The sequence below is a fragment of the Anticarsia gemmatalis genome, chromosome 21 (genome assembly GCF_050436995.1).
Source record: "Anticarsia gemmatalis isolate Benzon Research Colony breed Stoneville strain chromosome 21, ilAntGemm2 primary, whole genome shotgun sequence".
Lineage (NCBI taxonomy): Eukaryota > Metazoa > Arthropoda > Insecta > Lepidoptera > Erebidae > Anticarsia > Anticarsia gemmatalis.
In genome coordinates this window covers 9,776,498-9,848,586 of record NC_134765.1, presented here as the reverse complement: position 1 = coordinate 9,848,586, position 72,089 = coordinate 9,776,498, and the positions used below count along the sequence as shown (strand labels likewise).

The window sequence follows — 72,089 nt, the reverse complement described above, 5'->3', positions numbered from 1 at the left end:
GTTTTAAAATAGTGTATTCGATCCATTGTACCATTTTAGCACAAACAGTATTTCGTGAAAATTATTCCCGATTCTCCGATCTCATGTATATTTTCCAAGAACATTCCAGGTTTTACAATGTAAATAGTCACCTTGTGGCGTCCATGACAAATAATATTTATTCACCACTAATCCTTATTTGTATAAACAGCCGGTTCATTTATATTACTACTAGAATCGTTAGTTTTCTAGAATTTTCCTGTTTACCTAAATTTTCCTTGTTTAATTTTGTCTTCAAACAAAGACTACGTAATATTATTCTGTTGTTACTGTTTCCTGATTGTAGTTTTTGCTGCTTAGTAGCTTTGTGTTATAAATTTATAGCTATCATGTCTGAATTGCCGTAATTATTATATTTCATGAAGGCCTGTGTTTGTTTCCCCTGCGATTTCGTGATTTCATTTTGAATCCGTTTATCTTCTGATATAAGTCATAGTTTTACAAACATCCATAATATCTCGCTTTTTTCCCGTAGAGGTAGGAAGAGACCAACGAACACCACTTGGTACGATCCTGACAATCTTCCCTGGTCTCATTAACACCCATACATGTTGTCATACATTTGTTAAACTATGAAACGCCTAGGAAGACTAAAATTGAACGTTCACAATAACTGTCTATATCACGTGACGTAATTTCTCGTCAGATTGTAGTCAACGCCATTATAACGGTGCATTTTACTGGCGGCGCGAGCGCAGACATTAGACTCGCTACTTAACCTTTTTATATAATAACATATAGGTTTTTTATTGTTTTCTTCGTATAGAATTCCCATGCCAACGGTTTATTCTATTATACTTTGAAATTGATACTCGTAGCGATAAATACTTACAAGTGACTGTTTTCTATCACCTACTGAACGGTAAATACAAGCATTCTTATGGTAGTTGATATAACAGTATTTGATGTATGATAACATGGGCAGCGTTGTGGACTAATTCCTTCTGATTTTATTTCCCATATCGTAAATACATATTATTCGGATCTGTAATAATTTATTTTCCCCGAATTTTTGCGTTATTTCGTACCGTACGTGTAAGCAAAATGAAGCTTTGTCTTAATACACGTTACCAAATTCGGGACCCTGTCTAAGAATTAACTAACATAATTAATTAATAAGACAACAAATTCTCATCAAATCCCTGTTTATTAATATTCTACGTTCATTTCCACGAATCTTCGAGGCCGGATAAACCTTTGACGTTACCAACTTTTAATAAGTTTTAATTAAAATCCCGTTGAGGAGTTTCAAAGGTTTTGGCCGCAAAATATTTGTTGTGAAACGTTTTTAACAAGTTTTGCGTAAAAATGCTTTGAGAGAAACTGAGATGGTAGGATGTTCTTCGGACTTTTTTCATTGCCTTGACACGAAAAATGTTTTGAAGTTAGTTAGGGTCTCCTTGTACTAGATTACAAGGAATTCTTGAATAGTATATAACCTAGTTCGTCATTCGACTATTTAACTACGGCGATATGATCTCGGTAATATTTCTATTACATCGCAATGATACGATCTGCTATGGAACCTTAATTGTGATCGATGCCACGTAAATTATTCTGTTCTTCCATTTATCTGTTGGCGTCATCTCACCACTTATGTCTGTTTCCTGTTTTATAATCTTTTATACAAGCTATGTTACGCTTAATACTGACCTGTCCATATAATCATAATATTTAGTAAATCTTGTTTATGCTTCCACGTAATCTCAAGTTCTAGTTCATGGTCAAAACATTGTGTTATTGAAGTGTTACGAAATAATAGTAGGCTGGAGTTTGGAAGTGTGCCCGGTGGCAATAAGCTCGCTCCATATTACATAGGACCTTACATAACTGGTTGTGTAACAAGACTGCCTAATCCTTGAATAGTTGTGACCTATATTTATTTGAGGATACGGTGACGTAAGCATTGCGAGATGCTTGAACATACGGAAGAAAATGTCTTTCGTATATTGCATACTGATATATGGAGACAGTGTCGTCATCAATCCTTTTTTCATTTCCCAGCCATGTCTGCTCTCAATTCGATTTTTATTCAGGTCTAGTATGACTGAAATCCAATACTATCATAGACAGGAATTCTCATAATATATTAAGTATGTTATTAACACCATTAACTATTTGCTTACTAGTTGACTTTATTATCTTTGCCGTTAAAACAAGTTATTGTATAACGCTATTTCTTGACATTTATTAGTCTGTCTAAAAATTTGCACGTCCTACTAGGATGTCTGTTGTGTTAGGTCATAGCATAGTCAAAGACTAAACGTACAACTAACATTTTACAAACATATTAAAACAAATTCATGCACGGAGACCAGACCATGTACCTACTTAATAGAAATACACCTCGTCTTGTACGAGTCTTTTGATATTTTTCTACATAAAGACGTATGTCGGTCTTGTTTATTACTTTTTAACGCCATAAATAATATCTTTCTTCCGTTTCTGGTACAAGTCGTAGTGAACCTTTGGCGTAAATAACGAGTGTTCTATTATTAACATGAGTGATAGGAATCTAAAGTAATGTCGCTATTTATAACGTAAGCTTCACATGCGATAACCATCCGCGTCACTCACTCCAATTGTATTAGTGAAACGTACGGTTTTACTCTGAAACGACAAATGCAGGTTATATGGCCATTTGTAGTTGAGAAATGGAGATAAAACTGTAGATCTTTTGTGATGTCAATGCGAAAGTAATTCTGTCAGCCTTTTAGTTTTAATGCTGAATCGACGAACCGATTTTGATAAAGTATTATCCGGTTGATAGTTATAATTGACTAGTTTCTAGTCCCCTCGCCCAAAAACCTTTGGAGGGTAGATCGAAAAGTAAGAAACTTAAAAATTAAATGGGTCAGTGTTACTTTAATCTGATTTATAGATAGGAAATAACAAATATTTTGTTTTCAAGATATAGTATGTTACCTATCTCACGTAACGTAGATATATCTACGTATTTATCAGCACTTATCAACAAATCAGGAAGTAACCAACTAAATCCAATGTCATTGATGTTTTAACCATGTTTTTCATATACTTTATTCAGTTGTTTGTTCTATATTTGGAACTTGTGAATTTCAAATCAATTAGAATAGAGAACAATCGATTGAATGTGTAAATTGAAAGACGATATTTAAGTCTATTTGACTCATAATGATGTCACCGTGCTGTTTAAGAATATTAAGATAGGGGTAGCCTGCATAAATAATGTTGGCCACAAATCTTTATTTATAAAAAGACCACAATAACAAACATCCAATTAGGTAATTTGTTAGAACTAAAATAAAACTTCGAATTAGTTTCCTTAACCTACACCTACCGTTGTAAAGCCGCAACTGTAACGTTACAGTTATCACGGCTTACGGTAAACAAACTATAGAATATATTATATTGGACTATTTGCCGCTAATATAAACAAATGGCATACCGCTAAATAACTGCGTCTCGTGCTTCCTAACGGATTGATTGAAGTGTCATGTGACTGTGTCACGTCGTTTTAAGTGTTTTTAAATTGATTGTTATCATAAAAAACTGCCGGCAACATGATTTACAGACAAATAGTGGACTTATGACTTATTTCTGAGTACATTTAGCGGTAGTTTATCTATTAAATAGCGTTTTTTATAAGAGTTTGAACTATTGAATAGGTAAACTATATTGCATTTATAATCGTCTTCGCATTACTATCAAACACAGATTTGATTAAATATAAGCCGAAATTTCTACTTTAAAGCCAGGCAAATAAAGTGATCTGCCTATAAAGTCTCTTTGTAAGCCGTGTGTAGCTATAATCACCATATGTTTTATATTCCAACACATGGCGATCGCTGAACGCATGGCAACTACACGACCTTCAAAATATACATTAATCTTGTCCTAACCTTGACTAGGTTTCAAGTTTTTTGTTTAAAGTTAATACTGTCTTTTGTCAATCATGGCTTGGGATTTTTTTGTTCTACAGTATTCCCAGTTTGTGCTTATGCAAAAATTGGCAATAAGCGAAGTGGGATCAATGCAAACGATGAATTTTGTAGTCAGTATTTTGTATAAGTCTTTTACGGCTTTTTCTGCCTCTAAAATTATGGTATGCTAGATTTCGCCGTTTTGTCACTCGTAAGTTCGCAAGTTTTTTACCAAAAGCCGTGAATTTATTGCTTAAATTCAGTGAATTTCCGCTAAATATCATCAGCAAAGGGTAATTTCTGCATCTTTTATAAAGATGTTATTTTGCTTAGCAGCTACATTACAAACATTACGATTATTGACAAATAACCTAAAAAAATAACAGTCGTAAAACACAAATGTTGCCAACTTGCTACTGTAAGTCGTTATATTTAGAACTAGCAATCCATGGAGATTATCGTTTTATCGTTTTTGACACATGTCAGTTTGAATATGGCAACATTCGATTTTAGTATGTGGTGGGCATACCACACGTGGCTCAGAGGTTATATTGAATATATTTCGTTAGAAGCTAACTCTGCAGTATTAAGGTAAGAAATAAAAGTTTTATCTTGTTAACTCGGTTTTATTGATCATTCTGTCTGATTCTATGTAATAAGTAGGCAGTAATTTAAACCTGATTAGTTATTATAAAATACTGATAGTTGAGGTTATCATTAATTATCTTTATAAATTAAATCACGTCCTCAACAGTGAAACAAACTAAAGAAATAACGTGATCACAGTCACTAAATATTTCATTAAAATTTCTTAACCACGGAATCAAATTCAAGACCACGAGGTCACAAAAGACCACCAAATAAACCATCGGACACATGTGACCACTATTCTATCAATTCAAACATGGTTCCGCTTATAAATTTATCTATAACCATCAATGTTGTCTCACGATACCATAAACCTGTAAAAAATATATTAATAAGTCAGTGTGTGAGCGTGAGGTCTGATCTTTGATACGGACGGCCTCTGACCCGTGATAGCGTTGCAGGGCTAAAGTTAGAAAGTATCGCCCACGCACAATACAACTGCCGATAACGGGAAGCACACTTGCTGCAATATCATATTTTTAGACACGTTTGAACTTTGTATGGTTAAAAATAACTTGTAAATGCAATTCCCGCTTCGCATGGGTTTAAGAATGATTCTAGGGATAAAATTTATTAACTTTGAGTAGCCAAATAAGACTAAAAATAAGTTTCTAGGTTGTTTTAGCTGTTGAGTGTAAATACATGTCTTTGAGTAATGAAAATGTTAGAAATTTGCGCTATTGAAATATTTGTATGGATTTCCCCCGTCACACAAATATTTGTCATTCATAATATAGATGGTTATCTGGGCTTTATCTCAAACACGTGTTGATAATTAGTATTATTGTAAGAAACTTGAAATCACTCAATATGTTCTTCCAAGACTCAAATATTATGTTCTACCCGAAGAACATCTTCCTGAGCACTCCCAAATGTATAAATAGTTAAGTACTCGCAAGTTTTTCTCTCTTTTCTTCCAAAATCAATAACTTTCGTGACTAAAGAACTAAGACGAAATTCGTCCAGTCAAGATAAGCTCCTAGTAATTTCTAGTTTGTAAAGTAGAAACTGGGTCGCCGAGATAACTTGCAATCCAACTAGAGCGAGCAAATACAAACGGCGGTATCGGCACGTAATGCCAACGTAAACCTTAGGCTTAGTCCCTTTGATTGTTTAGACGAGTTTATAACCCTCTACAAATGTATGACACTCACTGATTCATTGTGCAAACTGGGAAAATGCGAGAAAATCTGATACAAAGACATGATGTTTACTGTTCTTTAGTTAGTCATTTTATGATCTAAGATGTATTTGCGAAAGCTAATTGACGCAACTTTGACAGCATAAACCTTTTTGTGAAGAAAACCAAAGAATTAATAGAGTGTTACTTTGTTAACAATTTGTATTTTCTAAATAACTTTGTGCCAATTTATTTACTGTTGAATCATTATATCCTAGGTTCAACTCCCAGGTTGAGTTAGGAGCAACTAATTGGGACCTTACTGAAGTATTCTTCTAGAAAAGACTTTGTATCCAGCAAGTAATGTTTTAAATGATGAAAAAAGCGGCTAGAGTCCTGAAACTTTAGTGTTGAGAAACCCTTTCTCGTTCATTTACTTCTGACAACACATTCATACAGCATACACTCCTATAAAGTAATAACGTTATTTAATCAAGCTGTTATCTTTTATTTCCAGATGAGAAAGAGAAGTACGATCCGAACGGTTTCCGCGACGCGCTCGTGCAGGGGCTGGAGCGCGCCGGCGGCGACCTGGACGCGGCCTACAAGTTCTTAGACGCGGCCGGCTCGAAACTCGACTACCGGCGGTATGGCGAGGTCATATTCGACGTACTCATCGCCGGGGGGCTTTTGCGTAAGTACATTTCACCACTTAATTGCCAATAGAGTAGGGTACCCTATGTCTTAAAGGCAGAAGAAAGAGTCTAAAAATCAAGTTTAACTGACGTTCTAATATTGTTACAATAGATGTAGAGTGAGGAAAACAGCATGAAACTTTGAAATTGAATTGTATAGTATGATGTAGCTGTCTAAGCTACTAGAACCGCATAAAATAATAAATGATATAAAACTCATCAAGATCTTACTGACTCTGTTAACTGTAGTTAAGCTCTAGTTTGAGCCCAGCCCATCAGTATGAAGTTTAGGTTATCACAAAGTAAGAATGGCTGAATCTTTTAAATGATGAAATAACTGGCTAGAGTCCTGACAATTGATGACAAACTCTGTTCGTTCATTTTACCTGATCATTTCCTTACACATTATCTTCTAATCACATTAAACTGCGAGTATTAACTAAATCATTTGTTTGTGGTACAGTCCCCGGTGGCGGGGTGTCGATGGACGGCGATACCCCGAAGACTAACACCTGCATCTTTGCCGCTAACGAGGATATGGAAACCATGCGGAACTTTGAACAGGTACCATTACATTACACGCACATATTTTATTAGTATCTTAAAAATTTATTGAACAAATGTTTGGACAAATTTAAACAGAGTCAGATAATTTGTGAATCTGAATGTTCACATACATTGTGCGTGAATCACATATTGTTAAAAATATTATTTGTTTCTTTCATAAAGTTAACTGAACATGATCTGTCTACCTAACAAGAAAAATCATGAACATTTTAGGCATAATTCGACAAGTTATTAAAGGAGACAATGAAAGTGTGTTTATTAGATATTGAAGAAATACCTGCAAAAACAAGTTTGAATAATGTACTAATACACTTAAGAATTGAAATAGCCAGTAATAATTTAATAGATAATGTTTCAAATGATGAAAAAAACGGCTAGAGTCCTGAACAATTATGTTGAGAAACCCTTTCTCGTTCATTATCCTCTGACAACACATCGACACATTGTTATTGCGTGTCATTATCACACGGGCGCTAATTAGTTGATTGTTCACAGGTATTTGTGAAGTTGATGCGACGTTACAAATATCTCGAAAAGATGTTTGAGGAAGAGATGAAGAAGGTAAGATTTTTTTTTCGTATTTATAGAATAGGTACATGTTGAAATGGGTTCGATTCCCATTCGTGTCAAAAAATGTCTCGTAATTCCAAGTTTCTACTACTTTTTACCTATGGAGTGTCGTAGGTAAGATTTCCAAACATATTTTAAAAACAGGTACTGTTGTTTCAGCCTACAATTTGCCACTGATTTCGAATAACAGCAAGTTAAGTTTCAGAAAAGACCAATGCTTTCCTCAAAATAAAACCATTGGAAGATGACATGAATACGAAAATTTCCATGCCATCTGCTTTGCTCCTTTCATAAAACTACATATTATTATTCAATCTGCCCTTTAAAAATTCAAAATGCGTAAAATTGTAAAGTAAGTAATATCTCTATTATATAACAGAGTACAATAACATTACATTGTGTTTGCAGGTGCTTGTCTACCTGAAGGGTTTCGAGCCTCTGCAGCGCATCAAGCTTGCACGCATGACTGCACTGTGGATCGGTATGTATCTATTGTATTTATTTACCTTAAATGCAGGTAATATACTCGTAGGTAGGGGTTTGGACTGTGAAGTCGGCGTTTAGATGAAAAAAAAAATACTATTATGATTTAAAAATGCAAAAGTCTACAGATGTTTGTTACGCCAAAACGTCTAAATCGATTTGGATAGAATTTTGGTAAGGTAATATAAGATATTAGATTATTATATTAATGAAACAATACTGTTGTAGCGAGTTAAAAAAAAAGTCCAACATAAGCTTGCTTAATAAATATAGTAAGATATAGAATGGGAAAAAAACATGTTTCAGAATATTGTCATAATATGACCATGTTATTTGACCATCTGTTAACTCGCTCTCATAGCTAGTTGGCAGACCCACGTGTTCACGTGGTCGCAGGTTCGAATCCCGGATGTATCAGTTGTAACTTTTCTTAGATGTGCACACGATTAGAGCCATGTAGCGTGTATTTGCGCTGCGCGGTGTCGAAGTAGTGCTATATTGACGTGACGGATCATCCTCGGACACCATTCATTGTGGTGTCTGATCACACTGGCCGTTCGACATTTTTTTAATTTAGTTTTTCTGGTTAATTGCTTGAAAACATTTGTATTAACTGAAATAGAAGTCATAGTTAATTACTATCACAATATCCAAGATAAGTAAGTAATGTTACTCAGTAAATAACATTTTGTTTAAAATATAATCTTTATTTTTTGACAAAACATTATTTTTTTCCCCTCATTACTTTTATACATAAAGAAACTGATTACTTAAGTTATTAATTGTTTTGTACAGGCAACGGTTGCGTGCCACCATCAGTGCTGCTGGTGCTGGTGAACGAGCACCTGCTGAAAGACAACCTGGCGCTGGAGTTCGTGCTGGAGGTGTTCGCCACCGTGAAGCAGGAGCGCGGCGTCACGTCGCTCGTCACCGCGCTCAAGAAGGGACAGCTTGAGGGCAGGTACGGAACAAAACATATTAATAATAAAATTATTGTAGAAATAGTGTTGATTAAAGTATTGTAGGGCTGGAATAGATAACTAAAGACGTTCTTAAACTACGAATTTAGTTTTTGACAACAGTTTGATGGAATACATTCGTGCAGCTAGCAAAGTTAATGTCGATATATAGACACAAACGAAAATACAATGATTCTCGCACATATTAGTACTGCATTCCATGTGAAAAGACAAGTTACTGAAATCTTATTTGTTAATTTCCATTTAGGATCGTGACTGATATTTACTAATTAATTAATGTGTATTTAGAGTTTATTTTGATAGTCGAAAATATAATGTGCCCTGACTGAATGCAAAAGTAACAGATTTATAAATGAGTTTGGTTACACGATGTTAGGGCAGAACAATCGCGTCATTGTACTGGCTCGTCGTATTATTGCGATGTAGTCATTAATGCCGCTACAATCTACATGCGAGTAAAACAATGTGCTGTTAATCAAAATTACTTACCAGTTGTTTCAGTATAAACCATTGTCCATTTATTTACCTTGAAGCCAATTTCTTCATTGCTATTTACTACTTTAAACTCGAATTATATATCCCAGTTATACTTTGAACAACGTATTTGAATCATGAAAATATTGGCTTTTTCGATATTAAGCTTTCAATTGCAATGATACAGCATTAAAATTCTATTCTTTGCTGCTATGTAAGTCTGCCACAGTTATACTACTATTTGACCATAGTACAAAGACCATAATTAACTGATGGTTGTGTGTATCTGTGCAGACTGCTGGAGTTCCTGCCGCTGAACCGGCGCAGCGAGGACGTGCTGGCGTCGTCGTTCGCCGGGCGGGGCCTGGGCGAGCTGCTGCGCCTGCACCGCGCGCAGGCCTCGCAGGAGGCGCGGCGCGAGCTCACGCAGGCGCTGCTGGACGAGCTGGCCGAGGACAAGCCCGTGCGCGACCTCATCCAGGAGCTGCGCGACATGGCGCTCAAGCACTCCATCCCCGAGCACGAGGTCGTCGCCATTGTGAGTACACACGCATACTTACCTTACCTCATCACACATCTGGAAATGTGTTGTCGACGCGGGAAAACGGTGTCTTCACGCTTAATTGAGCCTTGTCTAGATGTTTGTTGGAGTGAAACGCATTAATATCGATGATTTCTACTAGACTTGATCAATAGATTGTGTGTAACAGTCATAAGCAAAAAAGTACTCTAATTATATTGCAGTACATAAAAATAACATTCCGGTTTTCAAATGATGATACTCGATGACGAGTCGGAGTATAACGGGCACACGTCTTGAGCTTGGCTGGACTGAGTTATTCGGGACTGCCTATGTGCTTGTTCACGTTGGAACTCGCGGGCGCGGTGGCGGGCGCGGTCGCGGGGACGTGGCGATTTGTGTTCACGTTGGCCGCCAGGCGGGCGTTTGGCTCAAACTGGCTCAAACTGGTTGATCTTACTTGACATCGCGCCCGCCACCGCTAGTTCGACGTGAACACACACGAACATCTTCACTTGTTTGATATTGGCGCGAGCGCGCCACGCGGGCCGCGCGCGACGCCGCTAGCTCGCCCGCGACTTAGACCGCGCGAACGGTTTGTACGTGAACACTTCGGTACATCGCCATATGTTTGATATTTCGCGACCGCGCCCGCCACCGCGCCCGCGAGTCAACGTGAATGAGCACTATGATCTTTACGTAATCTCGCTATACACTGTCGATATGGCACTCTGATCTATTACAAAAAAATCTCCAATATTTATACCTTCAGTTGAATGGTCTCTAATGATTGTTGTGTATTGTTCGTTAGATCTGGCAATGTGTGATGTCCCGTGGCGAGTGGAACAAGAAGGAGGAACTGTTGGCGGAGCAAGCGGCCAAACATCTGCGTCACTACACGCCGCTGTTGGCTGCCTTCGCACAGTCCGCCAAGGCTGAGATCGCGTTACTCACTAAGGTATGTTGTTGATGTCCTGTTCAAGTTGCTACTTAATTCTACAACTCCCTGGAATCTTTAAAAGTAGTTATGTGAAATTGTTTATGCAAAATAATTTTAGTTTAATAGTAGATGTAAATCATACCAATGATCGATGACGGTAGATGGCATCACACGGTGGTTGATCGATTTTATGATCGTACGTTTGTGTGTAATAAAAACCCGATCTTCGATGCCGTAGATGTTATTTGCCGAAGAACAAAAGATCTTATTTTCATTGCAGTATTTTTTTTATATTGTTTATCTCCCCTCAAATGATGATACTCGATGACGAGTCGGAGTACAGCAGGCACGCGCTCTGAGCTTGGCTGGACCGAGTTATTCGGGACTTCCTATGTTCGTTGCGTTATCTTGTTGTACGCTGTCGATGTGGCACTCTGATATATAATGAGCTTCTTATAGACTTACAAGTGTGTGATAGTGTTAAGTTAATATATTTTAGTTTGGGTTGATATTGATTTATTTTCAAACAACTATTTCATATTAGTTCCTTGCAACCAGACACACTCGTGGGTCTATAGAAGGTCTAACGCTTCTAATCTTTATTCATGAATCAGCCATTTTGTTTATAAATGAATGTAATACGACTATTTATCTGTTACCAGGTGCAAGAGTACTGCTACGAGAACATGAACTTCATGCGCGCGTTCAGCAAGCTGGTAGTGATGCTGTACAAGACCAACGTGCTCTCGGAGGAGGTGATCCTCAAGTGGTACCGCGAGCCCAACTCCTCCAAGGGCAAGATGATGTTCCTCGATCAAATGAAGAAGTTTGTCGAGTGGCTACAGAGCGCCGAAGAAGGTATAATTACATTTACCTGTTACTTAGTAGTCACTTTACTTGCATTTCTGTGCTTACCACCACCACTTACCTAAACTAAAAACAGAATAATGTTACAGCTTTACCTTCTCACTAGTATTATTATTTACCTTATTATTTGTTTTTCAAATATGAAGGTTTTGACTGCCCTTGTTTTCTTACAAATTATTAATTAATAACTTATGTATTTTGCAGAGTCCGAGAGCGGCGAAGACGAAGATTAGATTAAGAGCAGCGAGTGAGACTGACAACAACAGCGCCGTCCCACACTGAAGCATCCGCACAGCTCCGCAGACAGCTCCGCCGTAGCTCCCACCGAGCTCCCCAGGGCTCCCACAGAGCTCCCACAGCTCCGACCAGTAGCTCCGACCGACAGCACGGGGCGGCGCCACACACCACACCCGCCATGTCGCACCTACACCAATAATAATGTACCATAATATTAAATAATGTTAACACGTAAACTAGGGCGACGCAGTACGGGACAATGTTTTCTACAAACTGTATATTATTCATTTCTAAATAACATGTTGATGAAATACCATATTTTTTATTCAATTTTTTTAGTAAAATTCAAATAAATGGTGGAAACCACTTGTTGTTTTATTGTGGAGAGTAACTTTTGTGATTTCATTCGTTCCAACTGAATATTACTACTACTTTTGAGTTTCTGCGCAGTTATAGCTGGAAAATGATTAAATTACGCCAAGCACATGGAATCTTAGATTAGTGCTTTAGTTCAATATAAATAGTTAAAAATAGGCACGTGTGGAGAAAGGTCATAATGGGTTATTAAAATATTTCTAGGGTTTGTAGTTAATTTAGAGCATAAAATACTGCCAACTGACAATAAGTGGGTCAGAATGGATTGTTTCGTTTGCTAATAAGCAAGAGTAAAATAACCAACTTTCTAACTGATACACCCTTACTGACTGCAACCACATGAGAGATACCTAGTGTAATAGCTAGCTGAGAGGTCGACCCACAGAGCACCTCAAAACTTGAAAGGATATCAAGTCGCCGTTAGTCAGCCAAAAGCCGGTATTTACTGATATTCTTCACTATGATGGAAACTAAATAGTAGTATAATTACAGCAGAGCGTTACCTAGACGTAGTCGAGCCAACGTACTGGAATTAATGATGCGTTTACGTAGGGTTAGAGTTCTAGTTAGACAACGCGAATGAGCGATACAGTAACAACCTCTTTTGAATACAGGGTGAATAGTATTGCGAGGAAGTGTAACCTGCAAATCCGGGGGATTTTCCACCCATCATAGTTACACCAACGATTAGGAACGAGAGACTAACCGCACTTTTGTTTGGGAGGGAAATCACAATGAAATGTTCTAGGTAAGCCAAACATCAAAACTTTATATTTGGCATATCTTTCGATAATTTTGCCGATATAAGTATATACAGCAAATCCGTGGCTTGATGAAGGGCTCCTAGTGTGGCTAATGTGGCTAATTATGTGGGGCTTCTCAAAATTAAAGAAAAAAGCAAGTAATTGTTAATCCGTTTATGCAGTTTTGTAGGAGTTCAGTACCACTAACAAAAAAGTATGTTATGTATCAATGAAAATAATGTAATATTAGACATGGACTATGCGCGTACAGTCATACAACTATCTTCTATGTATATATTGTTCCTGCACTATCTATTCTAAAATTAATTAAACATAATCTTATTCACACTACACCCTATGCTTTTATTTTAATCATTTGACAACACTCTTTCATCCCGTAGATAATACCACTTACAGCTGTTTCTATAAAAGTGGTGAGATTTTTGTTCTGTCGCTTTCAATCAGGCTTGAATCTACCTGTGCTATCTTTCTGCGAAAAAAACACGTTTATTAAACTGGCAGTTAAATATGATTTAATATTTTTGGTTTTATTAGACTACGCAATCGTTTTATGTAAAATGTATTGTTTATAAAACTTTTATCGTTATACTAATGTTCAATACTTTCACGAGATGGCGCTGTTTGTTACAAAATGAACCAAGTAGTCTGGTAAAGTCGTTACAAGATGCAGAATATAATAGCGCCATTCAATTTAGAACAGAAACGACCAGATCTTTTGGGAATATAGCACGTGTTCCCACCGAGCACAGCTGAGCACAATTGGGGACAATTCTATAGCGGTATGTAATATATAATAACGTAACGGTCAACAGTTATTTCAATAAATCCTTTCAAAACTTGACCTCGGAAACATAATAATATACATTTCAAAGCTTCTGGCATCCTGGATCAACAAGTATAGTAGGTTCGCGAATGATTCCCATCTCGAGGGGAGTTCAAGGTTTCCGAACGATTTTTTGAAAAGGCGTCGAATAAAAGGCCCTCACATTATGTTGTAGGCAACAAATAAATCTGAATCGTTGCTAATTTGCCTCTAAATAATGCAACATCCCCTCACAAAACTGTTTTTGAAAGGAAACCTGAATGTATTCATGGTAGCCAGTAAAACTGAAACTTATTCAATAACCGCTTTTCGGTGTTCTCACAAAAGATCGCGAATTGTAAAGTTAAATAGTAGGATCATTTTTCTCTCATGAAACGTTACTATAGGTAAAGTACATCATTAAATATTCGTACTCCTTTTTACGTCTTATTCTGTTGCTACTCGCTAAGCTTTAATTCGGTAAGTACATTTGCTGCTACTTTATCTACAAACGAATATGTAATACAAAACTTATCATTAAGATGCGAAACTAGCCCGAAAATTTTGATTAAAGAGAGAGAAGTCTACTTCTCAATTAATTCTTTAAACTATATTTACATTATAGCAGACACCAAAATTCCCTTTTCAGTAAAATAACACAACGCATCATCATTTTACGTTTTGTCCTACAAAAATACACAGTAATCGAACCTATCCTACTGACCGTTGTTAAAAGTTGCATGCCAACATTGAACAATTGAGACTACGATAGCAGGAAGAAATAATGATTTTAATTTTACACGCACTGAGAGGAACAACATTCATGAAAAAAAAAAAGCAATAGTAATAGAAAGTAAAAGATAGCAATTTAACTCGAAATTGCTTTGGTACCAAGCCCTATACTAATTTATATTATCACGAAGGCTGAGGACCCAGATTCGATTCTGGGCCTAAGTGATGCCATTGGACTTCTACGTGACAAAGTGGTTTCTAATACGTCCCTGAAGGAAAATAGGCGCGAGTTTATAAAATAATGCGTTTAAATTCTGTAGGTAATTCTCAACAACTAACGATTTCGGAAAGATTCGCTGAGATAATAATGAGTAGTGCAGCTTTCTCTCGCATGTAAAGGGGGCTGGTTTTGCAAACTTTCCCGAATGCGCTCGAAAGCTATTGTTTGTTTACAAATTTACATCCCTGCATCCAACACCCCCCAATACTTAAAACTTGTTACTACGTGTGTTACTATGCGTAATACAGCATGATCGACACTATAGCAAACTGACGCAGTACCTAGGTTCTATTCAAAATTCAAAGGGGTACAGAAATCTTTTATAAAACGTATTCATTTCACATAACATGTTCACAAAATTACATGCCAAATTATTTGATTATTTCTCGTTATATCACACTAGTCGTTTTTTGAATGTCGAATAAAGCAAGGGGAGCCAACCTTCCGGAGTATTCATGGACTTGTTTAACGGCCACAACATTGTCCTGGCGTTCGTTTTGTTTAGCCCCTCTCGCGTCCAAGGACAGCGCGGCCCGCCAATTCAAGGTCACGTCAGGTGATGTTAAAAGCTAGGACACGTGTGGTAACGGTTTCAAATATTATTACTTTATATTTTAAGGCCTTTTGTGTTTAAATAGAGCGGAATAAGATCGCCCTTTGACCCTTTGTCTGGGAACGAATTTGTACGCATTTAAATTATGCGCTTGGGAGATTTACAAGAGACGGAGAGTATTCAACAGCCGTTTCCCTTTAAATTTGAATGGTCAAGTTTAACAAAACATCTAAATAATATACTTTTTACATTAGGTAATTCGAACCTTGTGTTTGAGATGTGGAAAGAGCCCATACATCCGTTTATGTGAAGCTGAGGGAGCTTGCAGCGCGCACTAGCGATGAGGTCGGACATGCAAACATCAAACCGTCGACGTCTAATAAGTTTGAAGTTTATCTGCTCCCTGATGCAGATGCAGTAAAGTTTAAAAGGTTACGAAAATAAACATTAACATCTACTCAATCTCGTTAGGTGCGAAAAGCACTGTTAGGTGCAAGAAACAAAGATTTTTTTCTATTGTGTCTAAGTGTTTTTGCGGTTTCGATTCAAGTACTGAAAAAGCTCATTGCAACATGAAGATGCAAAGTTAAACTAATTGTAAAACAATTTATACCTATGCGTAATAAATGGTAACATACATAAACTTAGTCATAACATAGTAACAGTATCTTTTGCCTGTTAAAAAAATATTTATTTAAGTTTTCTATAAACATTGCAGTATAAGCGGGCCTAGCATTGAGCTTGAAGCTTGTATTGCTTTAAGAACTTTAAGCAATTTATTGAGTTTTAGATAACGAACATAAGTAATCATATAAAATACTAGCTGACCCGCGCAACTTAGCTTGCGTCACATAAGAGAGAATGTGTCAGAATTTTCCACGTTTTTGTAACACTTTTTACTGTTACTCTGCTCCTATTGGTCGTAGCGTGATGCTTTTTTTTCACGAAAAATATTCTCAAAATTATTTATAGCTCATAATATAACGAAGTCGCGCTAAGGCATATCGGCCATTAAAACAGTTGCCATGACAACGGAATTTTGTTAATTCAATGTCATTATAATTTTGATTATTCGTGACTTCGTACGCCACCTGAATTTTCCCGGGAAATGCGTCATTTTCCCGGGGTAAAAAGTAGCCTATGCCCTTTCTCGGGTATCAAAATATCTCCATACCAAATTTCATGCAAATTGGTTCAGTAGTTTAGGCGTGATTGCGAGTAGCAGACAGACAGACAGACAGAGTTACTTTCGCATTTATAATATTAGTATGGATAGGTTAGCTATGTACCTCTTCGGAACATACCTACTACGCACTTTACTTGTAAATAAAACATTTTAAAACATAAAAGATCTTTTCAGAACACACGTGAATCTTTTCACAATTTCAAAGAGATACAATATTGTTCTCAAATAACAGTGTCATTTTCTAAGAGATGAATTACCCGCGATTTAAATATTGAGTAATCCTCTATAAGGTGGGGTATATCTTGGCAGCTGTGTCGTTGCAGGGCTGATGTAGGAAACCGTATAGAAAAGAGATCTCGTCAATGGCCGCACACCTGCGTTGTTTCACTGCTCGAGCCCATGGCCACTGAGGGCTGCCAAAATGTGATGTATTGCGAAATTATTGGGTGTTTAATGTAATATTGAATGTTGGATAGGAAGTTGTTGAGTAATTAGCTGTTTAAAGTAAATAAACAAAGCAATGGAGTGACATTTATGTATTTCTTCAAAATGTTATAATATATTACATGAAGGAAATTAAGAAGTTTTGATCTTAATTAGGTATTTTAATTTTTGAGGTTGTGACTCTATCCGCGATAAATTAATAATTAGTTTATCCTATTTTCAGACGGATTGCACTAATAGGACGAGTGTTTCAAGAAGAATTTTTTGTGTAGGTATATGTCAGATTACTTCATGAAAGACTTGAATCATCTGAAACTGGTTGGTAATGACAGTTAAATATCTCAGACTTCTTATTTAGTATAACGGTAATTAATAAGTTTTAGTGTACTTGCGTATGTTAAAGATAACTAAAATTGCAACTGCATTAATTATGTTATAATTAGTTAAGAATTAACGTAAGTAAAGTTTAATGTTCGGCGACAAACAAAATAAGACAGCGAGTTAATCAATTCGGTGCAGACAGGTGATAAAATATTGGTACATTTCTATTGAAATAGACTAAAGTAAAATTAAGAATATCCTTTACTTACACCGATAGACAGTTGGTGCTGCAGTTTCTTAAGTATGTATGTAACTGTAAATAATTTCTGGTAAGTCATGTTTGCTCTTTATATGAGTAGATTTGAGTATTTAATTATAATCTTTATTATATCGATGACAATTTATAACTTAACAAATCAATCAAATAAGTATATATTACTTTAACTATACCTAATTTCTACCTCTCATACCTATCTTCATGATTGGTAAAATATTTTATAGGTACCTTCAGCCGGTTTTTCAATTTGTTTTTTTTAATACACTTACGTTTACGCGCCAAAAACTCAAGTCGATCGATTTGAAGGATACTTATTCGTTCGGAAATAAATTGTACGCGTCGGTAACCCTTGTGAGGTACACAAAAGTTCACTTATCCCGGTATGAATACGACAATCAGCGATATAGAATAAAGAGTCCTGCGATACCCTTGTAAGCAAAAAATGCTAACCAGATTCCGTGCCTTTGTGATTCAACTAGGCTTATTCGTACTGCAGATGTCTTATTATTTTCTTTTTTATGTTGGTACGTTACCTTGTAAAAACGGATAGCGATGCCCTCGGGATGTTTCCTGTATGATTTAATACAGGAATGAATATTTAAGCAGGCTTCAACCATCCTATTGATATTATAAATGCTTAAGTTCATGATGATAGAAGGATGTCTGTTTGTATGTTTGTTACTCTTTTACTAAAAAAATACTGGACGGATTTGGAAGAAACATACTACAGTTTATAACCTGGATTAGCAATTAGCACATAGAATACTTTTTACCCCAGAAAATCTTTTCACGCGGACGAAATTGCGCGTGAAAAGCTAGTCGTAAATATTATTTAAGACTTTTTCAAAAAGGATATGGTTAGTCACATAAGTACATAATGTAGTTCACAGAAATAAATACTTTATATGCTAATATTACAATTGGTATTCCGAACTTTAAATAAGTAATTCTAGTAATTTATTGTTAGTAGACGGTGTAATAATCCAAGCAAAAGATGAACTAGCCAATTTAACAAGTAGACGTAATCCTCAAATCAATTATAACCATAAATTGCAAGATCATACTGCCAAGCATAATTCAGACTTTTTACAAATTAGAATAATATCCGAAAGCATAGACAAACTAATCGTCTTTCACTAACAAAATGATGAACATTATTATTTTTTTAACACATTGACATATTTAAAAAAAGTAACATCGCTCGATTGGTTGCGGAACGTGTTTCGCGGTTCCGTGACGTCAGAATGCGCCCACGCATTTACAATAACTGATCAATAGGGTAGTTGACCTGACAGAATCAGTTTTTTATCAAAAAATATATTATATTGTCGTTTTTATTGATGGCAAAAACAAGCAGTCGTGATGTATTTGACTGATTTATTTTATTTTATTTCTATCTGTAGTTTGATAGTTAACTGAACGATTTTTGCTGAAGATGAAATAACGACTATAGAGTTATAGTCTACGGCTAATATGATAGTTTTGGTTTAATGTCTGCACATAATTAATTTTGACACTCGCTCTAACGGTATGTTACTGATAATGAAAACCTGTATTGGTCAAAACTCAGACTGTAAGCTAAGATGTTAGTTAAGTTAAATGTAGACTGACTTAAAATTCCTAATTGAACTAAATGCTAAAAAAAAATGAACCCGTTAATGCCACACAACTGGGCAAGGGTCTCCTCCCGTAATAGGGAAGGGGTTAGGCCTTGACTGCCTTGAGTCCACCACGCTGGCCAATTGCGGGTTTGGGACTTTGCAAACCTGCATGAACTGTTCACGATGTTTTCCTTCACCATCGTTGGAACAAGCGATAATTATTTCTAACAAACACAATATAACTTCGAAAAGTTATTGGTGTGCTGCCTCAGGTTCGAATCTGAGACCACTTGCGTGGGAGGTATCAACTTATACCACTCGGCTATCACTGCTCTATGAGCTAAATAGTAGTGATATTTTATTATTCGATAAAATTTAATGATTGAAAGGAGCGAGGAAGGCAGAGGACCTAGCAACGTGGCTCACTAGGGGAGGCCTCTGATCAGCAATACACAGTTATAGCTGATGATGATGATAAATAAATGAAAAGGTACCTACAATTTAGCACCATTTTATATAAATACGCTTATGCTTACATCGCTAGTCTAACAGGTGACATTTAATATCTTTAATAAATAATGCCTACTTAATCGCATGCAATGTGCACTATTGATGCAGATAAAAGTCTTTGTTATAAAAGCAAAGGGGTAGTAACTTCTCGAATCGGAAATCGAACCCCGATTTGGCATGTACAGGTGTTGTAATACAATAGTTTGCAATTAGAGACCACACTTAAAGTATTGTTCACTACATAATAGTGAATTTGGCTAATCTTTTAGAAACCATCAGATGTTTTGTAGGAAATGTATAAGACATTATTATAAGGTGTGGTGTCAAAATTATTATTTTAATTGGCAAGTTAAGTTAAGTTGGCCGCCAAGTTAAGTTAAAGTTGGACGGATAAAAAATATCCTTTGCATGAATCCAAGTACAAACTGTCCGCGTACTTTTTGTGTGAAAGACTAACCAATATACATACATCCCCAAAAAAATAGCGTTTATAATGTTAGTAATAGTTAGTATATCAGTAAACTTACTTTAAAATATAAAGTTAGTTATTTATATCGTAAGGTATTGAAACTAAAAGCTCATATCGTTAAAACTGTATACGTCATCGTTTCTCAACCTTTTATGGTTTTAAGGTTCAAATAAAATTATTAAGAAAAGCTTTACATAATTAATGCTTTATATGCTTTCCAGTCACATATACACCTACTGGCAATCAAACTAATGTAGTGTATGAAACAAGAAATATTTAGTAAGATACCTATTGACTGCTCTAAAGCAAAATTTAACTTGCGTTTTGATCACAATCTTAGCGGTCTCAAGGCATACAGTCATCAATATTATATTATGTTATGATAATCCTACTCTTATGAAAATTAACTAGTTTTTATCTGGAATAGGGAAAATATAAAGATGCAGAAATATTTCTGTTTGTAATCGCTATTTTGAGAACCTCTGGTCCAATATATCTCCCCGCACTTTCTCCTTCTTTGTCAGACAAACATCTATACAATTTTAAATTGACGTAAATCATAAAATTCCATAGAAATAGGACGTTACGAACCCGAGACGGATTGTTCATAATTTTTACCTACAAATACAATGAACAAGTACCTGGCCTTTCTAAGAAAAAAAAAACTCCTTTGTGTCATTTCCGGGGAGTAAGGAGGTGCAATTCGACAATAACTGTTTGGAGATAAAAATTGTAATTCTAGTTTTGAATGTTGTCTATTCTTTTACGCTTCCTTTGGTGGAAGTTTGAATGCTGTGGCTTTTTATCACGTGATGAAGACATGATTGTGTGTGATGGGTTTGGGAGGATGCATCATTGAGTTAGTTTGTAAAGCATCAGCTGCTTTTTATTTGGGAATAAGACTGTGAGAAAGATCCTGGTCATATTATTTTCATATCATACGGGATGAAATATGAATTTCTTCCTCGATTGCTTGACGTCTCGATGTAGGTCATACTGATCGAGGTCGTAAACTAATCTCGAAATCATTCAAATAAATATTAGATAGTAAAAATGCAATGCGAAATAAACTCCCATATTTGTAGTTAGGTACTTGCTTAAAAAACTCTTCTCACAATTTATTTACCGTCTCATAAGTGGTTTCAAATTACAGAGAAAATAGATATGCATTCAATTACTTATTTAAAAGTTAACTGGCTTCAACCAAAAATAAAACAGCCATGTAAGATAACACCAATGTAAATAAACATATTCTATTTTAAGAAACAAACTAATCAGAATGGGTGAAAGATTATAAAATCACATCAATTCAATGGCGTACAATAATATTATTGATTTACCGTTGTTAGTACCTACTAAGTGGGAAGAATGCGACACTTTCTTTCGTCAACGTTTAAGATGAACATGCAAAGGGCGGTTGAAACGCAGCAAAGCCTTAGGTGCTGGTTAAATTATAATAATATACTAAAGTCCGAAAAATAAGTAGAGAGTTTTATCGTGCACGATTTATCTTGATTATAATTGATAGTTCTGTGTATTTCTAAAGTAAAATTGCTGTATAAAACAAGCTACCATCAGCTGCATAAATGCAAAATTGCTAAATTTCTGCAAAATTTTGTATTTTATGTACCTCTGCCAACCTTGCATACATTATGGCTCTCTAATAAGTTGTTGGACCATACACTACACGTACATTCTTGAATTAGATTGTAATATTGCTCAGAATTAGGGTTGAGAATGTTTAAGTTAAAACACCGCCATTACGGAAAAGCTTAACCTCAAAACCAAAACCTACCAACAATTTATTATCGCCAAAAATTAAAAATAATAATAATTTAGATTTCTAATTGATTCATTAGCGACAACTTGATTGATTGACATCAATAAAAGTAACTGATCATAATTAAATACATACCTGTATTTTTACAACTCGATCAAAGTCCACGTCTCAACCGCAAAGTGCACACGATGCCTAAAACGAAAGCATTTTCACATTTAACAATGATTTAAGATAAACAAGAAATCGGAATGTCGAGAATTATGCAAAATTATTCCACTATACACGTGTTTCCAAACGGCCATTAATCCATTCATTCGATTAATTCCAACGGAATCTTCTCATTCACTGTTCTAAAAAAGCAACTTTTATCTATTGTTTTTACGATTGATATAAACTACCTCCCGCGGTGTTACTCGTATTTCACTTTTCTTCAGGGTTTTCCGCATCAGGGGCACATCAGCACATGCTTACCTAGTTCTTAAGTTTACGGGAGTCTTTTAATTCTACTCGATAATAAGGAACTTTTTAAGTTTACTTACCTACCGTTCCCTAGTATTCTGTTCTTATGCAGGCTAGGACCAACACCCTCGGAAAAGCTTCACTTACGTTTAATTTTAAGGTTTTGTCATGAAAATCTTGTTATTTTAGTAATCCAGTTAAAAAAAATTAAAATAACCAAACAAGTTACGACCACTTAACTAACTGGAAATTTTGTGACGAAAGTCATCTTTTCTCGTTTTTTTTTTCTCAGAACAAAACTTGAAATTCGAAGAGACTTTGATCCGATTTCTAGTCCAAGAAAGTATTTTATAAAAAAACAATGATATTTAAAATGCTAATTTTTATTTTGATTACGATAATAAATTAAGTTGAATAGGCACTAAAGTATTAATAAAGCCTATCTGGCTAGTTGTGAATATATAAATATTTTAATGTAGGCTGTATGTTTGATTGATCATTATGTTTTGTTCTGTCAATGACCACCTAGGACTTATGGCTCCTTTGGCCTCAAGCTACAGATAATTTAGAAAGTATAATATTTTTGGCAAGGATTATTAAGTTGAAAGCTTTAAAGCCTACTTTTTAAAATTTTCTATTTGGTTACTATCTTGCAGTTTACTAGCTCAAAATTTTACCCACTTTTATTATTTAAGCTTTTGAGTAGATGCAATATGAGGCGAGTTTATGAATTTTATAGGATAAGTAATACTTATACTACAACGAGTCGTAATATTTCTTGAATAGGATTTCAGGACATTAATATCAGATAATAATCAAAGTATGGCAACATTTCTAGGCATAAACTTTTTATTCTAAAAATGCCAGTCAAAGTGGTAGGTAATTAATAACCGATCAAAACTGTTATAACTCATAACATGGCAGCATTAATATCGGAAATATGCAAAATATTTGATACAAAAAAGTTTTATATTCTAATCCAACTGGTTTTTTGTATTGAAAAACTATAAAGTCAGTGACCATTGAGTGCATTTAAATTAATATTTTAGCGGTAGTAAAACACTTTAAAAATTATGAAAATGTGCGAATCATTTTCGCGCGCGAAAGGTTCCGCGCATAGACAACACATTTTGACAGATATTTTTTTTTTAAAAGTAATTTTAGATTTTTTTTACAGCCAATTTGTTTAGTGTGAACTGTTAGTTTTAGTCACATAAACATAAATAATCAGATAATAATACAAACGCTAAACTACCTAAGTAGCAATTTAATAAACGTGTCAAACAGTTATAGGCGTCATAATCGTTAATTCTCACAAAATGTGGATTTTGTAAATGTACAGCATTTATTAGTAATTTAGCGAGGAAAGATGATACAAATTGATTACTTATTTCTACCTGTTTTAGATTACTGGTTTAATTCTAAAGTTTATTTTTAGTTTAACATTATTAAAGAAGGTAATTATTTTTAATGGGATAGTTCCTTGAAATGAGCGGTAAAATAAGATGTAATACTATGTCCCCAAAATAGTATAAACTTATAGTTTAAAAGTTACTATCGCAAAAACTAAATAGTTTTCACAAGATCTCGGGTTTGATTCCCGGATCGTGTAAAGTGGTATTAGTCTTTAATAATTTATATTAATTAAAGTATTTACAAATCTGATATTCAGTATCGTGCTCAGATGGCTAGAGCTTCGCCCCCCAATTACAACACACTAACTCTGTACAATAGTGATCGTGAGTGTAGTTCTTATGCTTCTGCCTACACCGTCGGGTACAGGCGTAATGTAAAATTATGTTCTTAAATTGTAGATTTCTTTATCTTTTCGCTTTAACTCTAAAAACCAAGCTACAAATCTAAATATTAACATAAAATATAATATTTAATAGAAAAGTAATAAATTTTGGACATTTTAATAGACAATCAATGTTATATTTTTATTTCGTGTTGATAATGTCCTGCGGTTTTATACTTTTTCTACAATAGACAAGTTTTATTACTCGAGTCAACACTAGTGAATGAACGATTGAATTGATTTACTACTTGAATTGTTTCTGAAAAAATGAATAAAACTTTAAAAAAAAGATTAGATTTATTATTTTTCAATCATTTATGTTTCCAGTTTATTGCGATGTGATTAACTAATAATATTGTAAATTAAACAACCAACCATACACAAATGACTCTTAACTCGAATTAAATAACATTGACTCCACGTAAATAGAATTCTTAAACTGGTTATTAAATAGTCGTAACTAGACTAACTTACATAACTAGATTAAAATGAGATTTTTTTGTTTTTCGAAAGTACAGAATCTGTATCAAACAGGCCACCTACATAAGTCTTAGTCTGCAGGTCACTGATGTTCTAAATTCTGAGTTATCTTCGTCAGCTGCGAACATGCATACAAGGCTCTGTACTAAGTTGTCGGACTATAATACTCTATTACATATACTAGGCCTATCAAAGAAGTGCCCTCAACAGGGTCATAATGACGCCTTTCCAATTTTGTTTACATATTCCGGAAATCGGAATTTACGATCACCAAACTTTATGTGCTCTGGATTAACAACATAATTAATATTAGCAATAATTTTATTCTAATTTATTGTTTTAATAAAACCTCAAAACGTTTCCCACGAGATTATTAATTAAACTTTTATAAGAACACAGTTTAAGTGGGCATAATTAATATGACACTTCGGATTTGGTTATAGATTTGGATATTTTTGCAACATTATATCGGATACAGATACAGTTTTGAATACGACGGTTTTGCGAATTATCCGTTTATTTCGAATAGGTTCAGCCACAGGAAGGAGTTTTCCAAAAAAAAAATAAAAAGCTGACCCTATCAGGAAATATCCAAACCTTTTACATCACGTACTAATAGACCTTTATTTCAAATATCCGAAGGTTTTCGATACAGTCGCTTTCATCCACAGTTTATACACATTGAAGCGGTTTGACTGCCCGCTAGTGTTGACACTCGGCGTTGTCCGTTTACAGTTACGTTAGAATAACGTTTTAATTGGAGTGCTTCGTGCGATGTGCAGTAGGTCAAGTGGGTGAAACAGGTATGTTATGAACGGGTGAAAGATGTCTGTCCGTTTGTTTGTTCATTGTTTGTTGTTGCCTGAGGGCTTGGCTTGACAGTTGAGTTAGTGGTGTATTAGAAAAGGTGGTAATGTAAGCTATGTAAGGATCTTAGAAAGGCCTTACGTTTGCGATTGCTGAAGCTGAAAATTATTGAAAGCCTTGCATTCTTTTTCTTAGGACTGATTGTTTGAATGACTGACTGAAAATCCATTTTAACACAATAGGGTGACAACAAAAAAGGTTTGTGATAATTGATACTGAAATAAAATAGAATTATCCTTGACCAACACACTTATAATATAATATTTCTTGTAATATAACGATGTAATAAAATCTCGTGAGGAAAGCATCTTTCGGGATTTCGATTAAAGGTTTAAGTTTTACATATGACTCTCATACTAAAATAATATCTTTACCAAAGTTCCTTATCAGTTAAATTTACTTTTAATGAGTAACTTGAGTAGTATTTGGTACTAAAATCTTAACAGTAATACCTATTTTCAAAAGACGGTCTGTACTTAACCTACTGCATCAAACCTGTCGTATATAAAAGTCGGTCTGTCATCGAGTCTGTGATATCGGAGCTGGCAGGCAGTTACCGGGTACCACACTAGTATATAACACTATACAGAACTAAAACAACGACCTTCTTTGTCATAAATATTGGTCTCAAATCATAAATAAGAGTTCTATTACAATAGGATTTTAAATAAATAATATCGAGATCAGAAATGCCGATAATTTGGTGACGTGATCTGCTAATAATATTTTTATTTATTGACTGAAAAGTTAAGCATCCTGTTAAGAGGTAGAGCCTAGAGATGGGAGGTCACTTCTTTGTGCCAACTGATTGGAAGAACATGTCTTAACTGCGATCAAGGGGCAATCAACATTCTATGTTGATTACGGTTATGGTTTTATAATCACCATGAAGCTTTTGAAAATATTGTCAAAAAAGATTGTTAATATTAAAAGAAGATCAAACATTGTAAAGTTAGTTTATTGGTTATCTTAGTACAAGCTCTGCCTAGTTTAAAATGGGATGTGTGCGAGCTGTTCAAAGATATTTAAGTATGTATTAAACCCAAGCTCTAATAAACTTCAATCGATGATATTGAAGTCTATTACTATAAGGTATGTTACTTAATCGTATACGTTTCCAAAAAATACATTCCTTCAAGTACTAGAACAACGAGGGCTTTCTTCGACAATGTTTAAAATAAACAAACAAACAATTACTAAACAATAGCTTTTTTCTAACCTTGAAAGCGAGTACATTTCAAACACAACCTTAAAACTATCGTATAAAGGTTTAAAATCCAACGGATTGTAACGGCTGTCTGTTTCTACCTACCCCCATAAAGTTAATTAGGGAAGGACAATAATTAAGTTATTAGTGCCTTATCTTCACGCCATTTAACTTTAACGGGGTGGACAGTTACATTCCCAAACAGTTTCCCAGGGAAACAATGTGGAATAAAGGTGATAAAACGTAAAGGAATTTTGAAGATGCCATTTTGATGTATTTAATGATAAATTCGTATAGCAAACGCGATTGTTGATACTTATATGGTCAGCTACATATTTCGCTCAACTTTTGGACTTATAGATGCATATTACACTTGCAGGAAGACAATAAAGATTTAGATACTTAAGACACTTAAGTTCATGTTAACTTGTTCTACTTTTGTAGTACACTGTACCTAAATGGCGTAATTATACCAGAACTGATACCTATAAAAAGTGCCATGATTCTATTCTTTTTCAGCAGATTATGCTAAAATAGTGAGTCAGGCAAGTGACCATTGATGCGGCTGATTCTTGGATGGATGTCCGCTTTGTTGTACGTGTACGGATATGAGCTAAGCATCTATGACTTCGAAATACATCATAGACCCTACTTAGTCTAAGATTTTTTTAAGATCATCGACATCTATTATATTATTAACAAGACTAACTAAATTTTATTTTTCAACAGCAAATCTTTAAAAACCTTTGCTTATATCCTTAAGTAGCGGACATTCTGAAGGTCAAAAAAATTAAATTAAATCAGTCCTGAGTCTTCCCATGAATCAAAATATTGTCGAATTCCCCGAACAACTATAATTACCCTGGTCGCGGCATTTCATAGCCTCATAGGCGAAATGGGGATTTATGCTTAAGAATGAACGCAGGTAGAGAACAAAAGTATTTTGGGTAAAATATAAAAATGGTGAATCTTGTAATCTTCTTGATGCTTGGTGCATAAGTAAGTGTATCAGTGAAATCTTTATATTTTAGTACCTAATGTCCTCCTGGCGTATGAAACCAGCCAACAATGCAGGACTTTGTTAATAATTTCCAGGTATTTGCAAAAAAAAATAGTAGAGATGTGCGAACTATTTATTATCTTGGTCGACTAGTAGACTAGCTGATCAATTGGTTGCAAAAAGTTCGACTATTACCTTTAGCCGAATATTTCCGGATACGAAAATGGCCGGACAGTCAACTTTATCAATTTTAAACTAACGCCGTCTAGCCGTATTGAGATCGAATCCTAGTGACAATATTTTGTAAAATACACAAAATCATTGCCTATTTCCGCCATAACTAAGTGTGCAATACCGTGTTACTTAAACATCCGTTCTCAAAATCGATATCTTAATATTCTGTTTTTTACTCTCACCACACTATCTTAAAGTGTCAAACTATATAAATAAAAAGCCTACTTTAGCCAGTCATAAGATTAACCGCCTCATCGAACGGTATACATCAAAATTAATTAACCATAGAACTTCTTTATCTCATATTAGGCCTCTATGCACCACGATATCCGTTTTACCTTTCCGGCTTTCATTTTGAGAATTATTTCGATAAATAAGTACCATAAATAACTGTTAAGCTTCATTGCTATCGTAAATCATAGACAAAAACTGGTACTAGACTAGATTTTGCCCGCGGTTTTTGTGTGAGTCAACACAAATTTTGCTGACTAATTTTTAATGTGAATTAACTAAGTTTGATATCTTTTTCTTAGTACACTGTTGAAGTTTATATATCTGTTATGTGTTATGGCGTTTGTACGTAATGCTAAATATTACTAAATTTTGCTGTGTTTTTTTACAGGATTTATTACGATTATAAATGGCAAATTCAATCATTTGCCACTGCCTTTGACTATTGTTGATACATAAATGAAGTAGCAGGCCTGAAACGGAACTGAATTATCAGTAATATCAAAATATCATATTCAAAATAAAGATGAAAGAACCATGAAACTAATCTTACTTTATTTTAATTTGCAGGCAAAGTTGTCAACAGCCTAATTTAAACTCAATTGAGATAGTTATAAAAACAGTTCTAAATATTTACATACGATTTTTTTACATTAAAAATACTATACTTCTACTCTTTGGACTATGGACTTAGAAACTCCGTTACAATATTATCAATTATCACTCCGTATATAAATATATACCCGCTATTTATTACATAGATCGAGATTAAGCAAGTCGTACCGGTAAATGATTGTATGCCACCGGATAGACTTGTTGAAAGCACCTTTTAGTTTACTATTAAGTTTTATTGTTAGTTATTATCAGTTAGTACCTAAAGGTATTTCAGGATAATTAGGGCCTTTTAAGAGGGGATGCCGAATGCCGAAATTCGAAAAGGTATACTTTTATAATACTAATGCATACACTTCCATTATGAAAAAGCTTAATATTAAAAATAATATTAGGCTTAAAGCTTACAAATCCATTTTTTTACATTTTGTTATTGATTTTACCATACATACATATAGACAGGTCTATCAAGTGTTTCAGATAGTTAGGACCAGGTAGGTAGGTAGTCAACCGGTAGATAACTGTTAAAAAAATCCATGTATTAGGTAAATAAAGTATGTTAAATATCGTCTCGGCAACTAAATCAATTCATAATATCTAGAATACTGTAGGTATTGGAACAAGCTGTAATGCATAACGAGCTTAGAGTATGTAGCGTGAAAATCAGTATCAATTTGCAATCCATTACTCAGGAATCTCTCACGCATGTAGGCATCGTGGAATTTTTGTGCCGCGCGGGGATTGAACCCCGGTCACCTGCACCAAGATAACGAGACCACTTTCGCAGCATACCATTGGAAAACTCATAAACTTTAAAACAGCGGATATCAGTAATGACTTTCAATTCTATCTATCTATCGTATGGTTAGTGGTTAACCTAGTGTCAAAGTTGTTCAAGCCGCCCGAACGGCCTTTGACATGGCTTAACGACTGTTATCTCAATTAAACAGAAACCGGGACCAACTATTTGCGTGCCCTCGGAAGCACGAAGACGCTCAGTTCAAATACCACTAAGCGGTTACCCATCTATAGAATGACCGACAACGGTTGCTTGGTTGACAAAACTGGCCATGAGGGCCTCAATTAAAAATGAACCATTTCCGTTTTTCTTTTATTTTTATTATTTTGCATTGGAATTTTACCTCATTTCCCATCGGCTTGTATAAGGCTTAGCAGTGAAGCCGGCACGTGGGTGCGCGGGCGCATGTAACGGTCGCCCCGAATGAGACCGGTTACATCCGAGGCGAGCCGAGCGCAGCCGAGCGGCCGCCTCGTGCGATCCGTAACACCGAGCGATGCCCAACACGACCGATGACTGCCGACATACGATTATTTGAGGAATTTCACCCAACAACTGTAAAGTTTACTGGTATTATATCAACCCATTACTGTCCTATTAGCAATCTTCGAGCGGGATGAGAAATATTCAGGGTATCTACTAACGCAACTTTTATTGTCTACTCACGGTTGTATAATAAGATATGAACATATTAATCTTAAATATATGTATATATATATTAGGTCGGAGAAAAAGTATTTTCTCTACACAAAAAAGTTCGATATTTGGGTACCTCACGAGCTCACTGAAAGAAACCTTATGAACCGTGTACTCATTTGTGATTCTTGATGCCAAAGAGATTTTATTACAAGTTCATACATACTATAATGCGAAAAGACTATTTCCCCGACCTAATAATTATTTACCTATATGTACTATACCATTGTCCCACGCTAGGTGGGGTCGGCACAACATGATTTCCTCTTCCACTCATCCCTTTCAGCCGTCAACTCTGTTCTCTTATCCATATATATTAAACTAAAATACATTAATATTAACAAATTAGTAATACAAACATTAATGTATCATTTAAATTTAATCGACCGGAATCAAACCCGTTACTCGAAGTGCATTGGTATACGGTGTGAACGTCGTACGTTCAATATTGAATTCCAAATGGTAAATCTTCATTCTATTTCACACACTAAGGTACAACTAGTTATATTAAAATATGAACTTTCCGAAGCTTGGATAGGCGTTCATTGAATCCCACCAAGTGACCACCCGTCCCATGATTGTTAGCAGCAAACGTTGCTTAACTTAACTTTTTCCTATCATAGAAAGTACGTATTAGCAGTTCCAGAAAGGAGCGAAAGGGTTGCATCGCCCCAAAAAAGGCATATTAGTAAGTTAATTTCTTCCTGGATGGTCATATAATTTTAATACGTAATTCATCTATTAATATGTATGAATAATGGATGTCTTGCAAATAGACAAGTATTTAAATACTGCTACTCGAAACCAGCGGTCCTGTATGACAAGATGTAAGGATGTGAACGAAGCAAGGGAAGTTTGTAAGAACCGTGGCGTTCTTTGGTCTCTGCCTACTTCTATGGCAAAAAGACGTGATTTTATGTATTTACGTATGTGAATTCTATATATTATATATATCAGCCTTTTTTCCAAGCTATGTTGGAGTCGGCTTCCAGTCTCACCGGATGCAGCTGAAAATACCAGTGTTTTACATGGAGCGATTGCCTATCTGACCTCCACAACCCAGTTACCTGGGATAACACGGTACCCTTCGGTAAGACTGGTTGTCAGACTTTCAAGCTTCTGACTACTGTTAACGACTGTCAAAGATCTTCGAAAATGACAGCCGGGACCCACAATTTAACGTGCCTTCCGAAACACGGAGGAACTCGATATGTATAAGATGGTCACCCATCCACAAATCAACCTCGGCAAGCGATGCTTAACCTCAGAGATCGATCCGCGCGGCTGTTGTTAACTAAGCCACGAGCTCCTCCAAAAATGCAAAATGTGAATTCTATATGCAACACTTTTATTTCTAACAGTTGCAGTCTTGTACTAGGATCCAATAAACTTGTATTTAAGGACAATTTATGAAGGAACACAATATTTAGTTGAAGTGGTCCGCTTGCCAGACGGTGTGGCGATTATAAGTGTTATAACGTGAACAGGTGCACTACACATGCTTATAACAACTGACCATGTTTGTACATTATTTTAAAGACTATTTACCCGATTCCACGTAAAGGAGGGTTTTGTGTTTATTAGAGTAGGATTTATAATGTTAACTTTTAAGTTTATATCGGCAAAGAGAAGTTCAATGTACCTACTTATAAAATGTAATGATACATACATAATCACGCTTTTTTTTTAATAATTTAGATATTTATTGAGCATGTAGCCAGTTTATTTATGAGTTTATAAGAAGCACACGAAAATCAACTAACGAAACTTGGAATCACTGCCTCAGTGGTCACGGTTGGCTTGATTCCCTTATCAAGTAAAGAGCTATTGATCTTTTCTAAATTCATTAAGTAATTCTCAACAATATCCCGAAAGTAGAGTTCAGTTCCTAGAAAATTTATATTTAGCGACTATACTTAACGAAAAGGCATACTTTTAGTATTTTTTTTCTTACTAAAAGTATACATTTTCGGTGAACTTAAGACTTTCAGCATCCACATGTACCAGTTAAATAAATACCGTCATTTATATACATAATGTCACATGACACATCTATACTAATATTATAAAGCTGAAAAGTTTTTTTGTTTGAACGCGCTAATCTCAGGAACTACCAGTCCTATTTGAAAAATTCTTACAGTGTTAGATAGCCCATTTATCGAGGAAGGCTATAGGCTATATATCATCACGCTACGACCAATAGAAGCAGAGTAATAGTAAAAAATGTTACAAAAACGGGGAAAACTATAACCCATTCTCTCTTATATGACGCAAGCAAAGTTGCGCGGGTCAGATAGTCCTTAAAACGTCTAGCTGTTGACCAACTGCTCCAATTTGAATCACAGAAACACCAGTTCACCTTGATACCCTCTCCCTTTCTCATCACCTCGCAGGGTGCAAGGGTGCTTGTAGAATCCAAGGTCATCCGGACAAGGGTGAGGTTTTATGCAAATGTATAATTTCACATCAAATGACCAGTTGCTATTGAAAATTTGTATAAGATTTATATGGTTTGTATGTAAGCTGTTTCTGAAGTAATAACGGTGTTACCTTTATAATGAAAACAGTTTATAATACACATGATTGGGAAGCTGGATTAGTTTTTTATCTATACTAATATTATAAAGTTGAAGAGTTTGTTTGTTGGTTTGAACGCGCTAATCTCAGGAACTACTTGAAAAATTCTTTCAGTGTTAGATAGCCCATTTATCCAGGAAGGCTATAGGCTATATATCATCACGCTACGACCAAAAGGCGCAGAGTACCAGTAAAAAATGTATAGATGTAAAAGTTGTCCAACCAAATGATGTCACGATTGTTTATTGAAAAGCCGGCAAAGTTCAGTTGAAGATAGAAATTATTTAATTAGTAATTACCTAACAGTAATTAAAAGTTTACGATAAGCAATTATGATTTTAATTGAATTGGTTGTACGTAAGTAAGTAGTAAATACGTTGGTAAAATAACCAATTAATTAAACAAATAGACAAAAGACAATTTCTTCAGGTGAATGTAGAAACTGCGGCTGCCTGTTTGACCATTGATAGTTAGAAAAATACGGGAATTAACTTTGACCGTGGTCGCAGACTGAATGAAATTTCAGTAAATTTTAGGGATGACCAGAAACCTAAAATGCGTGGTCGCGTTAATTCTCGCATTCTAACATATTCTACGAAAGCGCGAAACTATAAAAGTTAGTACTTTTTATGTTCAATTAAAGATTGATTGCGAAAATAATCCATTAAAATAACATCCCCTATTTGAAAACATGCTTTAACAAATGAGTGTTTAACAAGCGATCTATCACAGCATCACATGGGTTTGTGTGTGTGTACATGTGTGTGCGTGTGTATGTGTGGAGGTACGCGCATGCGCAGTGCGCACCGCGCAGCTGTCGCCGCAGCTGCGCCAGCGCGGTGCAGATTGCAGACCTGTCGTCGAACATACGATGATTTCAGACTGATTTTTATTTAATATTTACTGTCAGGTAAACGTACTTATTATAGGTAATAATTGTAACCTTTATTGTGCTTTTTGTGAATTGATATGACGTGCAGTCATAACGCCCACCCTTCATAAGGCGGGAGCACGGGATTTTACATTTGAATATTAAAATTAACTTTTTTAATTTGATGGAAGTGACAACTACTGTCAGAAGATAAAAACGCCTCCCTCAAAATAAAAAGTAATAAAAACAACTTTCGTGTGGGTACCGAGATTTGGAAAAGATGAAATAATTAGTAAAATATCTTTTTCATGAAATTAGGATTACAAGTTGTCACAAGTACCTACCTATATGATAATTTTTATAAAGAATCGAAAAATAATTTTGATAAATAAAAAAAATATTTTGATTTTCCCGCCAAAACTTTTTCTTCTAATAGCCAATGATTAATATGGATAATTAAGTTAACTTTAGTTGTCATTTTCCAAGGTAAATATGCATTAAGTAGGTAATCAAGCTATTAAATAATAGATTTCACAGATTGGTCCGCAAGAAACTCGTCTTCCCTAAACCTTCGGGGATGGCGTTGGTCATCCAGCTGCTTCTTAAAGTCCTATTAAACATACTCATTAATGGTATTCCTCTACATGCACTTTACAATATGGGCGTAAAACTGGACACCTGGCTAATTATACTCATATTAGTTGAGAAGCCCCACTTACCTACTTCATTTAACTAGACTTTATGTTTTAACAGGTGATATGAATGATTAAAAAACATCTTATTTACAACTGGGTAGACTGTTTCTGTGGCGCGGTCATAGAGTATCCGACTACCGATCTAGTCTCGGGTTCTATTCCCAAGTAAAGTAAATATAAGTATTTTCAAATTTTGTTTAGAATATTTGTCAAAAGTAGCCCAGAGTTTTGAAACGAGCCCAATATAATGGCAATACGCTTGCCACCTATTGCTACTGGTAGTATATTTTCATACATTTTTAGACTACAAAGTTTGTTAAAAAATATCTAATTGACTGGTTAAAAAGACCTACTATTACTTTGGAAATTAAATAAAAATCCGGCCACCAGCCTTTTAATTAAGGTATGGCCTTAATGCAAAGGCCCATGGCAAGCCAGCAAATAAAAAACCTGAAATATGCCCAGCAAATAAAAAGTTCTATAAAAAACCTGAAATGACGATCAATTTGTAGGCACAACCGGTCAGAATGGGAATCAAATCCAACATCTGGTATAACAGTTGCCGCTACTGTACGACTGCGCAATCGGGTGCTCATCATCAAAAATAATAAAATAATAAGAAAGTTTAACTTTCTTAACAGCTACTTTTAACGACAACAAAAATGTAATGTTGTTTTAAACAGGTTATTTTACAACCATCACTAAATAAAACTAATTACAATCATAAATAAATTACTGTATTTAATTTTTAGAAGTACGAAAGTTCTAAACATATTTTCTTAAAAGGTAAGTGAATGTCACCGAAACACAGTTGGCCGGTGTTTTATCGTTTATGGTCTAACTGTCCACAGATAAGATAATGTCACAAGCTTTTTATATGTGGTAGCTCAGCTGAGCGTCTTCGAGCAGCAGACACGTCAAAAATCTGTCTCCATTTTGTTGATACAGCAGACGTTTGTAAAACGATATAATAATTCTATTTTTAGATGGATTTTTTAATCTAATATCAGACTCTTGTTATAAGCGGTACTGTAGCATTTGGAAATTTGGTAATTTTCGTCATTTCCATTTTGAGTTGTATGCAAATTCTCTTACTTTCTGCCATCAACATTTCTTTTCAAACCGAATCTGTCCCACTCCTTGTCAAGGGTCTCCTCCCGAACGAGACAGGGGTTACGCTTTGAGTCCACCATGTTGGCCAAGTACGGGTTCAGAACTTATAAATTAGTCTCCTGGACATTTTATTGGCTGCATTACCAAACTCTACGCTGCTATGAAAACAAAATCCAATTGCACTATTAGCCGGAAATCGAACCAGTGAATTATGATTTAGTCTGTCATTATGTGAGACCCAGTTTACACTTTTTATCTACATGTTAACAGATGGTGTTGATATTAAATCTCCAGATAGGGCCTGTTAGGATAGAAATTAGAAACAACTTTGAAACAACAGATGTCGCTGCACAAATAAAACAATTCAATAGAAAGGTATAATTTAATTCAAGCCAGTAAATTCTCACTTTTTTATTATTATATCCCAATACTGGCCAACTGCTTGGAAAGGGTCTCTTCCCGAACGGGAAAGAGGTTAGGTATTGAGTTTTGGAGAGAAATTCTCAAAATAAAAAAAAAAACAATCTCAAGCCTGGTATTCTCAAAAAAAAAAAAAACAATCTCAAGCCTGGTTTTAGGTATTGAGTTTTGGAGAGAAATTCTCACAATAAAATTAAAAAACAATCTCAAGAGCCTAGTTCCAAATACAGCCACCTGTCAACAAACTGTCACGTTAATTTGAAAAAAAAAAGTTTTCCTAATCGTTTACTTCAAGGAGGTACCTACTTGATACTTAGGTCCATAAATTATAGTTTATTAACTGAAGAAAGTTATTTGAACGAATGCATGAGCATAGATGATAAATCAAACTTAAATGTTTATATTTTTGTGACTCCGATAACGAATACTGTTAGCCCCACTTAGTTTTAACAGTAACTTTTGATAGCATAGCATTTAATGAGCAAGCAGTGTGAACATTAGTTTATTTTACTACTTTTTAATCAGTTTGTCTAAAAAAGAAAACAAGTTACATATAAAAAAACATAGATTTTTCATATATTTTGTTAGAGAAAGCTCTGTTTCAGTAATTAAAAAAAAACAACTGTCATTAAAGTTTTCCCGCCGAAAGGTCTCATTCTTATTGTCTCTGGTTAAGATGTAAGTTTCTATTTTCTGAAATACAGAGTCTAAATTATAGATCAATGCCATAAGTTCTCATTTTCGGACTTAATAAGGCACTTTAAATTATTTTATTTTATAGGTTTGCCCTTAAGTGTTCTTGTATATGTTACATAAGTACCCTTTAAGAGAGCTTTAACCTGGGTGGCCATATTCTATGCTTTATTTCTACATCGAACAAGAACGATTTTAATTTAGTTAAAAAGACAGGTGACAGTTAATTTACTTGGGAGAATGTAATAAAGAATCTGATTGATTAAATAATACGGTAGAAAGCTTTAACTTTATTAAAGCATTGCTGGGATTATAATCATTTGACTTGTTTAAAAAGTTAGTAAGATTTAAAATATGTGTTTCAAAGACATATTAACTTTTCGATGATCATTAGATAGGTGCTGTTTAAAATGATTAAGCTTTAAAAAACAAGAAATTATTTATGAAAAAGAGTATTTGGGCTCACAAAGAAGATCGTCTCTGTCTCCCGCCAAAAACTTCATCACACTGATAAAAAAAAGTGTTTACAGTTGTGTCAAATCATGCCTTACTTTTTTATACAGTACAAAACTCTTGAAGGTAACGACAATCTCCCTCCAAAAGTGACATTCTTCAACAATCAAAATTACAGTTAGATTATTTCTCAAAGGGTTGCGGCATGTGACAAACTGACCTAAAAAAGGGGCTAAGAGATGCGCCAGGATGTCCATCGCGCCCCCTCCCCGCGTGCGGGGGTGCGGGGGCGCTCGGCAGATGTTAGGGCAGCTGTTGCGCACGCGCACCTTTACGCACCTTTTGTATGATGCCTTTTTGTTTATGCCTCTATAGTAATGTGTTTGATTGATCAGTTGTTTAGTAAGGAGCAGACATTTGAGCTCTGATCTTTGCAACAGATTGGCGATTGTCGCTGAATGTCGGGTATGGATGCGCGGAACGAATTTTGATCTAAAGATGTGTTCATATTTTTGTGGGAGAATTTCTTAATTTAAGCATTTTTAAGTGCTTTATAGTAGAAGTAATGGTCAGAGATGAAACAGTATGCGCTTCATACCTTTTTAATTTGCTTTGTAGTCCTGGGTAGATTTGCAAGAATTACAGCTGATCCTGTAGTTCATAATGCCTCTGATTTGATATGTGGGTCTTGGATGTCATATGGCTATTATGGTTTCTCTTTCGAAAAATGTGTCAAAGCTGTGATTTTCAATGCGGGTGAATTGCACTGCACATGTGGCTGATGGAAAAAGGAATTATCAAACCGAACCACATGCCAATGCACAGTGTGCATGGCATGTGGGTTCGAATCCCGATCGAGACGGCATTTGTTGCTGTTTCGAATTCGAATGCATTCTGTCTCTAACTATGTATGTTGCTAGGGAAATGGCGAAAATAATTAGATAACTTGTTTCTGACAAAATAACACGCTAAATTTTATTGACTCGTCTATTGTCAGTTTTAATCGCAGTTTTACAAAACTGTTCCGGATTATTATAATTTTGCACATTATGATTTTTTCCAAAAGTTTTTGTCAAATAATCGAAAATCCTTATTTGGTTGCTGTAATACCTAAGTGTAATACTTCTTATAAAAGTATGTAAGTCACAGTGCGTAGGTTAAGTGTTATTAGCTCGGGTGGTCACCTCGTCACCTCTCAGTCTAAACATCCTGTCGCTCTCACCGCGCTGATAGCGGCCTGCGTGTCAGCGAATTGCGATCTACAGCCTCTCAGTATGTCTGTCTGACCTTGGACCAGCTAAACGACAACTTAATTAATTAATACATACATACAGTTACTTCTTTTTACCGTAGAGGTAGGTAGAGAAGAGATCTATAAGCCACTTGGTACATCTTCATCTTTATAAACTTCCCTCAATAATTTAATACATTATTACTTAATTGTATCTATCGGCTATATTACACCGAGTTAACCTTTTCAAGCTTTTGAACCTACTGAAAAACCTTATCTAGGAATTGCTACATGCATAATATCACGCATGTTATATGTATATAAGGCGTGACCAGAGTTGTACGAAATGCAACCACGTTTCGCCATTAACTACTTTTGAGATGTATTCTATCATAAATGACACGAGCATCGAACCCGAGACCCCATGATCAACATTCGAATACTACTAAAGTTTTAGCAGAATTTTATCGGGAATCGAACCAGTGGGATAGCGATCAGCAAGCGTTGGGACAATCTGCCGATTTCAATTGTACGATCGGTGAAGGGGCTGTAAGCGGGTGTGCTTGTGCTTAAATCACTCAAAAAAAATATATACATACTCATTTAATTATTTAATTACTTATTAATATTAATTAGGTAGATGAAGTACTAGAGAGAAGAAAAGACTTTTTAAAACTATGACTGTCACTTTTGGGAAAGGGTCTCCCAAAAGTGACAGTCATAGTTTTAAAAAGTTTATATTAGAAAAAAACTGGAGTTAACATTCTAGAAACATAAAATAACTTCGCTAAATCCGTGCATTGTAAAAAGATAATCTTAAGTTGAGCTTGCTTACTTCCAGATCATTAAGGCAGAAACGTCTCGAAATTAACCGAAGCTTAAGACCTTGGCGCTTTTGTCTATTATACTTTGTATTAGGAGATTACTCGAAGGACAAGCATCAAACAATAACTCACCTGAAACCGATCTAGTTGTCTCAAACATTTGTTTGTATAAACTTTGCAACAATACTTTATTATCCCACCTTTTCTATTCAACAAACATGAAAGAAACGAAATTTTTTGCCAATACACGAATCCCGATGCGAATTTCGTTCATTTTAGAACAAAAGGAAGCAGCTTATTCGCAACAAACGAACAAACACAACCCTCAAAACGAAATTAAACCTTATTTTCGTATCTATAGTGTTCATTATTCATTTTACAGTTTGATATATGTCTTTGTCAAGGAGCCGGCCTCGGCCGAAAAGTGTTTCTGAGAAAACATAAAAATGAACGTTTTAGCTGATCGAAAAATTTTTGTGTACAACCTTAGAAGGCTATTGTTGTATGCCTCAATGGAGTTGCCAACTTTAATAGACCAAAGACTACGTCTATAAACTATTTATTGCGTTTAAAAGTTCCGTTGTGGAATTGTTTCGATATTTGAAACTATTTAACGTTAAATATCTGCCTACCCTCATGGGAAAAAGGCGAGATTTTATGTATGTTTGTAAAAAAGGTTATTTAAAAAGGACATTAAAATAAATACAAATATACTTATGAGCCGCAGTTAATCCCAAATATTCAAAATACATTAGTTCAATTCCAAGAAGCAGGCAAGAAATCGACATTATTAGATTTTGTTGAATGTAACTAACGACTAAGCTAAAAATTATAAAAGCTCGTGTAAAGGTATAGGATTAGTTACAAAGGTGTGAGTAGACTAACATTATGCATTAACTTAGTGGATAGATATCAAAAACTTTTCTTGTATCAACATATCTATCGTTTTCTAATACAAAACTGATTTCAAGGGTTAAGGGTTAATCTCGCGTGCCCCAACCGTATACTTTTCTATAGTATGATTTATTATAGTTGTACTCACCTAATGTAATTTTAAAACATAATGGGGAAAGTAAGTAAGAAATATGCTTTAAAAATCCCGTGGTTGAAATTACATTAATGATTATAATATGTAAGTTTATTAATTATAATGTAAATTAAAAGCTTATGTAGTTATCGAAATTGTAAAATTATGGTATTTTATAATCTGTTGTGGGTACTTTTTGTTTTAAAAAGTGTTGCAATCGTTACCTTAGATTTCCCCTAAAAGTGATTTATTATAGTTTAAAATAATCAGACGCATAGATAAACTAATGCAGTTTTATACACCTTTTTAAAAATCCATTAAGATTTTATAATTTGGTTTTATCAAAACCTTTTCTCGCCGTCTCTATGTCTAATACGAAAGCCGAGAAAACAAAAGCGTCTGACCAATTTTTTAAAACAGAGAAAGTACACAAATAACTGGTTTTTAATAAACATTTTTTTACTTATAGTGAGATATTCACAATTAATAATATTGTCATAGTGTATGCATTATAAATACTTATTTGTTATTCATTTCGTATTTGAAAAAAATCGTGTCGCATTTCTCAGAAAAAAAATGTTGTAAGCAATAAGTAGGTAAACAAGTTTTTGACTTAACATATTATAATATTTTTTGTAACACTTTATGAATTTTAATATAGAAAATAGAAAGAATTTACGACTTAAGTATATATTTTATGTAACCTGAATTTTGAATTGCTTGTTATTTATTGCTTTTTAAAATAATGTGGTATTTCGAAAAGGCATTCATCATTTCATTTTTTATTTTTGGAAAGAGGACACCGTTTTTTTAATAGACACTTGCGATTTTTTTTTCGCAAAACTGCGGATTATACCAGAGTGTAAAAAAGTTGCGCTTACCTTTTAAAAAGGTTGCTATTGTTGTCTATTTGCTTTGTATCCTCGCATTATCCATGGGTATCTATCAAGTTCTCAATTTGAGATGCGTTTTTTGGAATTTTCGTCGTTTTTGCTTTTTGCAAGTATCGACTACAGTAATATTCTAACAGCTATTGTTATTAGATCTGTATTTTGCCAGTTTTGAAACATTATTTTCGTAAAAAGAAACACTACTTATTTATAGTGTTCAAATTATAAATAAGAAATAAATCTAAATGTGAATGTAAATTCAAAATTATTTGAATAATTGATGTGGGTTTTCTGCTTTTTAATTTAATAAAGATATAAATTTTCAAGTCATTAAGGAAATGTACTATTTAGGAAATATTTTTTTTCAAATTATCATCTTAGTAGCTAGTTTACTGTTAGAAATATTTGGAGATTTTAAGTAAATCACATTCGTTATTTTTAAATATTAATTCAGTGGTTATCCACTAGTGGTTATACACACACAATATTAATTAGGTCGAAGTGTTAACTAACAAGTAGTTAACACTTCGACCTAAGTTAGTGTCGGAAAAGTTTCAGGTTCGATTCCCACCCACGCTACTTCTTAGAGATCACCACTTCACCACGATGAATTACTTCTATGAGTTGGTATGTGAAGTGAATATTTGATAAGTTACAATAAATAGTTCTCAAAGGCCATATTTAAATGTTCAAAATTTAACTGAGTGTTGTTTATGTCATAAGCAATTATAGAGGTGCTTACAAATCTCTACAGTATCGGTATTCCGAAATAAAAAAACTTGCCTATATTTCTGATAATTAATATCATTGATTTAAACTGTCTTATGTATCGGCCTGACGTATCAAATAGTTTTAAATAAGCGTTACCGATGATTTGATTCAATTTAATTCATAACCATTAAGTGTCGGCAATTTAATAAAAAAATCCAGTTCGATGTAACTTATATCATAATGGATGCCAGGTAATATTTTCACATGGTCATTCACAAAAAAATATAGATTAGTAAAGCGTATCATCGTGACACTGAGAGGTGATCAATGACCGAACGGTGACGTCATCATGTCACACACAATATTTTTATCAAACACCACGTGGCTCCTGCGTGCTTGTTAACTTGTGGCCATTTTTATGTGTTCCTCTGTTTTTGTACGTAATCTATGGCAATTGCGGCGCAGGCGCAGGTAGCGCGGGATGGACGGTTTGAATGTCGAATATCAGGGTGGCGAGACTCGAAAATTCACACAGTCCCACAAAAACGGGAGACTGATCTGACATAGATGTTAAATAAAAATTGCCACTTAATATTTGGATGTGTTATGTAATTTATGCTAATGTTGCATAATTTGTAAGCGAACAAGGCAGTTATTATTTATTTTTGCTGATCTTTATACTTAAAATACAAGATCTTGAGATTATAACCAGTAAATCATTAATAGCTATTTCGTTGTGCCGGAAGTTTACCGCAAGGGTCACAAAATACCAGTTTATATTTAGAATAAAAGTATTGTAATTGAACAAAAATGTACATATCTAATTTGTTCTCGCATATATCACGTAATAGGTACCATAAACAGACAGTAAGTCGTCGATTTGACCACATGAACTTTGAATCGAACCACGCGAAAAGCTTGGTTATGCGTCATTGCGGCCGCCGACACGTTGCAAGCGCAGAACGTGTCAAGGATCACAACTTTCAAAACGTTACGAATTAGCAGACTCATTTTCCTCGTATACTGTGAGAAATTTTCACGCTGACAACACAGTCGGGAAGTTCAGGAACCACTTCCCAGAACGATAAAGGGCCGGCGGGGTGGGGCGCGCGCGGGGGGGAAGACGGCGCGACAGCTGCGCGCGCGTCGCTCGCCCCGCTCCTCGCGTCATTCCGTCGCCGACCGTCGCGAGGCGCACACGTTCGCAACAGTTGTCTCGTGAAATACGCGCGTAACATTCCGTTGGACTCGAGTGCGTGACATCAAACTTTCAAGTTATAAATGATGAAGTATTCATTCACGTATTTGGAGGAGCGCGGCCGCACGGAGGCGTCGAACCGTCGAAGGACGCGAGTCGGGCGCGGCGCAGGAGCGGCCGTCGGCATCCTTTGTCCGGGAGGCCCGTGTGGCTGGGCGGTGACTGGCGCTATATTCGGTTTGAGTGCGATATTGCACCAGTCCCGGCCTATCCAAGCGGGCCCGTCCGTCGAAGACCGCTATTCAGGCACTCAGCATCCGCGGCGCGCGGTCCCGTTAACCGGCCGGTCGGTCGTTCACTGCGGTGGCCACGCTTAGGACGCGATTCGGTGTAAACGTTGTGTTATGTATCAAATTGCACCAATCCCGGCCTGCCTGTGGTCACCGCTCTCGTGGACGATGCTGGACCTCGGACGTTCTCTCGACACGTGGTGGATATCCAACAGGTATTGAACCCACTACCGGAGTACCCGCACTTGGAAATATGCACCTCTATTGTACCATTATGTGTAATAACTTTGTCGACACTAGGTCAGCTCTAAGGTCGATGTATGTTCGCCTCGATCGCCTCGATGTTTTATAACAATGTACCTATGTGCGCTTTTTTATTAGAAATTGAACACAATGTGATACTTCCGTGTACTACAACTACAACATACATGATGTACCTACATATTTTCGATTATAGAAAGTTTTCGAGTTTGTTGTAAGTGATTCATATTGTAAGAAAGTTATTCGTTTCGAGGTGACTGAATTGATATAGTAGACACCGGTCGATGCAGGCAGACCGGTTTCCTCGTAAATCGTAATGTGCTATGTTAAGTATGCTTGTGTATTAAGCAGACCGCCAAAATGAAGGACATTTTACAGAGATTGTTTGTAACTAGGCTACGTCAATCATTTTAGGAACAGCTGATTTCTTCATTCATGTTTTATTCATGTTATTTGCATAGTCATTCGTCTTTCTTGATGATTAGCTGCCTCGGGTATTTTAATTGACAGCTTTGTAATTGGCCAATCATTTTAACATTTAGATAGGTACCTAATATTTATATAAAACATTGTATAATACATAATAGAAACGTAATATTGTAATGAGTAAGCATTCTACTTCACCTTGTAAGTTTTCCTGTTTCGCTAAAAATAAGAATCGCGGAGGTAAAATCAGTTTTCCTCACCTGATTGAGCAACTTTTATTGTAGTAAAAGACCAAAACCTCGAATGTAAAGTCGGCCATGGGTCAAATCAACGCAAGTTATATGGTTATTTGTCAAAATCGTGTAAAACCTACGGTAAATTATAGCCTTCTCGTAGACAGTTATCTTTAATGACGGTAGGTGACTACACGATTTCGGTACAAGTTAACAAAAGTAGGTTCGAATAAGTGGTACACTAGTAACACTGAGGCCATTTTATTTATTAAAAAGTTAAGATGATTTCGAAATCAATTATTTTGGGGAATGTTAACTTTTTTAATAATATTAAAACTTTTGGCGGCAATTTCCGGTTAAAAAAAATATCTTATCTATGGCAGTGCATCTGTCCGGTAACCGGCAACCTACTATAACTTTAATGAGCATGTTCGAACGTGTTAATAAGGCAACAGATGTAACATTAGGCGACATTTTTATGCTAACGAAGCAACTTATCAGTTAAATATTCTTAGTTTATATATTATCGTATGAAGTCGACGTGAATCAAGCGGAAAGATGATTCACTAAGCAAGTTGAGAAGTCGTGCAACCGTTATGATTTAAATTGCACCAGCTGTCATGAGGCATTCACGAATTGCGGTACCCACATACCACGGTCGTATTAACGAAAACTTTATCACATAAACGAGTTTACTTAGCCTGGAGGGGAAACGCGTTTTTTGTCAATAATTACTGACACTGCAGTGCGACTAAAGAAAGTTATATTTTTCAAAAAGTGATTATTAAAAAGTTATACAGTTTTCGATCGGTTTACTTGTAGGATAATTTTTTTTGCAACTACCGACTATTTATTTAATTTTCAAGCTTCAAGCTATCAAGCTATCCGAACTTATAGATTTAGTCAGGTTTTCTTTTTACAAAATATCGTTATCTTGCAGTCTCAATCGAAATCGAATTATTTGTTAAGTCTCCTCTTAACTCGTAAAGCTCAAATAGTTTTCAAACAGCGCAATGAGCAAAGCTTAAATTGAAAAAGAATCTCTGTACCCCTTGTCACCTTTCCGTTAAGTACCAATGCAATTTACTAGTCAGTCAATTGTTAAGATTTCCGGTTGTCAATTCAAAGCCCTTCTGCAAGTTTCAACTGAATCCTTAAACCGGAAGTAGCAGATCATAGACAGAACTTTCTTAGTTACAATAAAAATAACATTCAGCTGTTCTCTATTTGCTGTTGCTATTAACTCTGGTGAGACTGCGCGAAACTACAAAATTTTTCAAAAGCTTTACTCTATTAAACGAAAATTATGATTCATAAAGGTAGCATTCAGTTATGTAATTTTAGTTAACTGAAAATAACAAAAAGTTAAGTTTTGCTTGTTATTGTTCAATACCTTTTTCTCTCGTTCATTATGCACACAAGCTAAGCTACCTACGCTACTTGTCTATGACCTTAGGTCATTGACATCCTTTCTAATTAGGTTACGAAGGTTACTAGTAGTGTAATACACTTCTATGAATCCGTTAGATAAACGCTAATAGCTCAATTGTTTAGATGCTAGAATGCTAAGTCTGAGGTCGGGAGTTTGACGATATCAATTCAGTCATTTCTTTTCTTTGTGTTAATTATATTTGCAATTTACGTTATGTAAATATATTACTTTTGTATTAATTGTATTTGTATTGTTTATAATTGTATAACTATTTGCTTTCATTTAAATAATTGTAATGAATAATGTTTATTATTCAATTGAAGTTATTACCTACTTACTTAACTTCAATAATTTATGAAAAGTAGGTAGGTAATAAGTTATAAATTCCCTTGTAAATTATATTATTAATTAATGATTTTTTTTATTTTCTATTAGTAATTTATTCTGTATTTGTGGATGATTTGTTTATTTTTGTTAATTTTTTGTATTTGTGTATTTTGATTTGGCGTTGCAAGGTTTTTATTTTAAACTATCGTCACTTGCAATCCTTTATTGCATTTTTCTGGTTTTAAACACTATACTTTACGCTAGCGTAATATTACCAAACGATTTAGAGTTTAAGCACTTAATTATATTATTATATTATTATGACGCTGAAAGCTACATAATTCTTAATGGATTTTTTTTATGTAATATCGTATCGTTATTATGCCAAACGTTGGACTTGACATGAAACCGATACGATCGTTTTAGTTTTCACTCAAAAATCCATAGTTTGATCATTGGCTTAAAGGCTCTTTCAGAAGAAAAACAATGATTACAGAATAAACTATGCTTAGATAATAATAAAATGTATGTTGTAATTTGCATTCGATTGTAATTTGTAATTATATTTATCACGGTTTAAAATCAAAATTTACGCTTGGCTATTAAGCTGTTTTTTCTAGCATCAGACATAAATTAATTCGAAAAATTAGTTGTCAATTTAAACATTGTTTTGCTTATTTATAAATATCTGATTGTTTTCTTAGAAATGCTAATACGTAATGTTTACATAGGTATTAGGTATATTTAAAAGACCTCGCTTTTTACGTCAAACGGACTTTGTCTACGTCACTTTATTGTTATTTAGTATATTATATTATTTAAATTATCCTGTATGTTTGTCCTGTTTTATGTTTAAGGAGCTGTCTCCAATTGGTGAAAAAGGATATTTAAACATTTCTGATTAATTTCATCAAAACTAAATCGTGCTGATTTTATAATATTATATCATTAATTAGAAAAATAATAAGTCAAAATTAAAATGCAATTTAAATATTTTGAAAATTTAATGAAATAACGGCTGTATATAACTATGAATATACGTACCTTATAAGGTGGAAAAACATTTGCAAATACTATAACGCAAATAAATAAACAGCATCTATCATCAATCTAAAAATAATTCTATGATAATCAGACCGCAACCGGAAGGAGTTAATCATAGACAATTCTCACGTTACGCGGGAAAAGTTAACAAAAAAAAAAAAAACAATTATACGTAACCCATTAAAAATCGACTAAGTGATAATACATGTACTTAACTATTACAAAACAAAACAGTAGTTATGTTTTATTAGGCGTATAATTCGTAACAAGATTATCCGCTAAGATGTTTCGTTTATGATAATTTAGTTTGTTATTATATTATTTAAAGTAGCACAACGGTCTGTTGGTTTCGTGTCAAGGCCTCGCTCCCCTACCCTAATGTAATAGTGATGTACCTACATGTGTTAATAACCACGTGTTTTAGTAATAATAGTTAAATTCGGTTAACTTTTGGTTGCGAGTTTAGTTAAAGCAAGAGTTTGAGACAACCAGTCAACCACAACTTAATTATTCTACACTTATTTGAGTTTAATAATAACTTTTCCTACAACTTCATCCGCGTATTAATATTTCACGGCTTAGACTTAACTATACCCCTTCCATGGTGATACGAAATATTGGAAGTTATTTGAAAATAATATTTTTTTTAACCCATCATTGTCCCACTGCAGGGCGTCTCCTTCCAAACGGGGTAGGGGTTAGGCCTTGAGTCCATCACGCTGGCCAAGTGCTGGTTCGGACTTTGCATGCCCTCAATAAATGTATTAAACTATTTAAATAAAATCTTAAATATCACAATTTCTACATATCCAAAAACAAAGAAAGGTATCAATATTTTCACTACCTAAGAGAAAGACCGATTCTCATCATTTTAAAAGGCTTTTTGCTCACACTCTTCCTTCTCCCACACCCTTAGCGATTGCGTATGCGCCTCATTTATGTCACGTTAAACGCTGAAAAACTCAATCCATCAATCCATTCATATCTTCTGTTATAAATTCTACAGAATAGCATAATTCTACCAGAATAAAAGGAAAATCCGCGAAGTGAGTACATAATATTAGTGCGTAAGAGTTGAACGAACCAGATTACGATCGAGCACTTAACGCAATGCCCTCAGATCTGCGATACTACAACAACACGTACTAATAACGGATATAAATACATATTTACTTAGTATTTGTAAAGGGTTACTACTGAGGGTTGAGTAATTAATTTACTAACTTCGGTTTGCGACTTCGTCCGCGTGGGTTTATTTCCCGGTACCGGTAAAAAGTATCCTATGTGTTTGTGCTTCTTCAATAGACAACCTGAGTGCCAAATTTCATTAAAATCCGTTCAGAAGTTTTTGCATGAAAATGCTATAAACGTCTATCTTCAAAAACTTCAGCATTAATAATATTAGCAGGATTTGTAGGCCCCGTTTACATACTGATTTGACTAAATAAAAAACGAGCTGACCTGCGCGATTTTAAGTTACGTCCCTAAAATGTTTAAAAATGTTTATCGCTGGATATTAGTGATATTACTTAATTACTTAATTATTTCCATGTACAAAATCGGTTTAACCGTGTAAGCGTTACAAACACAGACTCGTCTATTACGCAATTAAGAATATTCGGTGCTTCATCCAAATTTTGTACTCTAAAACGTACAAACTCCTATACATCGTGTAATAAATCTATACTGATATTATAAAGCTGAAGAGTTTGTTTGTTTGATTGTTTGTTTGTTTGTTTGTTTGTTTGAACGCGCTAATCTCGGGAACTACGGGTCCGATTTGAAAAATTCTTTCAGTGTTAGATAGACCATTTATCGAGGAAGGCTATAGGCTATATATCATCACGCTACGACCAATAGGAGCAGAGTACCAGTGAAAAATGTTACAAAAACGGGGAAAATTATGATTCTCTGATGTGACGCAAGCGAAGTTGCGCGGGTCAGCTAGTAATATTATAAAGCTGAAGAGTTTGTTTGTTTGAATGCGCTAATCTCAGGAGCTACTGGTCCGATTTGAAAAATTCTTTCAGTGTTAGTTAGTCCATTTATCGAGGAAGGCTATAGGCTATATAACATCACGCTACGGTCATTAGGAGCGGAGTAGCAACGAAAAATGTTACAAAAACGGGGAAAATTTTGACCCATTCTCTTAGATGACGCAAGCGAAGTTGCGCGGGTCAGCTAGTCGTGTAATAAATTTAATAGAAAGTTATTTCATCACGGTTAGAAAAATCGAGATAAAGCCATGACACTTGACATTTGGTATATTTTTCAGAAATTACAGATAACATTCTGACAATCGACGGAAGCAGCTGCGAGCATTACGTGCCCGATCCGTGGGACTTTTGACATCCTGGCCTTAATGCCGGCTCAAAAGCCTTATAGCCAACTTCACATAGCTTTTATTGCAATTTTAAATGTAAAAGCCTTGATTTACGAACTGTGTACATAGCAAAATATATTGTTTTTATAAAAATAAATAAAATGATACTAAAACGTAGAGTTCAACAGCCAATGTAAAGAATTTATACGCAAGAGGATAAAAATCAAACAAAAAATAATAATAATGTCTTTCACAATCAAAATTGTGGTGAAAATTAACATAAAGACTTTACTGTAGGTAAATTAATAAACTTTTTAATCATAGTGCCAAATTACTTCTGCTAGACAATTCCAAAATGGAGTCTAAAATTCCCGCCATCACCGCCGTATCCTTCACTATCATAAGCTAATATAAAATTCATTGGAACTGAACAGACTGAATACCCCATTGTTCTATATATAGTCAACAACAATGTTTATGATAATATTATTATGTAATTGTAATGGCGCGTAGGTATTTATTAAATATGCTTGTGTTACAACTACTTTCGTTTTTCTTTTGTTTTTGCTCTGAGGTTTATTTTAACAATGGGTGGAATACGATGTGAGAAAATGGTTTACAGAGCTTTGTTCTATATACTTTATACTTTAGCCAATTAGTACATACATATATGTATATAATATCGTAGGTTAACCCCCGGTTTCTGAGGTACATTTAGCGGTAGTTTATATTATATTCAATAGCGTTAAAACTCATAAAAAAAACGCTATGGATAAACTACCGTTAAACGTAGGTACTCAGATACCGGGGGTTAATGGAACAACTAAATAACACAGTATTTGAAGAAAATCAGAAGTTGCAATTTATCATTTATTTCGGGAGTGAGTCTTTTTCTTCAAACATTATCGGTAGTCATTTCAAGATTATGCATTTCCAAAATGGATATATTTTTGGATTGGATTAAGATATAGGAATGTTTGTTAGACCAAAAGATATTTTGGGGATCACGAAAATGATAAAAAGTCAATTTGGCCAAAAAGGGAGTTATTTAGTTCTCCCATTATACTGAGGGTATCACGTCTTTTTTTCATAGATGTAGGCAGAGACCAAAGAACGCCACATGGTACGATCCTTACAAACTTCCCTTGTCTCATTCACATCCATACATCTTGTCATACAGGACCACCGGTTACGAGTACTACGCACCTGAACTTTTATCCAGTTTTCTTTAAAACTAAGAAACTAACTTTTATTTAATGAACTATCAATATTTTCTGTCATACGAACAGAAGGGTTTAGTGTAGTGTCGAACAAAACTTTCGCTCATAAAGACTAGTAAACTCATGAAAGTTTCTAAATTACACTAGCCTTTGTATCTTTTATTCGTTTGTTAATTGAAAGACTACATAATTTACAACATTTGAACTATAATAAAATCCGATTTCTTTGCCTCGAGGATGAAGAGAATAGTAAGTTCAGAACAATATAGGTATAATTGTAAGAACCTTTGAAAAAAGTCCACCTAGTGCCATCTATCGAGCGTAATGTCAAACTCACGGCATAAAACATAATATTTACACATTAGAAATGCCTTCATTATCTCTTATAGTTATTACAGCTGCAAAGATTAGCTTTTACTTGTTAGAAGCACACAATATAGTAAAGTATTGTGCCGTACTTGTAATGTTAAAGAATACAATAGGTAGGTATAGTATAGTCCGTACATACACGTAGTAGTTAGGACTTAAACCACCAGGTCTTAAATTATTTGACTGAATACAAAACATGCGAAAGCCTGTAGTGCAACGGTTTGTGTGGTTACCCTAACGCAAAGGGATGTAGGTTCGATCCCTACGGTGGTAATTAAAAACGGCCGCTCTAGTAACATCTTTAAGCGTTTTATATTTCAAGATTCTTCCTTAACTGATTTCCTAAATCCAGATCCGATAATCTGACCTAGGAAGTACTAGGAACCTCAATGAAACAACACACTCTATTCATTTGATATATTGAAACACATAGGAAAGCGACACATGTGTAGTTTTGATGTCCTTATAGATAAAAATGTTATTCTCAAGAAAAGATTTGCGCATTTAACGTCAACAGAAAATATATTCAGTAAGTAGCTACATACAATACATTGGCTTCCGTTTATTGTAGTCAACAAGTATTTTACATCTTGCGATACCGTCTGCAGAATAGGGTTGCCAGATGACCGGGATTGTCCCGGAATTTTGTATGTTATCCCGTGTCCCGATTTCCGTAATTTTACTTTGCTGTCCCGGAATGAAACAAATACTAGTTTTTACAAAGCTACGATACTACGACGTTTTTTCATTCCTACTTAGTGTAGTCTTGGACCGGAGACCAAAACTCTGATTCTGTTCGTGGCCTCACAAATGTCCAGGAAATTATCAGCCTGGTCTGAGATAGTGCATCTAGAGCACTTGTTTGTACAACACCTAGCCTAGTCCTCGAAAAGGACCTGTCAAAATATAGGTGAGTAAGGCTAAGTGCTGTTCGAACGGGTGCTCTAGACCAGGGGTACTCAACCCTTTCTTAGTCCGGGACCACTTTTATATTATTCTTGTTAGCAGGGACCACTATGTAAGTATATTAAAAATAAAGTGTAGTAATCATCCTGATAATTTAAAATTTTAAAATCATTCGCGGACCATATTATGACTCTCGCGGACCACTGCTCTAGATGGACTACCTCCTGGATCTGTCAACCCTACTGTAGCCTGTACTGAGTGAACAAGTGACGTGGCGACTAGTGGCCAGTGACGCACGCTACTGCAACTATTTGTTAGTTTGTGCACATTTCTGATCAATGACGATGTTTCTTTGTATGCGTCCACGCATACATGAAACATCATTCTTTTCCTCCAGGAAAAGTATACAAGTGTATCTACTCCCAGAGAAACTAGGCGTAATCTATACTAATATCATAAAGCTAAAGAGTTTGTTTGTTTGTTTGTCTGAACGCGCTAATCTCAGGTGCGATTTCAGGTGCAGGTCACTACTGGTGGGTCTGGTGGGAATTGAAAAAAAATTTTACTGTTGAATAGCCGTAGTAGTTGTTTATTGAGGAAGGCTCTAGGCTATATAACATTACAGTACAAACATTAGGAGCGGTGTAGAAGCGAAAAATGTTACAAAGACGGGGAAAATTATGACCCACTTTCGCTTATGTAACGCAAGCGAAGTTGCGCTGGCCAGCTAGTATTTCATAGAGTTCCCGTAATTTAAAATGTTTATCACCTACACAATAAGTCTCAGATAGCTTATCGGATGCAATTTTTACCGTTATTTTCATAAAGTTGCTGTTTACTTCATCTAGTAGGTAAATAAATTTATCTGACATTCATTCATAGCCTGTGAAACTGGCCTGTCTTGTAACTTTAGAGTTGGTGGTATGAGGCAATAAGTAGACTAAAGCCTAAATCCTAAAAAAGGTTCTTATTTAGGTATAAGTTCCAAGACATAAAATAATTTAATCCGTTAATCCCTCCCGTAATGAGGGAGGGTTCAGGCTTTAGTTCATCACGCTGGCCAATTGCGGGTTGGCAGTTCCAAAACATACATTAAATAACACCTGGATTCACACAAGGATATCAACTGCTATGTACAATCTTTGGGACCGAGTGTAAACGCTTTCTTACTACTTTTTACTACCTAGCTTCTTTTTTAAAAAGCACCCATCCATGTTTTAACCCAGTAACAATGCTTAACAACACTTTTCGTTAACAACAGTTACTACTTCAGACTTCGAACCTCAAACAAGTGGTTACAATTAACATTTACCAAGTAATCAGTTGTCATCTCATTGTACCAGTAAGTAGACTTCATCTAATTGGTATAGGTGCCGCCAAACAACTTGAACAATTTCGCTACATCTTAGTGAACGATTTTTAGGTCAGTTTAGGTATTATAGATTTGCGCAAAGGCGACGGCGTTTCAGCTTCGACCACCCGACTGGCATAACAGCCAACCAAGTGTCTTCTGCACTGGGTCTACATTCTGTTTACTTTCTATTACAGCAAATTATGTTCAAGTTGTTTGGCGACGTCTATATAAGAGTAGAATTCTTACAAGTAACGAACTATTGAGTGTACCGAGTACTGCCGAGTAGGTAAAAGGTCAGACGATACGCTTTACTCGTACCTAATAGACTTTAAGTGCATCTGATTATAAGTGAATGTAAGCAAGCTTGAGAAATTCTAAAGTTTCAAATGAGTACTTTTAGATTTCGTTATAGTTATATGAAACTTTTGTTAAATTTTAGGGATTAGTAGGTACTAACGAATATAGGAATTTAGGCTATGCGCGATGCAAGGATGGGTAATGTGTTTATGTCAATAATTGGGCACTTTGACTCTCCGCTACTATAAATCAACCCTTAGGAATTGAACCCACGACCTCTGTACGAAATGGTTGCGGCTGCGTAGTGACTTTCACCACTGCGCCATGTAAGACGACAATACTAATATTTAAAAAAATAGAGCTTCATATATATCAATAATGAGTTCCTTTAACCATTAAAATGTACGTACGAGAATAACATTTCAACAAACAACTATCAACAACTAAAGTAAACTGGAAAATCCCTTTTTTACATGTTTGTAACTGTCAGGACAAGGTTTGCATTAGGCATCAATATTTCCGCGGGAAAGGGTACAACGGGGTAAAATTGCACTATAACTACTCGGACGAAGTCAGGTCCGTTCGCTTGTATGATCTATTATGCAATGTCCGAACTAGTATTTATGTAGTTGCTAGCCAATAGCAGTCGATGTAATGTATTACAAGTGCACATTTAACTTGCATGATTAGCGGGAATCAGGCTTAATTGATTTTCATTCATACTTGATTGATTCACTTTACATTACTTATTGTGGCTCATAGATGGCGGTACGAGCGTATGCACTCTTAGCGATAGGAAGTTATCAAACTAACAAGATTTGCTTGCAGACAAACATATAACAGACCGGTGAATCTAAATAAATGGTCAAAAAAAACCTTAGCTTATTTTTTTCTTCAGTCTGACTCGGGAGCGCGGTTTTGATGGCGGGTTTTAAAAAATGACGAATGTTGAATGATATGCGTATAATAAAAACACACTTATCCTTATTTTCTACTTGTTTTCCACGGAAGCTGAATCGACGCGAAAAGCTGTGAGGATGCGTACGCGTCTCCATAAAAAAGCGCTATTTTCTATGGATATAAGCTAGAGCTGAATAAATGTGAGTAGCCCCAAGTGTGACCAAAATCGTTCAGTGAAACGCGAATTTCTTCACAATGGTCGTAGTTGTAGTGGATTCGATTCTAACTCAGAACAAAAGTGGAAGCCACAAATGGTTGTATCGGCCTCATAACTACCGCTAGTTTGGAGGCATAAAAAAGTGTGGCCCTAGATCTAAAGGAGTTGATATTTTAAAGAGACAAGGTAAGTGTATACCTCAAATAAAACCAAACAGTATAACTCATATTTTTATTCAAACTTCATACAAAATCAATAAATAAATGTATATAACATTCTCTTATCTACAGTAAACATGATATACAAAAAACAAACTAAATTATATCTCATGGCAATTGGCTTAAATTATTATATCTCATGGCAATTGGCAATTATTTTGACGTAATAGTATTTACGTCATAGTTCAAACGTATGTTTTGTGGTATATAAGGCTTGCTACACACATATTCGATTTGTTATTAGTCAACCGACGCCCGGTTTCTGAGGTACATTTAGCGGTAGTTTATCTATTCAAACTGTCATTTTTATATGAGCTTAAACGCTATTGAATAGATAAACTACCGCTAAATGTACCTCCGACACAAGAGGCCAGACTAGCAACAAAACCAAATATGTATGAAGCAAGCCTTACGATACAAAATATTGTAACGCTAAATTTACCTCAATGTATCGTCGAGCAAATTCACTATCTAGTTAACATTATTGTTATAGTTAAATAACATTACAGGCAGATTTAGAGGTAGCTCAGGATTCAACATGCACCTAAAGGCTCCTGTTTTACACTTGAAAACATGTAAAATGCATCAATATTTCATAATTCATAAACAACTACACCCAAACCAATAAAAATATCTTCTTGTACAAACTTATCATTGCTCTTCTTTCCGTAGACTCCGCAAAACCAAGGGGAAAAAACTTAAGGCACTAACCCCCAGTTTCTGAGTAAATTTAGCCGTAGTTTATCTATTCAATAACGTTTAAACTCATATAAAAAACGCTATTAAATAGATAAACTACCACTAAATATACTCAGAAAACCGGGGGTAATTGTTTTAAATATTATATTGAGACTCATCCGATCGGACTAGATTCTGATACCAACATAAAAATAAAGAAAATTCACTCAACACTTAATATTCTATTTTCTTTCTGCAACTGGCTAAAACTGTTCATATTTAAATACCTTCTAGTCGTTCTCATCCTAGCGGCAGCCACACTATCAAACACCCACTTTGAATTCACTTCTCCTACATTATTACCTATTAATACATCTTCAAGAGTTTTACCATTATTGGTACACCAATTTTGTGTATTTTTAACACCATTTTGAGTTCTTACAATACCGTTATTATCATTATTCTCTATGACAGCGCCGCATAGAGTAAGGAGTTGTATCGCGGCGTCTCTTTGGTCTGCCTCGTCCGTGATTCGAACCCGCATACCGTTGAATACGTCGTACGCGTATTCGCAGTTTAAACGGCCTAGTGCTGAACGTTCCACGCGCGCTTTCTGCGAATAGCAGTAAAAAATTAGAGATTTTTTTTAGAGCAGTGGTAGCTGAGTGGTATAAGTTGGTCTCTCCCATGCAAATGGTTGCAGGTTCGAACCCGAGGCAACACACTATTGACTAGTAATATGTATAATAAATAGAAATAATTATCACTTTTTTCCAACGGTGAAGAAAAACATAGTATGTGTGCCAGAGAGTCCTTTAGAACAGTTCTTGAAGGTAGGCAAAGTTCCCAATCCGCACTTTTCTAGCGCGGTGGACTCAAGGCCTAGCCCCTCTTTCATTACGGGAGGAGACCCTTGCCCAGCAGTGGGATATAAATGGGTTAAATTTATTATCCTTTAAAAATCAAAGTTCATAATCTAATATGGTAATTTGTTGTCATTTATTATAATAGTGCAGAAAAAACACTGTGAAGAAATCGTTCAGGCCCGTTAATTTATCTACAACATTATTAGAACTTCCAGCTTGCTATTAACCAATGTCAATTCCCTTTAGTTGCCATTGGTTAATAGTAAACCCCAGACCAGTAAACTTTATCCCAGAATTAAAGAAGTTATAGGAAGGCCAAATTTTTTAAATTTTAGGGTAAGACTACTACACTGTTCAGTAAGGGGCATAAGGTCTTATATAAAGGTACAATATGAACGTCACCATACCTGGCTGATTCTCTTGAGATGCTGCACCTCATACCCGTGGTGCTGCAGCCACCGGCCCCTCTCAGCGCTGTGTACCGCCCAGCGCGGCTGTAGCACGCGGGCCCCGCGCGCCGCGCCACACAGCGCCGACACGGTGCGGGCGCGCTTGTCTACTGTCTCACTCCAGCAGGACGACTTGGTGAGGTCGCAGTGGGAGGAAATACCTGGGGAATATAGTTATTTTGTTAATAGTGTATTTGGAAGTATATACTATAAAGTTTCAGGCAGCTATTGGTATTTAATAATAGTATAACTATGTTCGACTATGGCTCTAAATCGATTTACCGATTTTGTTATGAAACTAAACAGCCAGATAAACAATCATTTGTAATTATGATGTATTATTAAACGAAAACGAAGTTTCGCATATTGGATTTTTCTCCCAGAGTAAAAGTATCTCTAATCCGCCAGTATGCATTTAACAGAAGTGAAAATGAATGGAGCTGAATAAAGCTAACTACAAAGACCAATAATGCGGAAGAGGACGATAATCGACAAAAGATCGGGAACTTCTGATTTACAACTTAATAATTAGTTATTCCTATACAAAAATGGTCGAAAAAGCAGTTTTTTACTTTTTCTACTGAAGTTTCAATTATATATTGTACCTGGTATGTTAGAAGGATGGTTGTTACACTGCGGGTTGCTGGTACACGAGCCTAGTAACACGTGCGTTGTACGTTTATTAACACTGTTCTGTATAACTCCGCCCAGTTTCTGTATGCACTTGGTGATCGCTTGCCGTTCGAGCCGGGACATGCCTGTTAGCACCTGCAAATAAGATAATAGAGTAATTTTAATAGTGTTATAAGAAATGAGGTGCTGTTGTTAAGGTGGTTCACGTCGCTGTAACTGTAAACTGGCATCATGGATTCGTTTTCAAATGAAACAAATATGTGTGAGTTAAAGTTTTTTTTTAAACCAATACTGTCTCAGCAGTGGCTGGGCAAGGGTCTCTTCCCAAACGAGGGAGGGGTTAGGCCTTGAGTATACTACGCTGGCCAAGTGCGGGATGGGGATTTTGTATGCCAATAAATGTATTAAACAGATTTTAGGCATGCAAGGTTTCATCACGATGTTTTCCATCAACGTTGGAGCAAGTGATAATTATTTCTAATAGACACATAACTTCGAAAAGTGATTGGTGTGTTGCCTCGAATTCGAACCGTCGACCACTTGCTTGGGAGGTGCTAACTTAGGGCGCGTTACCACTTTGTCGTGACGACAGATAATCGTGTAGTTTTAAGTGTCGTGGCTTATATGTTTAAATAGAGGTGTTCACACATAGAACGACACGATTTCGATCGTTACGACATAGTGGGAACGCGCCCGTATACCACTTGGCTAGAAATAAAATGTTATATATTTTTGCTTTATACTCACAATCCTAGGTTTCAATCCAGTCTGTGTGGGTACATGATTGTTATTATTCGTCTTCTGCGTGCACGCCGCTAACATCTTCTTGGCGAGACGTTCGGCGCGCGCCAGGTCTCGCTTCTCACTCTGAGTCATCTTACTTTGATGTAGCTTGCTTCTAGTTGTGTCTGCAATATCAGAAAAAGTTTAATTAATGACAGATGCTGTTTAAAAATAATCTAGACAGCCAATTCAATTTCATATTTAAAATTTAATTAACATTAAATGACCTTGAGATTAATTGGCAGTCAGTTATCGTCTCTCTGCATGGTTGTTGTAACCATTTGCTGATTACGAGGTCTCAGGTGGTGTCAAGGTGCTTTAAAGACTATTACTGATATGTTCTAAATAGTAGTCTGGAGTTTATTAGTTGCAATAGGATCACTTTACATTCCATTACAAATGGCGAAAGTTGCCTATATTTCCTACATCTGTCTTCCGTCTACCTTAAGTTGTTAAGAAAAAGACACTATGACAATATACCTGAGTCATCATCAGAACTGCTAATATCCTGTGCTTCTTTGTGCGTGAACAGCTTCCTCCTAGACTTGGGTGGTGGGCGGGAGGCGGGCGGCGCTGGGGGACGGGTCGATGGCTCCGTGGTGCCGCCGCGAGGCGCTGTGTTTATACGAGATTGGAGCTCTGGAAATATAGATTAATAATCATTATTAGTAATCATAACCCAAAGAGAGATGACGGGATAGCCGTGATTCGTTTCTAGACGGATGGCGAGACCCTATGGAAGGCTGAAGTTGAAGGTACTGGGAATCCAAAAATTAGAAATATTTTTTTCCCTAGATTCTAGGAATATTTTAAACGTTGAGAAACTTTATTAATAACATATATTCCTTCAGACATAAGCTTAATAACATTTTAGTATTAACAAATCGTATCTGACTGCTGATCACGAAGTGTCGGCATCAAGTCTTGAACCTTAGGGTCTCGGAATCTGTCAGGATCGGAGTCAGTCCATTCTGCCAATTTATTGGTTCCTCGCAGTACTAATGTTAAAAATAATATGTATCTCACCTGCAGAATCATTAGAAGTGTCAGTAGTCTTATCACGACTGGTGTCAGTGCCGGACGATATCATCAGTCGATCCATCTCTTTGTCATCCTCCTTACTGTCCGACAACAAGTCCACTAGTGGCACGTTCTCGCGTTCCGCTTTTTTCTATAATAAAACATGTGGTTATCGTAATTTTAGACTGGTAATAAAATACGTGAATGCTGTGCGCGAGTCGTGACTCACGGAAAATAAATAATTTTAACTTAATACTGTTTCATAATAAATCCACTATAGTATCAATGTTACGTTTTAGTTATAGTTAATAGAATAGGGTACTTGATTATCAGTCAAATCAGATACCCTTTATTAAATGTCAAAAACACATTTTTGTATAAATATACACATTGTTGGTATCAAAAGACTGCCTAATAAAGTGATTCAATCTATAATTATTAAAATTTCAACACTACGAAACTTTTACGAGTACGAGATTAATATTTTTTTGTTAACCCGTCCATTAATATCTGGTCTAATCATTTCATGAACTCATTTCAAACTCCAGGAACAGCGTAAAATTTATTACTTTTAACTGCCTCATACATCAAAATAATTCCTTGAATCAAGTAATCTGTAGCTCGATTCCCTACTACTAACGTCCGTCGACAACCGACCTGTCATCGAGAAAGGAGATCATCCACGCTCCATACATTTTTGGGCCTTTTTTCAAAGTGCCGGCCAACAAAAAAAAGTGGCATGTATCGATAGAACTAGCCATTTGAAGCAAAAGTTAGTATGGCTCGAAACCGGTAGGATCGTTTTGAACCGAGTTATACAGGTTTGAAGATTCATAATATTCAAACATTAATTCATTTCTGAAAGTGCTGTGAAACATAAAATAATGATTGATTTTGCTAGAATTAACTATCTAAAGCAAACGACCACTCTGAAGTTGATTTCAGGTCGTAAGCACACGTATCAACTCGGAAACGGGTCGTCACCGTATCAGCTCGAGCTCATCAGTATTATTTGTATGTAATTCCCTACTGTAACACACTTATCGGAATCGTTATGTGATCGCCCCGGCTCACGACCATAGGAGTGGTTCGTATGCGCATTACGCATACACCAGCACCCACGGTGGAGTGCAGGACTATGTGCAAATTCCGATAGAAGGGCGGGCATACCTTCTAAACCGCAACATGTGTCCTCATAACAAGGGCACTCATCACAAATGGTGCCCGAAGCACAAAATATTGTTCCACATGCCGATGAGTCGGACATAACAACCCAACGGCAACACTCTAGGTGACCTCTTACCTAGACGATGGTTTGTTAGTTGCACACAATCGAGGGTGCGGCCCCTTGGGTTCGCTAAGGAGGGATGCGCTGACCTTGCGCTAGTCGCCAGTGACCAGTCCAGTGGCGACGCATTGGGGCGCCGGGGGAATCCAACTCGCACCTAAGGGGCCGCACCCTCGGTTGTGTGCAACTAACAAACCATCGTCTAGGTAAGAGGTCATCTAGAGTGTTGCCGTTGGGTTGTTATGTCCGACTCATCGGCATGTGGAACAATATTTTGTGCTTCGGGCACCATTTGTGATGAGGGCCCTTGTTATAGGGAACCATGTTGCGGTTTAGAAGGTATGCCCACAAATCTATCGGAATTTGCACATAGCCCCGCACTCCACCGTGGGTGCTGGTGTATGCATAATGCGCATACGAACCACTCCTATGGTCGTGAGCCGGGGCGATCACATAACGATTCCGATAAGTGTGTTACAGTAGGGAATTACATACAAATAATACTGATGAGCTCGAGTTGATACGGTGACGACCCGTTTCCGAGTTGATACGTGTGCTTACGACCTTAAATCAACTTCAGAGTGGTCGTTTGCTTTAGATAGTTAATTCTAGCAAAATCAATCATTATTTTATGTTTCACAGCACTTTCAGAAATGAATTAATGTTTGAATATTATGAATCTTCAAACCTGTATAACTCGGCTCAAAGCGATCCTACCGGTTTCGTGCCATACTAACTATTGCTTCAAATGGCTAGCTCTATCGATACATGCCACTTTTTTTTTGTTGGCCGGCACTTTGAAAAAAGGCCCAAAATGGATGATCTCCTTTTGTATGAAAATCTGATCAGCGCCTCTGACGGGTGTCTTAGAAATATTTTGGCAGTACATTCTAAATCTGAAAATTTCGATAGCTAGCCGGTTGTCGGTAGTTGATAGTAGTAGAGAATCGAGGTACTGACAATCCCAGCGAAATAATATAAACATAACTCACCAGTAATTGCCTGAGTGTCCTGGGTGAAGGTAGGTCAGACTGCCTGGAGGCGGCGGGGAACATTCTCTCGCTGAGCTTCCTGGCGGCGGCCGCGCACGCCTCCACCCACAGCGGTGACACCAGCTTGCAGGCCAGGGCGCGGGCACGGGCGCGCAGGGAACGAGTACCACCTGCGGTATAGAGAGAGTTTAGTGTTTTACACATCTATAAAGGATTGGAAACAATCTTGAAATTTTCTTTGTAGCTTGGCATTTATTTGCAAATTAGTAGCACAAAAATTAATAATCTATCAGTCACGCAATAAAGGTTATGTATAAGGATGAAATGAGAGGGTAGATGTAACTTCAAACAGATACAAAATCCTGACAGTCTGGTCGAATAAGAAAACCCCATGAAAAACGTCTAGCATCACCATCAGTACTAAATTAATCATCATATCAGAGTTGTGACTTACAAGAAACCTTTGTTTCTTATGCAGAACAGTTACTGAAAAACATCTTTATTATTAGGAGCTGTTACATACTGTCAGTCCACACAAGATGTGTGACGAGCGGGCTCCAATCAGTGACGACAGTAGCGCCGAGCGCGGCCAGTACTGCTCTTAATGGTAACGCGCGTGCTTCAGACCCCACATCCACCAGCGCCACTACTCCTGATAGTGCATCGCTGGTCGCTTGCATGGGTTTTGGGTTTGTCTATAAAACAAGATTCATTTTTGATTGAGGATATAATTAAATTTACAAATAGCATAATAATATAAAAACTGTTTGGTTTACTTTATATCAACTTTTTTTTCTATGGGTCATCAAGCCAATAAAATGTTTATGGAATAAAAATGTGATATTATTAATAAAAATATGCTAAAATAGACAATATTATTGTAGAACCATACTACATGAAGTATTAATAAATACAATAAATTTAGATACCACACCAATGTCTAACTAATTCTACAATCATTGAGACTTGTAATTTAGGATCATTCATACTTTTGATTGATTATAACTGTAAGCTCTCTTCTTTAAATCTGTGTAAAAATAGTACAAGTAGAGTGGGGCTTAAACTGTAAAGCTATGTAGTTCTTTCTTACCTTTTCTACCTTCTGACTACTGCCTGTCACAGTAGCCTGTTTCTTTTTATTAGAAGCACTTGGAACTTGTCTGGAGTTGCTCGGCTTCCATTTAAGCACATGAGCTGCTGGAGATTCATCTATTTCCTTGAGTGCTGACCATTCTTCTCTCAAGCGGAGTCTTTCTGCTATGGCTGAGCGGCGCTGCAAATAAGATGATATTATTACTTGCTTCAAACTATGTGATAGGTAGTGCTTTACTAGTATAATCGTAATCTTTGTGAGTATGGATGTATGTTTGAAACATGTTCATACAAAAATTACTGATTGGATGTTGATGAAACTTGGCACACATGTTCTTTAAAATGTTTATTACTTTACAGGATACCTTAATATCTAGTTAATTAAAATAAGAAATGTAAATATATCGACAGAATATTTGAAAAAATATTACTGAGTTTATGGGGTTTTAAATCAATAAAAATAATTCATACTTGCTAGAGAGATCGATCTTTTGACAACATATATGATATGTGGTAGAGAAATAACAAATTATTTAGGAACAAGTTTTCTCTCTTGACAACAGAACAGGTATTGTCAATGTCAGATGTTTGAAATTGCGTATGCCATAATTTTGGCGCAATTTCGTTTTATTAAGCTGATTTAATATTTAAATTGTGAGTTTGTTAGTTTGTTTTAATAGCTTACCAAACCAGCTGCGCCTTTCTGGTTTTCTTTCGTCATTTTGTTAGTAAATAACAAATGCACGTCAATATAAACTTTGTACAAAGTAGCGAAACAATCTCGTTACATTAAAATTATATCTTATCTAGAAAATCTTCTAGTATAATCGTCAAAAAGTTTCAAAACACGGTTGTTTTAAAAGATATTTCACAAACAGGAATACAAAATAAATAAAAACGATCAAAAATCTAAACAGAAAGCAATTTTCAAGTCACAACTTGTTTACCAAATGTCAAATTACGAACAACAACAAATGTCATTGCTGTCACTTTCTTATATTCTTTTTTACTACAGTTTTGGGTATCGGGGTATTTAGACTTATAAAATAAAACAATGCTGTTTTCTGTTTTAATTATACGACATTAAATTTATATTCATTTAATTTCATTATATATTTACGAATATAATCTGATAAAGTAATTTATGATGTTGTCTGAACTTCAAATAAACTTTTCAACGTGAATCCTTCTTTGAGAGGTTCTATGGCCAATCCCAAATATGGACTATATACAGGCTGACTTTCACCTTCTCCTTTATTTTGTGCTAGTTGTGATGCAAGGTACAAGTTTGGTCCCATCTCCCCTCGAGGTTCTCCTATTTCTTCTAATTCTTCAATGTCGTCTGATGCAGACTTCGGATTCTAAACAAAATAAAAAACCTTCAGCATTGGTTAAAATCACATTCGCGTGCAACTTGCGTTTATCACGTTAATTACTATTTATTGTAAAGGAATCTAGTTGATTGGAAAATCGAAACCTATTTAAAATAATCTTGTTTTATGAACAAATATCGATATTTAGCTTTAACGAGGTATTATGTGATTACTTCATTATTCCAAGTCAGCTCAATCCCAAATATAGGTTTTTCAGTGTAAGCTTGGTGTAAAGCTTGTAGCTCCGTCAGCAAAGGTCGGAGTCTTTCCCGCGGGTCTGCTCTGAATCCTAGCACGTACCCTCCCGATGTTTGGCGAACGACAAACACTAGGGCTTCACCAAACTTCGAGTCTCGGATGGAAATCTGAAATAAAAACATTTTATAAATTTAATTTGGAGTGATCTGCTGCTGAACTTGTTTTTTACGTTAGAATATGATACGAAATATAAAGATTTATAAGCACTAGCTCTTCATTCTGAATAATAATTATTACGACAATTAATGAATTGATTTATACATAAGCCTGTAGATACAAAGATACTGTATAGTTATAAAAATAATGTCACTTACGCTCTCAATCGTGATGTAAGGCATGGATACATTGAAGGCATCATTAATGTCTGCGTACCAGACCACCCTGACGTTGGTCACCACCATTGTGCCCAAGTTGCCGGAGTCACTAGACAAGTTCCACAGACTGTGTTCGTGAAGGCATATCTAGAAGAAAAACTACGTAAAGCTCGCAGAAAACATTCATATTTAGTGCGTACCTACCTTAAACACCAAAAATGCAATCTATTTTGTAATTGTAAAAGACAAAAAGTGTATAACTCTGCCTAGGTACAGCTTCGGGTATATATTCGGGTAAATAAAAACAATAAATTGTTTTGATTCATTGATGCTCTTCAAATATAAAATAACACGCAAAGATACGTCTAAGTTTGTGTTATAGGTAAGTGTAAAATCTGAGCAAGATTGCTCATAGAAGAGCAAGAGTACAAGTAAAATAGGTCGAAAGTTAAAATTTCGTCACCTTTTCCAGCGGAAGTATCCTCAAATGTTTATTATGTATTATGGCTCCTCGTAGCTTCAGATCTCGGTACATACGGGAGCCCGCGTAAGCTCTGAAAAATGGAAAATATTGCCGGTTAGAGAACTCAGAGCAATTTAGGAAAATTGAGTGAGTTAAAGCTGTTCTTCCATTTCCGGGCGACAAAGTCATATAATTTTGTAAAAGAGTTTTTATCTGTTTTAAACTTAATAATATTGGCCATAATCCTTAAAAAACTCTTCTGAAGTTGCCATTAAGTATTTTATTCTTTTAAGATATTAAAATTTAATGGCTTTTAAACATTTTTTTTTTACAATAACGGCCGGCATCATGAAAATATTTACGAGTATTTTGAAAGACCTATTAAATTGCATTCTATTAAAATAATAATTTCTCTCTTTAATTTTATAACACATTATTTTGAGCGACCTAAAAAAATATCAGCATGTATTTTTTCAGAGACGCAAGAAACCTGTCATACCTATAAATATTAATAAATTGCATAGATGCCAAACACAGACAAAAAAATGGATATCCGGATAAAGGTGAAACAATATAATTTATTTATTTTTTAAGAATTTTCATTATTACTTACTTATGGACGCCAGCAACTGAAGTATAATGTCTCACGCAATTAGGAGAAAGGTTGGTGAATATGAACTCATATCTGTTATTTTTAAAAGCTGCTAGCATGTATAACGCTTGTGTTGTTCCTCGCAGACCTGAGTTGACTACTTTAGTGTTAGTTGATAGCACGCAGTTAAGGCCGATTGCTGGAAAAATCAAATGGATTAACAAAACATTAGATATATATGTACATAAGTTGCCTTACCTAGTTACTTATGTACGTAGTAAGTTATGACTTACTTAGTTTACCTAACTTGTTTTTATAAAGTTCAAAATAAGAAGTGGAAAAAACGATCTTCTTAACGTTAAAACAAGTGACTGGTGGTGGAGAACAATTTCAAACTGGTGGTAGCTGGAAGGTGTACTGTATCTAGGGTTTTCGGCTAATGCGATTGGCGATTCGGCGATTCATCTATCGTAATTCGAATCGTATTGAAATTGTTGTAGTACCGGATAGACTTCGAGAAATACAAAAATATTTGTCGTTCTTTACACTGAAAAAAATGTTCTATTTACATAGATTAATCCTGGGTGAAGACATAGAATGCCATATGATCCTTAGGTTGGTGACGACCATACGTCCCTTGGTGCCGCTGTTGCCCTTCGTGTCCTCAATGGGCTCGATCCTGTCGAAGATCTTCTCACCAGGACGTAGCTTCAGATATCTGGAAAAGAGAAAAGAAAAGTAGCAATTGCACTTTTTTTGGAGAAAAAGATGCTTCACTGCTTAAATACATTTTATGACCGAAGAAGTAAAGAACTTTGATTGACTAAGTTTTTCTTTTATTTTTAACTTGATTGTGTGTTTGACCTTTACTTACTTTGTATATCTATCAATCTGCACCATTTTGGTTCTAGTTCTTTACTTCAATTGCAAGGTTTTGTTTTTCATAAGTATATCGACATAAGATAGGTACGCAACTATTAAATAAATGAACATGACACTCGTCTGATTAAGGTCCCAAACAAAACAGTTATTAGGCACCGTAATTCAAGCTTAAAACTAAGGAATTTTCTAGACATACTCACGCAAAAGGCAGATCAAAAAGCACCTCCCTATCTTCCCAAACCGATCCAGTTTTAGCCTTAGACATATTATTATTAAACCACAAATTTGTATCAATACACTAAAACCTTCTACAACACACGAAAGACTGTAAACTGTTTACAATACGGTTGCCATAGCAACGCTTTATAACCTCCAACTAAAGATAATCTTTCACTAACAGGCTCATAAAGTTATGTGATTAAAATTTTGTGAATATAAAATACACTACATTGTGTGTATTAAATATTAGTTGCTAAAACCAGTTTTCATAGACCCCTCTTCATAATAGAGTTGTTGACTTTCGAGAGTTCAAGTTATTTTAACACCTCTTTCTGAAACAATTTCTTAGCTAGCACCTAAGGCATGTCGACTAGTTTGTAGGCTTTATTGTCCAGTATTTCGTTATGAGTTCATTTGCATTTTTATATTCAATCTAGACTGAAATAGTAAGCTAGTGCAATTTCGTTAGGCACCGTTTTGGTAATGATGTCATTCACTTGTTAATAAGTAAAGCCTTTACCTACTTATTTACCTAAAAAGAAAATAAATCTGCTTACATTATTTACTGCCAAATAGTTACTTTTCGGATGGTTTAAATAAACAAGCTTTAATAAAAATATAATCAAAATTCTATCAGCCTAAACCCATAAACAAACTACTTACTGTTTACAAACTGAGTCCAGAGATGTCGCTACTAATTAGTAAAAAGCGCGGCAATTTTGACAGGTGACCGTAATCAACATGGCGTCTTGTAAGTTCATTACGCGGGAACCGTCAGTTTAAAAGCTGTTAAGTGCTTAAGGCAGTGTTAAAATTGACACTAAACATCTTAAAAGGTTTTCAAATTTTATAGTATTAGGCGTTTCGTGTCGTATTAAGATACACAAGTAAATTGTATTGTGAAAATTACTTGAACGTTGAATGGAACTAAAAGCTTTTAATAGCTATTAAACGTTTTGGACTTGTAAGTGCACTTTGGTTATTTATAATAACTCAGTCTTTCCGAAAGGGTCAACAGGGCGTTATATTAAAGTAAATTTTGGACAATCTGATTTTTCAGGTCGGTCATATGAAGGTCGATTCTGAAGACATTTGTCGGACTGGATGAAATGACGAATAAGTTGTTAACATGCAGCGTCGTATTAGACACCACATCTATACTTCTTGTCTATGTCTTTGTGACAAATAATATGATTTATTTCACATTATAAAACAAAATGCAAGCTGGTGATTAATAAAACAAGTAATACCTATAAACAAAAACGTAGAAGTATTTTAATCCTTTTATTCAGCATTAACGAAACCAACTTAGAGATAAATTGTAAGTAAAATATTTGTTTTAAGGTAAACGAGAAATTTCGCGGCGATTCCAAACTCGGAGCACACAACATCAATCACGTCACTAATAGGTTTGTTTCACTAACTTCTTGTTTACTTAATTCCTTGTAAACTTTCTAAGCTCTGAGGAATTTTCCTTAGACTTGACAGACTCGCAGGTAAAATGGCGTCCGCTGAGATCTCACGCTTTTATTTTACTTTGACTAATTGGAAATTTTAGATAAACTATATTTCGATACCTCCTTAGTATAATGAGTCAACTGACATTATAGTAATTTAACAGAAGAGCGATTCGAAGGTTTGTTTGAAAAACTGAAAAACTGTCGCTAATCAGTAGTACGATTCTCTGCTATTGGAACCATCAAATATCGAGAGCTTGACATTTAAAATGTACTGCCAGAATAGTTTCTACGACGCCCACTGGAGTCGCTAAACCGACTATCATCAGCCAGCCGGTTGTTGGTAGTCAATATTGATCGAGAACCGACGTACAGTTTGGTTAGTTAAGCTACTTTTGTTGCAGATATTTCAAAGATGGGTAGCCAATTAGTTGCTGATTAGGCACTACAGTCTCCTACGACTTCTACCGACGCACAACGTCGTCCTATCGAAATCAGTTCCACTAGTAAGTATTTGTTTAATGTGATAATAGAAATGAAGTTAGCAGAAACCAACAGTATTTGGGTAGCTTAAATAACTTTGATAATAGGTATCTATGTTGAAAGTCTTAGGAAAAATGGTAAGAAAGATGTTAGGTGTTTGCGTACAGTCTTTCGTAATACATCAATTTGTTTGCAAAAGAACGATTATGTCACAATTTCATGACTAAACCTTTATCAGGCGGTTATATACTAGAGAATAAAAAAAAAAATGTTTACAAATTTTCTCCCAGCCCCGCTCATAAACTTGCAGTCAAACTCACAAGGGATGCATAGCTTGGTTACAACTTTTATGGAAGTAAATACCAAAGTGACAGAGGCGTAAAGGAACAAATCCAGTTTTTGGTTTAATTTATATACTTTACTACCAATGTGGGAGGAGCTCGTGGCTTAGTTAACAACAGCCGCGCGGATCGATCTCTGAGGTTAAGTCATGCTTGCCGAGGTTGATTTGTGGATGGGTGACCATCTTGTACATATCGAGTTCCTCCGTGTTTCGGAAGGCACGTTAAATTGTGGGTCCCGGCTGTCATTTTCGAAGATCTTTGACAGTCGTTAACAGTAGTCAGAAACTTGAAAGTCTGACAACCAGTCTTACCGAAGGGTATCGTGTTATCCCAGGTAACTGGGTTGCGGAGGTCAGATAGGCAGTCGCTCCATGTAAAACACTGATATTCAGCTGCATCCGGTGAGACTGGAAGCCGACTCCAACATAGCTTGGAAAAAAGGCTAAGCTGATATACTTTACTACCAATGTGGGTTACCAACCCTACATGAAACGGACAGTCCCACAATCGTAAAAAATACATACTTAAAAGAAAGTATAGGAACATAAATAGCCATTACACCTTTAGTACTAATTACTACCAATTCTACGTGAACTAGGCTTTATGGCTTCTACACGTGTTTCTATATTGATCTAGACGTCTTTCTCTACCGACAAATAAACCCTCTAAAGATCAAAAACAAATACAAAAGCTGTCAGTCTAGAAATAGTAAAGTCAAATTATTATTTAAACAGCAAAGTAATATAAACGTCACTTTTACTAAAGACGTCACAATCAAGACATGAAAAGACCAAAATTTATATTAAACGAAGCACCAAACAAAGAAACGGCCTAATTCTCAAATTCTAGCTGTAATATTCATATTTCTAAACGGCCCAACTGTCTGTACAATAAAATGTTCAGTAATAAGTAGCTTCATCTCCAATTATATCCCAAAACTGGGGAAATGATTTCACAAAGCGAAAGCTATTAAGGTTAAATTACTTAATACGACGATTATGTTTTTCCAACAAATTTTCTTGCCGTTCCACACGCTCTTATTCTTTAAAACATAAAGGTGATTTTTCTTTAATTTTTTCTCGTTTTTAGACCTTGTAAGTGCGTCTTAATTGTCTCTTATAATTAAGTAGAAGTCTAAAGTAGGCGAACTTAGGGTCCCAGATGCGTAAAATTGTCTAATTATAAAAAGTATTAACGATAATTTGGAGTTTATCCAATATTCGACTAGGGTCCCTTTGGAAGACGTTAAGAGGCTACCAGATATTAAAAGCGATGATTGTATTTGACACAGAATCTGGGAACATTAATAAATTTAAGAAAAATCGTTTGTGGCAGAAATGTCTAGGATTTGAAATTTAATAAGGATTCGGATCCTTCATCTTTGACTGTTTTCTTTATACCGATTTAAAAGCAATCGTATTTGCTTTCATCAGGTTTAAATATTTTTATTTTACGTCCGGTAAATAAATATGTTTTTGAATTGAAGATTATCATTCCAGTTAAACGTAAGATCTAATTTTAACATCTAATAGAGCACGTATTTTAGGAATAAATACTTCATTTCAGATCAAGATAGTGAGCCGCACGTCTATTATTACCACTATAGGGGTGGCCGGATTCAGAAACTTTTCACCCAAACGTTATCATACGAAAACTTTAATTTCACTTAAAAACTTAGTAGATTTGGTTTGGAAAAACCTTCGTGGGGTGTCGATAGAGGGGGGGGTGATGGGGGGTTGGACTCGTTATTTTCACTTTTCCCCGTTTATTGCCACAATAAATAACATTAAGTTTATGACGCGTGTGTAAAATACCCCGGCCGGGGGCGCGCAGGTCTGAATTTTTAATTTTGTTACCCTCCACTCTTCTGCTGTGGAATTGCCTACCTTTTGTTAGGTGTTCCTATTCCGGATTTTTATGTTCTTTTTTAGAATTAATTAATATGTTTCAGTGGTATCGCGCTTTTACTTTTACAGTAGTGTATACGATTACGAATTTAAAGGAATTGTTTTTGTATCCACTTATACACCGCTGTCATTAAGATATACTTAAATTTTTTTTGTTACGTTATTTAATTAAATATTATCACTTGCTCTAACGGTGAAAGTAAACATATTGATAAAACCTTCATTGTTTGTCAAGATTGTTGGAGGAACGACTGCCTATCCGACCGCCACAGCCCAGTTACCTGGGTTATAACGATGTACTCTTTAGACAAGAGACAGTAATGAATTAAAATTGGCAAAAATAAGTATAAACTCTTCTAAATTAGCACTTTAAAATCATATTATAAAGCAATGAAACGAAACTAAATACGTTTCATTAAGTCCAACTTCTATCGGACTATCTGAAAGCTGGCTAATTGTAGGAAAGAATAGTTATTTTTACAAAGTGAATTTAATAATTAAGACTGCCTGTAAGGTGGGACGTACACGTAACTGCCTCTTATGGACGTAAGTGCTCGTTGTAGGGCTATACGACGCTACGAGAGGCAATAACAGTGGGTACAACGCACACTGGGGTGGGAAATGCTTTGGTAAAAAATAGGAAAATGCTTTTAGGAAAGAAACTCCGGATATACTTTTAGTTTGAAACTATCGATTGTAATACGTTTTAGTGGTCTTTTAACGATGGCATATTAAAATTTTGCATCTTTATGTAATTAACTAGAATAACTAGGGTGTATTTGATAGTATTTCTTAATGAAATGCACCTCTAAAATAAACTGGCTGTTATCTCGCAGAAATCTTTTACAATACTAGTGTTTGTAGAGTAATTTTGTTTGAAGAAGAAACATTTTGAGGGACAGAGTTGCTGGTATATTGTGCAAATAAGAAATTATATATTTTATTAATTTAATTTTA

General features: G+C 35.4%; 3 protein-coding genes across 4 annotated transcripts in view; 1 reads left to right on the top strand and 2 right to left on the bottom strand.

Annotated features, from left to right (window-relative positions):
• Positions 1–12,408, top strand: part of kra (basic leucine zipper and W2 domain-containing protein kra) — a 16,763-nt gene extending 4,355 nt beyond the window's left edge. For both annotated transcript variants that reach the window (XM_076128219.1, XM_076128220.1), the window contains exons 3-11: positions 6,227–6,403; positions 6,868–6,968; positions 7,467–7,532; positions 7,950–8,022; positions 8,820–8,985; positions 9,773–10,016; positions 10,810–10,956; positions 11,601–11,796; positions 12,010–12,408. In XM_076128219.1, the coding sequence (XP_075984334.1) occupies positions 6,227–6,403; positions 6,868–6,968; positions 7,467–7,532; positions 7,950–8,022; positions 8,820–8,985; positions 9,773–10,016; positions 10,810–10,956; positions 11,601–11,796; positions 12,010–12,038 (1,199 nt within the window). In that variant the 3' untranslated portion in view covers positions 12,039–12,408. The remainder of the gene's footprint in view (positions 1–6,226; positions 6,404–6,867; positions 6,969–7,466; positions 7,533–7,949; positions 8,023–8,819; positions 8,986–9,772; positions 10,017–10,809; positions 10,957–11,600; positions 11,797–12,009) is intronic.
• Positions 12,409–55,054: 42,646 nt separating this feature from the next.
• On the bottom strand, positions 55,055–63,785 carry MCPH1 (Microcephalin). Its single transcript, XM_076128442.1, has 10 exons — positions 63,526–63,785; positions 62,839–63,021; positions 62,272–62,443; positions 61,749–61,918; positions 59,475–59,619; positions 58,929–59,087; positions 58,413–58,573; positions 57,638–57,800; positions 56,991–57,193; positions 55,055–56,330 (listed from the first exon to the last, which is right to left on the bottom strand). The coding sequence occupies exons 1-10, from the start codon at positions 63,559–63,561 to the stop codon at positions 55,941–55,943; spliced, it is 1,782 nt and encodes a 593-aa protein (XP_075984557.1). The 5' UTR covers positions 63,562–63,785; the 3' UTR covers positions 55,055–55,940.
• A 197-nt stretch (positions 63,786–63,982) lies between these two features.
• On the bottom strand, positions 63,983–66,987 carry BBS5 (Bardet-Biedl syndrome 5 protein). The gene is made up of 7 exons (XM_076128786.1): positions 66,923–66,987; positions 66,410–66,558; positions 65,862–66,039; positions 65,249–65,339; positions 64,786–64,932; positions 64,387–64,578; positions 63,983–64,201 (listed from the first exon to the last, which is right to left on the bottom strand). The coding sequence occupies exons 1-7, from the start codon at positions 66,985–66,987 to the stop codon at positions 63,983–63,985; spliced, it is 1,041 nt and encodes a 346-aa protein (XP_075984901.1).
• Between the last annotated feature and the right edge of the window lie 5,102 nt (positions 66,988–72,089).

Excerpts from the sequence above, each read along its gene's own strand:
- MCPH1 (XM_076128442.1), bottom strand. The coding sequence starts at position 63,561 with ATGACGAAAGAAAACCAGAAAGGCGCAGCTGGTTTG. Across the intron at positions 63,022-63,525 it reads AGAAAGGCGCAGCTGGTTTG|CGCCGCTCAGCCATAGCAGA; the intron begins GTAAGCTATTAA and ends TCTTATTTGCAG. Across the intron at positions 59,620-61,748 it reads GGACACTCAGGCAATTACTG|AAAAAAGCGGAACGCGAGAA; the intron begins GTGAGTTATGTT and ends GTTTTATTATAG.
- BBS5 (XM_076128786.1), bottom strand. The coding sequence starts at position 66,987 with ATGTCTAAGGCTAAAACTGGATCGGTTTGGGAAGATAGGGAGGTGCTT. Across the intron at positions 66,040-66,409 it reads TTCACCCAGGATTAATCTAT|CAATCGGCCTTAACTGCGTG; the intron begins GTAAATAGAACA and ends TGATTTTTCCAG. Across the intron at positions 65,340-65,861 it reads TCAGTTGCTGGCGTCCATAA|AGCTTACGCGGGCTCCCGTA; the intron begins GTAAGTAATAAT and ends TCCATTTTTCAG.